Genomic DNA, 72,089 nt, shown 5'->3' with positions numbered 1-72,089 from the left:
CGGTCTTTTGTTCTGAAGTTCAGGGAGGCAAAGAAGGATCCCAAAAGGCGTTTCTACCCCCAGATAAAGAAACAATGGCTAAAGCATGAGGCTAGAAAGAAGCTGATATCACCAACAGTCTTTGGCGATCAGGAAGAGCTCGAACAGCGGCGGGAAGGTTAAAAGACCTGTTTGGTGAAGCATGTCGAGTGGAGCGGTGTTTAAGCCAGTGACTGAGTTACAGTTCATTGCTTGAGGGATATTTTTACGATAAGGTTGATTGCCTTAAGGTTACGAATTGTTAAGTGTTTGCTCAGGGCTGCAGTGATTCGAAGCGGTTAAGCCAAAGGTTGTACCTAGAGTTTTCCTAAGTCATTTCTTTGAAATTAAACAAGCGAGGAAAGTTGAAGCGAGCGGAGAAGTTATAAAGGGGAAAACGTAAACCTTTGTCATTAACAGATAGCAGTGAATAACAGTTCGGAACATATATGCGAAGGGACATAAAAGTTTATTACAAGTTATAATACAAGGGAAAACACAAAGGTAGCAGATGAAGAAGAGTTGATTAATCTTCAGCAGGAACGACTTTTCCATCCACCACCTCATTGTTCAGCGGCACCATGCTGAGATCCAGGTCGGGGAATAGGCAAGCAAATTGTTCCCGCGCAGCTTCGAATCCAGCAGCCAGAATTTGAGCAGAGTTTAGCTTGAGTTCTTCAATTTGCCTCTGAAGTTCCTCAATCCGCTTCTTGAGGTCTTCAGTTTGCTCTTTCAGCTCTTTATTCTGTTGCTCCAGCTCTTCAACCTGTTTTTTGAGTTGTTCGTTGGTCTCTTGAGCCTGGAGAAGGTCTTCAGTAACCTTCTTGGATTCCGCTTGTGCTTGGGCCAATTCAGCAGCCACCTTTCCCTTCTCTTTGTTGGCCTCGGCAAGATCAGCTATGGCGTCGTCCCTCGCCTTTTCCACTTGCCCAAGGAATTTCTCTCGGTCGACTGACCTCTACGCCAGTTTTTGCACCTTAGCGGCGTCAGCTTTCATGAGAGCCTCCAGGTCAACCACCCTGGTGCGAAGAGGCACGATCTTGCTCTCCAGTTCGACCTTCTCTTGAGCAAGTTGATGCACCTTGTGGCGAAGGTCAGTGGCCTCTTTGCGCGCCAGCCTGAGCTCGGTGTTCATTGCATCCTCGACCCTCATGGTGCTGTTTTCGGTTTTGAGGTTGAAGAGGTCGTCTTGGAGCCTCCTGGTTGAGCTCTCCACAGCTCTGGTTATGATCGCCGGGATATCCTCTGCTATGGTCTTCAGCTTGGCAGTTAGAGGCTCCCATATCCTTGTGACCTCCAAAGGGAGGTTTGCTACTTGGAGAGGCGCCAGGTGGGCCTGTTGCGGGTTCTCGTCGCCACCTTCCTTAGCAGGTTCTTCAGTAGTTGCTTCCTGGCGTGGCGACGGGATCGGGGATTCGGTGATCAGAATCGGAGAGGTATGAGCAACCTCATCCCCGATTGGAGCATCTTCTGCAGCTGAGGCGTTTGAAGGGGGACCCCCTCCAGCTGACACATATGGTGTAGAGGCGCTTGGGGGGTCCTCCAGGAAGTTTGGCTCTTGGGCCTCAGCTGCAGGTGGCGCAGTGGCCAGTGGGACCGCTTGGACTGGAGAGGCAGGAGCCTGTGGGGGTGGCGATGATGGAGGAGGAGCAGGCGTCGATGGAGGTGTTGAGGTTGGAAGAGGGGGTGGAGCAGGCGGTGAGGAAGGTGCCACCCTCTTCCTCTTTGAGACCAAACCGTCCTCGGTGGCCTCGTCATCTTCTTCCTCTTCCTCATGGATCACCTGAGGGGCTTTCCTTTTAGGTCTCTTGAGGACCAATTTCTTGCGTTGGGCAGGTTCCTTGGGTGGTGATCGCCCTTGGACGATGGCTGTCTCCACCACCGAGTTGGGCACCGTTTGAGAACCTGTCGCCAACCCGTGGTTTCGGGCGAGCGCCTTCAGTTCAGCGAGCATGCCTTTGCCCAACATGTTGTCTGCATGGAACGAAAATGTATGGGTTAACTCAAGGAAAAAATAAGCGCATAAGGTAGTGCACAGCAAAGCAGATGATATGCGCAGGAAAGATAAAACCAAGGTCTTGCGCATAACGCACAAGACGCCCAGAAACAGTTAAACAGAAGCAGTATTTAAACAATAGTTTTTAATGTTCTAACCTATTCGAATTTCTAGCTGGTCTTCGTAGAATTCGAAGCAGATCAAGGTGGTGGTAAGGAAAGTGATATTGGCGTCCGCCACCCTTTTCCAGAAGAGACAGAGATCTCTGTCCAATGCTCCCATGCTGTCAGGACTTCTCGGTCTCCTGAAGCAGCTCTTGGACTCTTTCTTCCCCTTGTCCACCCAGTACAAGGGGAAGCCGTCGAGAAGGGAGGCGTCCTTGTCATTCGCGCGCACTTGGACGAACTTCCCCTTCCAGTCCTTGTAGGATTACTGGAAGATAGCAAAGATGGACCTCCCAGCAATCGCGTTCAAGCTAACCCACAGGCGGTCTCCTGGGTGCTTGGCTTCGAAGAGGAATAGGAACACGTCCACCGATGCGGGCAACCCCAGGTGGTCGCACATCACTTGAAAAGCTCGAACAAACGCCCAGCTGTTGGGGTGAAGCTGGGCGGCGGCAATGTTGAGCTCGGTAAGAAGTTCCCTCTCGAATCGGGTGAAAGGGAACTTGAGCTTCACCTTCTTGAATAAGGTCGTGTAGACAAAGCAGAAGGGCCCATCGGCGCTTACTTTGTCATCGGCACAAACAGGCAGATCGGGGGGGCAAGGCAGCACCATCATCTTCTCGTCGTGCTCCTTGTGAAATGATTGATGAAGCTCGTCCCCCTTAGTCAGCCGCAAAACTGCTCCCGCAGTGTTCACAGAGGATGTCTCCCTCAGAAGGGTCGAGTTGGCCCAGGGATACATGGTTTTGAAGTCTGGCAGGGGAACGGGGGCTCCTCCAGCGATAGGTGGAGTCGCCTGGGCCAGGACAGGACGGGAAGACGCAGGCCTCTCAGCCTGCGAAGATGAAGCGCCACGAACTCGTGGTGGGTCGTGTGCTTGTGAAGGGAGGTTTCGTGATGAAGGAGGAGGATTCGGGGTGATCTTTGTGCGAGTCATGGTAGTAGCTGCAAAGGAAGAAGAAAGGAAAAATGATCAGGGGTTACAGAGGCTGACTCGATCATAGAAGGAAGGTGAAAAACGAACGAATGTAGGTTCGTTGCGACGATTGACGAAGCCCTAAGTTACGCAGAAGGAGAAATGGAAAAACAACCCACAGCGTATGCACCAGGCAGTTACAGGATGATGCGAATCGGTTAAAATGCAAGGAAAACCAGCAGAAGAAGGAAAGTAGGTACCTTTTGATGATCAGGAAGACGATGAAGGTTGATGGTGATTCAGAATGCTGGAGAGCGTTGAAGAGTTTTTCGCAGAAGGAAGTTAGAGCGTTCGTGAATGCAAGGGAAAGTGATGGAACAGTGTTGAGTGAAAATGGGTTTAAGGGTTTTTTCGAAATGGGTTTAGGAAGCGCAAACGGCAACTGAAGAGAGCCGTTGATGAAGCCACGCGTCAAGCGATGAGTGAGGGGTTTGGTGGAGCGTCGGAGCAGCAGAAGGTACAACCGCTTGGAATTCTGCGTCAGTGCCACGTAGACCGGTGTTGACGTGACTTTTTCAGTCTTTTCGCTAGACGAGTCTTCGCTTAAGACTGGGGGGCTTGTGTACCGCCCTGGTGGTCGGGAGTGAAGACGTGGCACCCTGCTACAGTATAGGCGTGTTGGCAAGGCGCCAGGTTGGCAAGAGGGAAGGAAGTCGGGGGGCTCGTGTAGTCGCCAGTTGTTAAATTGGCGTGTTCCGATCTCCAGCTTACCAGAATCGGCGATCACCAGGTTAAAGATGAAGTCGCCAGATGTAGTTTTCAGGAGATCGCCAGAGCAAGCACATCACCAGAGCAAGCACATCGCCAGAGCAAGCACATCGCCAAAGATGAAGGAGAAGCAGATTATGAAGGCGGCCGGCGAGACCACAGGGAAGGTGTATGAAGGCCCCTAACTCGCCAACTCCAGTAGAGATCGCACTCCCAAGTTAGCTATGCACTGGGCAGTACCATGCATAAGTAACTTAGCCAAAATGAGAGTAGAAGCAGCGCCAAGTCAAGGAGGCTCCAGATGATGGCACGTGTACGACTGGATGCGAGCCACGTGTCCAGGTCTGTAACTGCCAGGAGAGAGAAAACAACCAGGTATATAGGAGTTCTCAACAAACTTTCTGAGGTACGCACGTTCAGATTATACTCTTTACGCTTGCGAGTTATAGAGCTTACTGTGAGAGAGGATTTGCACGGTTCTTGTTCTCTTAGTATTTGGTGATACCGTCACTGACTTGAGCGTTGGAGTGCGATCGGCCGCAGCGGCGCCGCTCTGTTTCTTTGCAGGTTCTTGAGGTAGATCTCGAAGAGGAACGGAGGTGAGAAGCGGTGCGCACGTCGATCCTTTGACGAGGCAGTTTCCAGCGTTCCGGTCAAGAGGCAGGATCAGCTATTAAAGATTTTCAAATATCAACCTGTTGAATTGTCGAATTAATCGATTGAATTTGTTTGAAAGTTAAGCCAACCAAGGTCAAATCAGTTTAAAAAACTTTAAACACACTAAGAGAAAAACAACCGATTAAAACGATAAATCAACAGGTTGTTTTTCACTTACTTTGAAAAACACTTTTTCTTTTAAGGAATTGGATTGATTCAGATTTGAATTGACTAAGAGTGGATTTAACAAATTCTAAACTACCTAGTTGCCATGCTCATACACAACAACACAATCTTCAAGCTATCTTCATAGATTTGGAGGCATCAAAGCTTCATTTTCAACATTCCAACAACAACATCAATCTAATTATCCATTCATGAGAATGAGTAAAATTGAAGACGCCCTGGCAAAAATTAGAAATATAGAGAATCAGATGGGACAAAATGGCCAAACAATTAGTAGAGAGACAAAGTGGCCAATTTTTAGTCAATAGCCAAACCAATCCAAAAGAGCATTGTAATAATGTAGTGTCTCAAAAAGAAGAAAAAGATGAGATTGAGAGAGAAAGAGACGAGAAAGAGAGAGAAAAGAAGAGAAGTGAGGGAGAAACAAAATTAAAAATAAGGAGAGAGGTGTTCTTGAAAAAGATTTATCATACCCTTATGACCCTTCAAAAAAAGAAAAGGAAATGATTTTTTTTGACAATTTGCTCCCTAAAAATTATTTTGCAGGAAATATGAAGCAAGATTCAACACTTGAGAGATTTCAGAAGAATAAGAGCTATATTGAAGAGAGAAATATAAAGTTGGAGGCTAGATACAATGCAATTGTTCAGAAAGGCTTGCCTAAAAAATCCAAAGACCTAGGGAGTTTTAATCTTCCCGTGTCCATAGGTAATTTATCTTTGGACAATTCTTTATTGGATTTAGGGGCAAGCATCAATATAATGCCTTTGGAAAAGAGGGAAACCTAAGACACCTTCTTTTTATAGCATCTATAGGCGTTAGTTTTAGGAAAAATCTAGAAGGTGCCTCTTCACTCTCCATCTAGGCGCTAGAATACGAAGAGTTAAGAAGGCAACCTTGCAAAGCTTCTCTTGTAAGCTTCCTTTGTAATAGTGACCGGTCCTCCTCCCTATAAAAGGAAGGCTTGGGTCTTTGAAATAATAAGATTGATTTTGTGAGTAAAGAACCTCTCCCAATTTAGTGAGTGTATTGAGAGAGACTTGTGTCTTCTTCTCTTCTAGTCTTATCTTGAGTGCATACTTGGACTCTCAAGTGGCGGCAACTACACTCATCTTGAAGTCATTCATCCTTCAAGTGGCGTGCACATCTCCAAGAGCTCCAACCACATAAGTTTCTTTGTTTTTTTCATCTCCTTCTTCCATTTCCATTCCAAAACAAACTCTAAAACATGTTTTTGTTGTTTCTTGTAATTTCAATCGGTAGAACTTGTTTGTCTTGTGCTTATATTCGGTAGTTTCATTTAGTTTGTTGTTCTTGTGATTTTAATTGTGTTTCCTTGAGTTTTAATCGGTTCATTTGTGTTCTTTCTTGTTTTAATCGGTTCATATGTAATAATATGGGTTTCTATACGAGTTTGGCTTGGTTACTTGTGTTTTGGTGAGTTCTTGAATGTTAAGAACATTGATCCAATTCTTAAAAAGTGCCTAATCATATTCCAACTCTTGTTGAATCCATAACATGTTCATATCATATCTCCATCATGTTATTGGAATCATAACATGTGGTATCATGAGGCTTAGGTTTGTTCTTGTGTGTGTTTGAGTTGTTTTGGCACTTTTAATTCAAGAACTTTACATTCTTGTCTTTACCTTTCTATTTTAGGTTTATTTTTTAGTATTTCTTGCTGTTTTCTTGTTCTTATTACATTGTGCTTGTGTCATTTTGATTTTTGAATCCTTATAAGTTTTGTCAAAGTCATGTTTCTCCAAAAAAATGTTATCAATTATATGTAGTCCTTTTGTTGATAATTTTGGTTTCTTGATTTTGTTTTGAGTGCAGTTTTATGTGTTTGTTTTCTTGATCCTTTGGTGCATTTTCTTTTTAGATTTGAGTTCTTACTTGTATTTTAGATCTATACAAGTTCTTGAAACATCAATTCTATTATGTCTTTTGAAGTTCTTATTTCTGTTTTTCATTCCAGTTAGGTTTCCTCTGTTTTCTTGAAAATGTGCTGACTGTTTCGATTTATTGCAATTTCTTTGCTTACTCGAAATTTCTGATATTCTGGATTTGAGTTCTTGAAAGTGTTATAAAAAAGTAGAAAAAAGAAGTACATCAAAATTCCAAGTACAAAAAAAATGATAAATGAAATACGTCCAGTGTGTAATTCTGGCACAAAAATTACGGTAATCTGGCAGTGATTTTGCAAAATTTATCCCAATTAATAGGTGCAATATTTTTGTGTAATTCCAGTGCCATTGTTGAGATAAGATCTTGAAATTTCTGTGGTTTAAATTTCATAATCCAGTTTGTATTATACAGTTCCAGATAAATCTGTAAATTCACGCACAATTTGCAAAAAAATTCCAGTAGTTCTGTTTGTTTTGTTTTCTTCATCTATTCTAGTGCTTTTCTTTAGGTTTCTTTTGTGTGCCATCCTTTAATTGAGTACCTTATTTTTCTTGCTTGTCTTTTCTTCAATATTCTTTGTGTTTGTCATATATCTTGTCTTTCTTGTTTACACCTTTTCTTGATTGTCTTTTATTGTTCTTTAAGTTTTGTGGTGTATTGGCTTTGAGAAAGAGTGCTTTTGCTTTGACATATTTCATTTGAGAGTTACCAAGACCTCAAGAGCAGATTGGTTGAGGGAAGTATTCTTTCTTGGAGTGATTTGTGACTTTTAATTTTCAGTACAACACTATAATTGTTCCATTTTCTAACCTTGTTTTTCTTAATATTGTTTGTTATTGTGTTTGCTGTTTTCTTTTTCAAATGGATACATATTCAAGTGCTGAATCTTCCAAACCACATTCTACTCATTGAGCTTATGTTCTTAATGAATTAAAAGAGGCAAAACGAGCCCTTGCTCTAAAAGATGAAGCTATGAAAAAGTTGGAAGAAAGATTAGAAAAAGTTGAGTTGAAGCAAGAAAAGTCCTCACATTCCATCCATGGAAGACACCATTCTCCTAGACATTCTTCCAATGCTCACGACCATGGAGAAGAACATAGGAGAAGGAGACATCACCCTCATTCTCACGGAGATAGCCATCATCGTGAACAAAGACATCACCAAGAAGCCAAGCCTCAATTTCCTTTTGTAAAAGTACCTAGCTTTAGTGGTGATAGTGATCCTAATGTGTATTTAGATTGGGAGGCTAAATGTGAACAAATTTTTCAAGCCTATGAGGTCAATGATGACCAAAAGGTGAAAATAGCCTCTTTAGAATTCATAGATTATGCCATGAAATGGTGGCATAGCATTGTAATGGACATTATATACAACAAGAGACCTCCCGTGGTTTCTTGGAACGATTTGAAAGAGTGTATGCGCCTTAGATTCGTGCCACCACACTTTAGGAAAGACCTATTGTTGAAGCTCCAACGGTTTCAACAAGGCACGCTAAGTGTGGATGCTTATTTTAAGGAGTTAGAAACGCTTTTACTTAAAGTAGACATGGATGAGAGTGAGGAAGCTAAGATAGCTAGGTTTGTGAGTGGTCTAAGAAGGGATATTCAAGATGTTGTTGAACTTCAAGAGTATTCATCTTTGGGATCTTTGGTTCACCTTGCAATGAAGGTTGAATCTCAACTTGCAAAGAAAAATGCTTTCAAAAACTCTCCCAATGATGGTTACTACAACAATTCTTGGAAAAATAAAAAAACTTTTTCAAAACTTCCTTCTAAAGATTCTTCTTTCAAACGTAAGGAGTCTAAGCCTTCTACTTCTACTCCTAAATCACCAATCAAATCGTCTAGTAAGAAATGCTTTAAATGTTTGGGATATGGTCACATTGCTTCTAATTGTCCTTCTAAAAGGAATATGTATGTGCATAATGGCATAGTAGTTAGTGAGCATGATTCCGATTCATCTAGGCATTCTTCACCTTCTAGGCCATCAAGTGAGCATGAGAGCGAAAGTCCACTTGAAGGAGATTTGTTGGTTATGAGACGTCTTCTTGGTCAAGTTTTACAACCCTTTGATGAAAGTCAAAGAGAAAATATTTTTCATACAAGATGTCTCATTCAAAACAACATTTGTTCTTTGATAGTGGATGGGGGTAGTTGTGCCAATGTGGCTAGTACAAGAGTAGTAGATAAGCTTGGATTGTCTACTATCTCTCATACAAAGCCCTACAAATTACAATGGTTAAGTGAGGTAGGCGAGATCATTGTTAACAAACAAGTACTCATAAATTTCTCTATTGGTAAATACAAAGATGAGGTCTTGTGTGATGTTGTTCCAATGAAAGCTACACATGTTCTTTTGGGTAGGCCATGGCAATTTGATAGAAAAGTTTTTCATGATGGCTTTACCAATAAACTTTCATTTGACTTCCATGGACACAAGGTCATATTAAAATCTCTCTCTCCAAGAGAAGACCATGATGACCAAATTCTTATGAAGAAAAAGATGGAGAGTGAAAATACAAAAAGTTCTAAGAAGGCCCTTCTTATCTCTAGCCATGCGGTCAACAAGGTAATAGTTTCTCACAATCCTATTTTTTAGCTATTCCTAGACCTCTTGAGTTAGAAAAACTTGAGGATAGTCCACATTGTTTGGATAATTTGGTAGAGGAATTTCATGATGTGTTTCAAGATCCTCCTAAAGGACTTCCACCTTTAAGAGGGATTGAACACCAAATTGATTTAATTCCAGGATCTTCTTTACCAAATTGTCCCGCATATAGGACCAACCCAAGTGAAACTAGAGAAATTCTCCAACAAGTAGAAGAGTTAATTGCCAAAGGGTGGGTTCAAGATAGTATGAGCCCTTGTGCCATGCCTATCATACTTGTCCCAAAAAAAAAGAAGGGTGATGGAGGATGTGTTCAGATTGTAGGGCCATAAACAACATTACAATCAAATATAGGCATCCCATACCTAGGCTAGATGATTTGTTGGATGAATTGCATGGTTCACAAATTTTTACCAAAATTGATCTTAAAAGTGGGTATAATCAAATTTGTATTAAACCGGGAGATGAATGGAAAACCGCTTTTAAGACCAACTTTGGCTTGTATGAGTGGTTAGTTATGCCTTTTGGTTTAACTAATGCACCAAGTACATTCATGTGTCTCATGCATCATGTTTTAAGACCATTCATTGGCAAGTTTGTGGTTGTTTATTTTGATGATATCCTCATTTATAGCTTGTCTTTGGGTGACCATAAAATGCATGTTAGACAAGTGTTAGAAACCCTTAGGAAAGAACATTTGTATGCTAACTTTGCTAAATGTATGTTTGCACTTGATCATATAGAATTCCTAGGGTTTGTTGTAAGTGTTAAAGGGGTGCATGTAGATCAATCAAAGGTTGTAGCAATTCAACATTGGCCAACACCCACCAATGTGAATGATGTACGAAGCTTTCATGGCCTTGCTTCTTTTTATAGAAGGTTTGTGAAAGACTTTGGTATAATTGCCACACCTCTCAATGACATAGTAAAAAAGGATGTGGTTTTTAAGTGGGGAGAAGAGCAACAAAAGGCTTTTGACATTTTGAAAGAAAAATTAACAAATGCTCCCATCTTAGCCCTTCCTAATTTTACTAAAACATTTGAGATAGAATGTGATGCTTCAAATATAGGCATTGGGGTTGTTCTCATTCAAGAGGGCCACCCCATAGCTTATTTTAGTGAGAAATTGAAAGGTAGTCATCTCAATTATTCCACTTATGATAAAGAATTATATGCACTTGTTAGAGCTTTGTATACTTGGCAACATTATCCTTTTCCTAAAGAATTTGTGATTCATAGTGATCATGAATCTCTTAAATATTTGAAAAGGCAAAACAAGCTCAATAAGAGGCATGCTAAGTGGGTGGAATTCCTTGAGCAATTTCCTTATGTGATCAAACACAAGCAAGGAAAAATTAATATTGTGGTCGATGCCCTTTCTAGACGCTATACCTTGCTAAATCTTTTAGGTACCCAATATCTTGGGTTTGATCACATCAAGGAACTTTATCATGATGCCCTTGATTTTTCTCTTATCTATCAAGAGTGTGCTAAGGGAAGACACAAAGATTTTTTTATACAAGATGGGTTTCTTTTTAAAGGTAAAAGACTTTGTGTGCCTCAAAGCTCTATTAGACAATCTCTTGTTAGAGAAGCAGATGAGGGTGGATTAATGGGACATTTTGGGCTAGCCAAAACTTTAGATGTTTTACCTGAGCATTTCTTTTGGCCTCATATGCAAAATTCCGTTCATAACTTGTGTGATAAATGTATTGCTTATCGTAAGGCTAAATCTAGAGTGCAACCCCATGGTTTATATACCCCTCTTCCTATCCCTACAATGCCTTGGGTTGATATTTCTATGGATTTCATCTTAGGACTACCCAAGACATCAAAGGGTAAGGATTCCATCTTTGTGGTAGTGGATCGTTTTTCAAAAATGGCTCATTTTATTCCTTGCCACAAAGTGGATGATGCGTGTCATATTGCAAATCTCTTCTTTAAGGAAGTTGTTCGTTTACATGGACTTCCTAGAAGTATAGTATCCGATAGAGATTCCAAGTTCTTAAGTCACTTTTGGAAGACCTTGTGAGGGAAACTTGGCACTAAACTTTTATTTTCTACTACTTGCCACCCCCAAATTGATGGTCAAACTGAAGTGGTCAATCGAACTTTGGGCCAAATGTTGCGATGCTTTATTTCCGGGAATCCAAGGGTTTGGGAGAATTTACTACCACATGTTGAGTTTGCTTATAATAGAGTAGTAAATTCTACCACATCCCATTCTCCTTTTGAGGTTGTGTATGGGTTCAACCCCCTAACACCTCTTGATCTTCTTCCTATTCCTATACTTGATGATGTATTATGCAAGTATGGTTTTGAAAAGGCTTCTTTAATAAAAGATTTGCATAATGACATCAAGTTACAAATTGAGAAGAAAGTTGGCAAGTATGTTGAATATGCCAACAAAAGGAGAAAAACATTATTATTTGATGTTGGTGATTGGGTTTGGCTTCACTTGAGAAAGGATCGTTTTCCTAATCAAAGGAAGTCCAAACTTATGCCTCGTGGAGATGGAACTTTTCAAGTCCTAAAGAGGATTAATGATAATGCTTATGAGTTAGATATGCCTGATACGTTTCTTGGAAGTCATACCTTTAATATCAGTGATCTAACTCCTTTTTTTGTAGGTCTTTAGAATTCGTGGTCGAATTCTCTCCAACTCGGGGAGTATGATAGAGATCAAGAAGAAGAAGAGAATGAGGTTGAAGTTCAAGATTCTCAAAGACATATTAGCTCATCATCCTTTTTACCTCAAAGGATTACAAGGAGCAAAGCTAAAGAGTTAGGTAGTAGGCTTCAAATGTTTTCTCTTTTTATAGTTTCTTTTGTATAAAATTTAAAAACACATAGAGTAGTGTTTAGAAAGGTGTTAAAGAGGGAAACCTAAGACACCTCCTTTGTATAGCATCTATAGGCGTTAGTTTTAGGATCTAGAAGGTGCCTTTTCACTCTCCATTTAGGCGCTTGAATAGGAAGAGTTAAGAAGGCTACCTTGCAAAGCTTCTCTTGTAAGCTTCCTTTGTAATAGTGATCGGTCCTCCTCCCTATAAAAGGAAGGCTTGGAACTTTGAAATAATAAGATTGATTTTGTGAGTAAAGAACCTCTCCCAAATTGGTGAGTGAATTGAGAGAGACTTGTGTCTTCTTCTCTTCTAGTCTTATCTTGAGTGCATTCTTGGACTCTCAAGTGGCGACAACTACAGTCATCTTGAAGTCATTCATCCTTCAAGTGGCGTGCACATCTCCAAGAGCTCCAACCACATAAGTTTCTTTGTTCTTTTCATCTCCTTCTTCCATTTTCATTCCAAAACAAACTCTAAAACATGTCTTTGTTGTTTCTTGTCATTTTAATCGGTAGAACTTGTTTGTCTTGTGTTTATATTCGGTAGTTTCATTTAGTTTGTTGTTCTTGTGATTTTAATTTTGTTTCCTTGAGTTTTAATCGGTTCATTTGTGTTCTTTCTTGTTTTAATCGGTTTCATATGTCATAATATGAGTTTCTATATGAGTTTGGCTTGGTTACTTGTGTTTTGGTGAGTTCTTGAATGTTAAGAACATTGATCCAATTCTTAAAAAGTGCCTAATCATATTCAAACTCTTGTTGAATCCATAACATGTTCATATCATATCTCCATCATGTTATTGGAATCATATCAGGTAACTTTTAATCATTTTTATGGTCTAAAAAATTTTAATGCAAGGGAAGAACGCGTACAAAAGGATGGAACAAAGGGAATGATTCACCTTGAAATAAACAGGCGTCAAGTTAGATGACGTTAAACGAGTGCTTACTGGGAGGCAACCTTGTCCACATTTTAGTTTTATGTTGTTTTATTATCTTTGTTTTGATTTTACCTTTCAAAAATCATGTTTTCTTACAGGGATTCTTGCCCAGCTGAGTCAAATCTCGCTTAGGCGAGTTGAATGAGGAAAAGTGAGGTGCTCTCTGGAGTCATCTCGCTCAAGTGAGTTTGACGACGTTAATTTTGAGTTTCCTGCATGGAATCTCGCTCAAGAGAGTTTTACGTTGAAAATAATGAGTTTCTTCCCGGGAATCTCGCTCAAGCGAGTAAAATTTCCAGAAAAAAAAAATCCCTTTCCTTTCTCAAAATTTTTAGTTTTATGATTTGTTATTTTTTTGTTTTAATTTTTACTTTAAAAAAATTATTTTATTTTATTTTTGCCTCAAAGGTAACCCACTCCCTATATTCCTTCCAATCAGATGCAGGTTATGTATTTTGGCCTAGGGACAGGTTCTATTTTTCAGGGGGGCAATTCCATCAAATGAAGCAAGACAATAAATGAAGATTTTAACAAAGAGCTCGATGACTTCTTAGGAAGAGAGGATTGAGCAAAAATATGGTTATATCTTTCTAATTCTCTTTTCTTTTCAGTTATTTGATTTTGTTTTATTTTTCTATTTATGTTTTTTATTTTATTTTCCAGTTATTTTGTTTTTTATTTGCTTAGTTTGTTTTATTATCTTATTTTGAATAAATTTTCTGTTTTTCTATTTTGTTAGTTTTATGTCTGGAATTATTTTTCTTGAATAAATTTCAATTTAAATTTGTTTGTTTTCTAGTTTATTTTTCTCAAATAAAAAAGAACTGGAATTAATTTTGAATTGTGAAAAAAAAAATTGTGTTTAAATATTAAATAGTGGGATGAATTAGACACAAAGAAGAAAATATGATTGAATGCCAATTCAAATGTAGTTAAAATTGTTATACATGAAAATTTAACAAGATGATTGATTAGGATAGAGAATGACAAAACAAAAAGGAATGAGGCCAATTAAACCAAAACAGTATGGGATCCCTAAATAGTTTTGAGAGTTTTACTGATGAATTGACAGTTGTGGTTTCTTAATTTTTATTTTTCATTACATCATAAAAGAGCATGAAGATGATTGAGGCATTTGTGTTAATTAGGAAACCAAAGCCAAATAGCCAACCTTTATCTTATTAGAATTCAATTTTTTATATATCCCTTTTGAGCCAAGAATTTTTGTTATTATTGCACCCTAAACCTTTGATGATATATTTTCCTACCCTTTAGCATGTTTAAGGAAGGAGAACATAGCAATATACATAGAAAAGGGAATGGTTGGTTCTAAACATTGAAAACGCAAAAATTTGAAAATAAGAAGATTTTATTCCTATTAATGAAAAAAAAATTCGTGTTGAAACTCATGAAAAGGTAGAAAGAAAAATGAGCAAAAGTGTGAACTTAAAAGAAAATGGTAATTAGATAAAATATATGTTTTCTATAATTGGTTTGTAGGTATGTTCTTCTTCTTTAAAATGTGCATTTTGTTATCCAAAAAACTAATACTTTTGGGAAGCCCAACCTAATTACTGTTAGAATATATGGCCTTAAACGAGAGGGGGGTGAATTGTTTAAGAAAGATTTTAGTAAACTTTTAAGCTTAGAATGAAAATTCTTCTAGAAAACCTTGATTAATGATTCAGTTTTTCAAAACAAAAAGCAAAAGCACAAAGCTGGAAAAACAATCGGTTGTTTTAACGAAACAATCGGTTGTTTATACCAGTTTTTAAATGACAAAACTGAATTTAAAGAGATAGGGATAGAGAAATTGTACACAGTTGTTTATACTGGTTCACTCCAAATCCAGAGCTACATCCAGTCTTCTCAGAAACCCTGAGGATATCCACTAAGCAACCTCACCTTGATCACTTACACAACAACCAAGAGAATGACCTTGAACACCTCAAGAAACACACTCTCCTTGGCCAACACTAAGATTGCTGATCTTGAACACCTCAAGAACACACAGCTAATCTCAGCAAACACAGAAACGAAATTGTTCAACAGAGTACAAAGATTACACTTGTTACAGATGAATATCCGAAATCAATACAAGTAGAATCCTATTCCAGCACCTTGATAAATCACAAACTCTTAGCAATCTCAGCTCTTTGAAAAACTCTTTAGAAAAACTTTGTCAAAAGATTCTTAATTCTCAAATATGTTTTTCTTAATATATTCAAAGATGTAGTTTGTTATCAAATCTTAACAAACTCTTAAATTGCATTAAAAGATTGGTCAAAGCATTTAATGACTGGAGCGTATATAGTTAAAGCATTTAAAGCTCAGTCAAACACAAAACAGTTTTTCTGTTATGATTCCAAAACAAACAATCGGTTGTTTCCTCGAATCAATCGGTTGTTTTGGTACTTAACAGTTTCAACCATTCAAAAACAGTTTTCAATCTTTCTCAAAACACCTAAGTATAAACAATCGGTTGTTTCGACAAAACAATCGGTTGTTTCAACTTAGTTTGAAAAACATTTTACTTTCATAAAGATTGAGATGCTAATTGCTTGAGATTTAATCAAAGGGTGGATTACAACATATAAACTACCCCATAACAAAGCTTAAACCAGCACAGCAACATCAAGCAAAGCAGAGGCTTCAACATCCTTCAAAGGATTTGGATTCTTCAAAACATTGAACACCACTTGGTTCAACAATTACAACCTTGGAAAAGACCTCAAGATTCATGCTTCTAATATGTTTGTGATTTGAAGATGAAATGAAAAGCAATTGTGATTTGTTATGATTAAGTGAAAATAGACAGAAACACTTACCTTTGAGATATGAGAATAAATTTCTTATGTGTTGTCATTTATTTGTTTTGATTTGATCTGGAAGTTGATTGTATCTATATTTTTCTATTTTTGAATTTGGAAGCATCATAAGTTTATAATTTAATCTGTTGTTTAGTAAATTAAGTTGTTTTGATATTTAAATTCAAATATATTCATTTACTTTGCTTGAGGAGGACAAGTAAGATTCTAAGTTGGGAGAGTGATAAGTGCCTAATTTCAGTAATATTTTATATTAAAATATAGGCACTTATGAGTATTAATTGCTAAATTACATATAAAATAATCCCTAATTTATGAATTTATACATGCTTACATATTTTATGATCTTTATTTGAATAGGAGCTTTTTATTTCCAAATTTGCTGTTAATTTTAGGTTTTTAAGGAAGAATGGAGATGACTAGGCTAAAGAGAATAGGATAAGCCAAATGGAGAAAGCTGGAAGGTCCGGAATGCACATAAAGAGCAAAAAAGTCCAACGCAGCATGCAGAGTATCTCGCTCAAGCAAGCTCATTCTCGCTTGAGTGAGAATGCTCTAGTGACGTTTTCGGAAATCGATGCCTTTCTCGCTTGAGGGAGAATGCGTCAGACAAATTGGGCCATTTTATATTTTTTATCAATAAGCCCATCAGCGCGACGCAAGAAGTCACCTAACCCTAGCAAATTAGGTTAAATAGGGGGATAGAAGCACAACCTTAGGGTGAAAGATGGAGAGGAAACCACCATGAAGTGACTTGTAACCCAATTGGGAGAATAAAAAGTGCTAGAAGATGTGTGGCTAAAATCTACCTTGTGGATTTAGGAGTAATCTTTTCGAACTCTTATGTATTGAGGTGATATTTATATAAGATATAATATTATGTTCTTGATTGATTATTGGTATTGTTGTTTTATTTCTATCACTTGATCTAGAATCTTAAATTTGACTGAAAGTATTTTTAGGGTTCTGACCTAAACAACAATACTTAACATATTTGAGTGATAGGAATAGACTTGAAATGTTAATTACTATTAACTTCTAAGTGTGATTCTATGTTTTTTTTTTATAAATATGCGAGAAATCGATATTTAGGAAACATTCTTAATAATTTTATATGCGAGAAATCGATATGAATGAATTTTATACAGGCATCAATTTCTATCAAAGAACTTAATGTTAACATGCTAATCAAAATATATGAGAGTGAGAAAGATGAAACATAATGTCTATTTTTCCAATTGAAACAACTACACTTTGATTTGTTTTCTTGTTAATTCTTTCCATCATAACAATTATCAAACACACTTTTATTATTCTGTTTTTATATTTAGCAAATCTTTTACTTGAATAGTCAATTGTTCCTTGTGGGATTCGATATCTGTGTTGAACAAGGTGTTTTGATGTCTCCAAATCCAAGAGGAATGCTTGAAGACCTTGTTGTTGGTTGTTTGTGTGTGTTTAGAAGTATTTGATTTTGTTAATCCACTCTTATGATGATCCAAGGTTAATTAAATCTTAATCCTTTTGAAAAATATGTGTTTTCTAAAGAGTGTTAAAATTCAACTTGTTGAAATGTTGATTCAACTGATTGTTTTACACTTAGTGGATTTTGAAAAGGATTTGAAAAGCTTGACTTTGTTTGACTTAGCTGTCAAGCCAATTGAACCGTTTCAAAAATTCAACTGGTTGTTTTTTTGAAAACCTGAACAGTTTTGTTAAGTTGTACCAATCTTTTTTAAATGATTCAAACTGCTTTTGGTTCTTGAATTAAATGCTTTGACCATCTGATTGGAGTGTAAAAATTTTGTTTTATGGTCTTGGTCATTAACTAAGAAAGAGAGATCACTCAAAACCAATTTTCAAGATTTCAAAGAGTTTTTGGATCATCTCAAAGTTTCGAATAGGATTCACTTGTTTTTTTGGATTGTAATATTTGATTTTACCCAAGTGTATTCTATTCCTTTATTCCTTAATCATTGTATTTTTGTGTGATTTAGTGTGGAGCAGTTTCAAAGGGTTGTTCTTGAAACTGTGTGTTTTTCCAAAGAGTGGTGTGTGTTCTCTAGGGGTTCAAGATCATCACTCTTTGTGTATTGTTTGTATTCAAGGTTTGATTAATTAGTGAATTCTCAGTGGTTAGCTGAGAACTGCATGTAGCTCTTGGTCAAGAGTGAACTAGTATAAACATCCTGTGTGAATCCCTCTATCCTTACACTCTTTAAACTGCTTTAGTTTTGATTTTATAAACTGCTGGTATAAACAGCTGGTTGTTTCGCAAAAATAACTGGTTGATTTTCTATAATCAAACTAAAAGTAGTTTTATAATTGGCTGAATAGTTTTCTAATTGATTGATTGATAAAAACCAAAGCAACTAGCATATGACTAAGGACACATCAAGCACTTCACAAAAAGGTCAGTCATCTCAGTATACAAAGTCGGGTCCCACCAAACCTAGAGAAAGCATCAGTAGAAGAAGAAGCTATAAACCAAAATATCATAAGTTTTTCTTTCTGGTCTTTTTCGCAAGAGAAAAGTTATGTAAATAATTTGGGCTCACTTCGGGGGTCCAAAATAGCCAGATAGGATAAAATAAGTGCCTATAGCATAATAGGGGGGTGTAGTTATCATTTTAGCTTGTACCTAGTCCTTTTGGAAGGAAAATTGACCTAAATTCTAAAAGGACAAGCCTAGGGTACGGTTTTGAATTACTCAAACCCTAAAGGCAGCTCCTCACGCATTTACCACCTTTCCCTTGCCCTTCTTGCCCACCAAGGCACCCATTCCTATAAATTGGATGCCTTACTCTTTGTATTGCTCATGTTGAATTTTAATATAGAAGAAAAACTCTGCACAATTTGTGTGAGACTTTCACACTTGGGGAGCATGATGCAAACCCACAAAGACCCCAAAACCAAGTCCACAAGAAGATGACCAAGGATGCCAACTACGAAGGGTCATCTCAACAATCAAAGGAAGACCACATCAATAGGAAGAATGGACAAGGTCCAGAGCACTTGAAGTTCTTCCTACTAGGGTAAAAAGGAAGACCTATTTTCTAGAATGTGTGAAGGGTGCGGTTTTGACCTATGGTCAACACATACACCGCCCCACTTTTCATCTCCCCATTCTACCCTCCTTTCTTCTTTTCCAAGGCTCCTAAAATCTATAAATAGGGAGGCCTACCTCATGTATTCATATGTTGAATGAAGAGTAAAGTTACTATAGACAAATTGTGAGTGAGAGATTCTCTTCCTAAATTGGTCTTATCTTGTGAGTGTTGTGAGCTCTCAAGTGGCGGCATCTACACTTATCTTGGATTCAATTCACCATCCAAGTGACGTGCTCCATTCACAATTCCATATCTCTTAAGTTTCCTTTCACTCATCTTTTTCCATTCCATTTCCATTCCAATTTCAATTCCAAAATATGTCTTGTTCTTGTTTTTGCTTCCTTGTTTTCAATTCGGTCTATATTCTTGCTCACCTTGTGTTTGCTTAAATTCCGCACCTCTATTTGTCATTCACCTTCACCATTAATTGTGTTTTTTCTTTGGCCTTATGGAAATGAACCTTCACATCTACTTAACACTTGTTAAGTTAATGTCCAGTGGGAATTTTCCTTAGGCTTCTCACCTTTAATTGTCTTAAAATCTAAGTGTCACTAATCAAATGAACAATCCTAAAATCAACTCACATCATGCGGTATCAAGAGTTATGGTTGTGTTTATCTTTTTTGAGTTGATTTGGCACTTTACATTCAAGCAATTTACATTCTAGCACCTTTAATTCTTGTCTTTAAATTCAAGTACCTTTACTTTCTTGTTTTTAAATTCAAGTACCTTTACTTTTTTGTCATTATTTTCTTGCTTTTAATTTTCCAGCACCTTAATTTCTTGCAGATTTTTTTAAGCCTTTCCTATATTCATAGCATTTTTCGTTTTGAATATATTCTTGTGATGTCTTTCATTGATCTGTTTTTTACTTTGAGTCATATGTTCATTAGTGTTCTAGGTGTCCTTATTTTGATTCTTCTTACTTGCTTTTAATTGTGAAGTTTGCACATTAATTAGAAACTTGTTTTAGTAGAAGTTGATGTTAAGTTCCAAACATATGATTTCAAGTGTTCAATTATATTGAATCCACCAAAATTTTGTGAAAAGTGAATGTTCTTGACAATTTGCATGATGCACTTAGGATAAAAAAAGCAGCAAGGTATTGTACAAAGAAACCCAAAACAGTACCACATTTTCAAAAATAGCAAGCACTTTGATGTTAAAACCATACAACAAAGGTTTTTTTTTTCAAAACAGTAATGTTTGGTGAAAACTGTACCGACCAGTCCTTGGTCATCGACCCCAGAGAAGACCTCAGACATCGGACATCGGTGCCAGATAGTAAAGATGGGCCACATAAGTTGGGCCCTAGAAATCATATCAATTATCAGATGAAACACTCAGATATAAGAAAACCTAAGTCACGAGGGATCCATGCATGTGGGGTGTATGGCGCATTCGGGCGCGACACAAGTAAAGAACCCTTGGAGGCGCTAAGGCCCATTAGGGCTAGGGTTTCCAAGGGTAGCCTGCATGCATGACACGTGAATACTTAGGGCACCCATAGAACAAATGGCCCCGTAACATTGGTGCATGAGTTGGTACCTTGGCGACCATTCTGTTAGTCGTTACACTCTAGTTACGGGAAGTCTTATGTGCCAGGTTAAGCTAAGATTGCATAATAGCGGCGCATGGACATTCTCCAAGGAACCCTAGACATGGGTAACAGAACAGAAGGAAATCCTAGTTACAACCTATATAAAGGGTGTTAAAAACCCTAGCAAGGTACACAGTTTCTAAGACTGAAACTACTTTATACACTTATTGTTTCTTTGCCCTAGTACTGACTTGAGCGTCGGAATGCAAACGACCGTCAAGGCGCCCTTTGTCTTTGCAGGTGAGAGATTCTTCAACCAAGAAAGTTCGATTCTCGAGCGGAGACAGACAGACCATAGATTGCCGTTCGAGTCAACCGGAGAGAACATTTCGCGCCCACCGTGGGGTCTGATAAAACAAGTTCCCACTCGCAATTGTGTTAAGAGTTTACCAACAATATGAGGAGTACGAGGCAAGGATCTGTTGCACCCTCTGGAGGGGACAACGTCACCATGCAACAACTCATGGAGACCATGCACGCCCTCCAGGAGGTGGTAGTAGCATCTAGGGTTGAGATAGCTGTGTCACAGGCAGACAACGAAGAGCTGCACAGAACCAATGAGCAACTGCGCAGGACTTTACAACAAGCAGGGGAGCACGCGATGGATGAGCGTGCCCCACCCATACCACCTAGGGCACGCCCCATGCCGTTCTCTCAGGCGATTATGGATATTGTGCTACCAACCACGTCTTTGGGACTGAAAGTCACCTTCACGGGTGTAGAGGACCTAGAGGCTCACCTCACAGCGTTCCACACCCAGATGATGCTTACAGGAGGATCTGATGCTGTGTACTGCAAGCTGTTGATGAGCACGTTGGCAGTCACAACGTTGGAATGGTTCGTCAGTTTCCCTGACGAACACATTACCACCTTCGATCAATTCGCAACGCTGTTCAGAGAGCAATACCTTCTCAATAGGGCTCCACCTCGAATCTCTTACGATGTCTTTGACATCAAATAGTACCAGGGAGAGTCCTTGAAAGAGCTTTTGAACAAGTTTGGAGTCCAGATGGTAAGGCTAAAACCCACGGATGAGAACATGACAGTGCACGCCTTCACCAAGGGAATGTTACCAGGACCCTTTAGTGAATCGTTGCTTAGATACTATCCGAAGACGTTCTGCAAGATCAGGCGTCGGGCTATGGTGCACATCATCGCGAAAGATCGAGTCACAGAGAAACGCGGTTGCGTTGGTACTGTCCGACCTCGAGCAGCAGGTCGACGTCAACCCATGACGGTGCACGAGGTGACAACAGAGAAAAAAGGCTCGGGAAACCAACAACCTTACAAGAAGCCCCAGACTAGAGCACGCACACGGGGAGACCCGCCCCCCAAGCACAATTTTCGTGTAGAGCTCACGTAGCTGATCATTATCCCTAACATAGCGGCAAGGCTGAAGATAACCGCGAAGACCGACAAAAAGATGCGGCCCAACAAAAACGCTTGGTGCGAATTCCACCAAACATATGGCTACCCCATACGCAACTGCTTGTCACTAGGGTACCAGTTGGACGAGTTAGTGAAAAGTGGCTTCCTGAAGGACTACCTCCTAGAGCCGCAGGAGGATCAGGCGTTAGCAGCCACGGGAGTAGATCAAGGGCACGAGGTGCCCATTCACAGTGAGATTAACACCATCTCCGGAGGGTTCTCAGAAGAAGGATGCACTGCCTCCCAGCGGAAGAAGTACGCACAAGAGGTGATGGCAGTAGAGGTACAGGAGGAAAATCATACTTCCGATGTCGACATCATGTTGTTTGAGCTTCATGATCTGAAGTGCGTCTTGACTCACTGCCTCCCTCAATTCCTGCATCTCAGTCTTCATTTCTTGCACCTTGGTCATGGCAAGATTGGACACGACGAGGAAGTCCCCAAGGCCTTTGGCTACATGCTCTTGCAGGTGGTCTTCGCCCAAGCTCTCCATCCTTTCCTGTTGTTGGAGGAAGGCAGGCAGATCCGCAGCATGAGGCGTGCCGTGATCACCTCCAGAGGCGCTCTACCCCCGCCCTCGTGTATCACGATGTCACGAGGGGATGAATTACTTGGAGGATTTTCTCTCCAGGAGAGGGTGCGGTCGTCTGAAGCTGAGTCCGTTGGGGCCGTGACATCAGCACTTCGTTTCCTCTTGAAGACGAGGCCAGAACAGGTGTCCTCGTCCTTAGAGGCAGTGGCCTCAACTGTCCCCTTCTGCCTATGATCCAAAGGGGCTGGAGCAGAAGGGTTTGGGGCAGAGGTAGTTGTAGGAGGGGCGTCAGCAGGAGCTGAGGCATCGGCATCAGATGGGTCAGGGGCAGCTCTGTGTTGGAGGGCTACCTCAGCTAGCTGCTTCCTCTTCTTAGTAGTAAGCACCATGCTTGCACAAGAAAAGAACAATGCATAAGAGCCCCAAACCCACAAACACAAGTTAAGAGTAATGTATGAAGCAAAAACAGAAAAGGTACCAATGTAGCCCTTGAGAGCCTTGGGGTTATACTCGAGTTTGATCAGCTCCACGGTGCTAAACACCACCCCCAAATTGGAGAAGAACTCGCATACCTCCCGATCTTGCGGGGCTAAGTCCTCAAGGCTCCTAGGCTTCTTGAGCCCCGGTTTCTCCACCTAGTAGAGTGGAAACCCATCCAGCAAGGTGGGATCGAACTTACTACAACATTTCTTAAAGAACTTCCCTTTAAAGCCCTTATATGACTACTGAAAGAGAGTTAGAAGAACTCTCCCAGAAACGCCATTGAAGCTCAACCACAACTTCTTTCCTGGATTTTTCGCTTCAAAAAAGTACAGGAAGACGTCCATTGATGGTGTGTAGCCAAATTGGTTGCAGAGTATAGAGAAAGCTCTGACAAACGCCCAGCTGTTGGGATGTAGCTGGGTGGGGTCCACATTGACCTCAGTAAGGAGTGCGCGCTCGAACCCCGTGAGTGGCAAGCGAATCTTGAGCCGCTTGAAGATGGTGGAGTATGTGAAGAAGAAGGGTTTGTCTGGGCCCACTCGGTCATTAGCGCACCTAGGAACATCTTCCTTACAAGGCAGGATCTGCACAAACCTGTCATGCTCCTTCCTGAAGATGCAAAACTTTTCCTTGGACTCACCCTCCTTGTACACCTCTATCTGCTTAAAAGAGGAGATTTTAGAAGTTTCTGCGAGAAGGCTATCAGGAGCCCAGCGATAAAGTGATTGGTAGTGAATGGAGGGATGTGGGTTTGGTGTAGTTTTGGTTCGAGCCATCTCGAAAGGAAAAGCTAAGGAAGGAAAGGAGAAAAATAAGAAAAAAAAACAAAGGCTTAGAGGAGGAAGATGGCATGACTCAGGAAAACCAGAAAAACAGAGACGCAAAAATGAAGAGCGCAAATCATAAAGTACAGAAATATAAACATTCCCAGAACAGTTATAGCATGTTTTGAGCATCAAAATCATAAAGTAGGGGTATTCATGCAGTAAAGAGCATACCTTTGAGCGAATTACGGTTCGAAGGTTGAAGTGTTCGAAGAAGAAGAGAGAGCGTTTTGAGAGTAAGAAATGCTTGAGAAATGCTAAGTAATGAAATAGTGAAGGAGCGTAGGGGTTTGAAGGGTTTAAACGTATACGAAGAAGCGCAAGTGGCAACGAGCCTTAGCCATTCATCTTGCCACGTGTACGCTGATAAAAAAAAGTGTGGTGAGACGTCACTTCGGTGCACTGTTCACGTCCTATCACCTAGTGCCACAAAGGTTGCCCCAGATGATCACTTAGCCTCTTCGCTGAAACAAGTTACAGCTCGAGCCTGGGGGCTTGTGTACTGGCCAAGACCTCGGTCATCAGCGCCAGAGAAAGACATCGAACATCGGTGGTCTGATAGTAATGGTGGGCCACGTAAGCTAGGCCCCACAAACAATATGTGTTAACATGAGTTAACACCCATATACCATAAAGACCTAAGTCACAAGAGGATCATGCATGGGGTGTGTATAGTACATTAGGGTACGACACAAGCAAGTGTTCCTTGGAGGCGCTAAAGCCTGTTAGGGTTAGGGTTTCCAGGGAAAGACTGCATGCATGACACGTGAATACTTAGGGCACCTACAGAATAGAGGATGTCGCAGCACTGGTACATGAGTAGGTGATGGAAGAGGGCCAAGCACAACATCCCATGAAAGACAAGAGTGTCTAGAGCCAAGCCAAGAGCGTCTAGAGCCAAGTCAAGACGGTCTAGGACCAAGGCAAGGGCGTCTAGAACAAGGGCAAGAGCACCATGGACCAATTACTAGGTCCATGGCCAAGAGACTAAACGAAGACTTGGATCAAGCTACGGATGGAAGAGAGACCAATTTGTATATGTTCCATGAAGGCCCATCAAGTGTAGCTTAATCTTAATTGTGGTGTAAATGGCATAGCCTTGTGAACCTTTGTTTAAATTCTACAAATTAGGATTAAGGAGGAGTTAACCTAGATTAGCTACGGTTTCTATAACCTCCCCACTAATCTAGGACCGGCCATGTGCAAGTTAGAAGGCCATGTGCACCCATGTGCCATGTGTTCCATGTGCCTCCATGTGCTACTCTTTTACATTTCATTTGGCTTGCATTTGCTCATCATTTAGGTCACCATTTACGGTCCTACTTAGCCTATAAAAGGAGGAGTCAACCTCATGTATTGCAAGATTAAATTGAGTATTGTTATGCTGCCAAACTTGAGCCATACTTTACTCTCTTGCCTAAGATTTAGGTCTTAATCTTCAATCCTTCACCTACCAAAGGGGGTTGGCTGAACCTCCCTCAATTTCCTTACTCTCATGCACCTCCAAGGCAGCCACACCTCCTAGGAGGGCCTTGATCCATCAACAAACCACTAAGCTTCCGCAAACCACCCGAAAACCACAAAAGAGAAGAGCTCAATGCCATCAGTAGGTACCCTGGCAGCTATGATATTAGAAAGATTTCACTCCAGAAGAGGCAAGTCTTATGCCGTGGCTGCGCTAAGCTTGTGCAATGCCTCACATGATGCCTCACCAGCGAACCCTAATTCCACTTAAGGAAGAACCTTGAGGGATAGGGAAGTTGACCTAATACAACCTATATAAAGGGTGGTAAGAACCTTAGAAAAGGTACGTCGTTTCTAAGACTAAAACTGCTTTACACACTTACTGTTTCTTTGCCCAGTACTGACTTGATCATCAGAGTGCAATCAATAGGTAGGGCCCCCTTTGTTTCAGCAAAGCCACTCTCAGCTACCCAAAGAGAGAGTGAAAACCACTAGGAGATAGGAGGAGCCACCATCTGCCTTTGAAGTCAACGGCGGCTGAGTCAACCGGCGAGAACATTGATATTCAACTCTTCTTTGTCAACGACCTTTCCAAGAATCATGAGGTGATTGGCAATATGAGTGAATCGCTTTTGCACATCCGCAATCGATTCTCCTTTAAGCATTTTGAACATCTCATACTATTGGATTAGAGTATGTTTCCTTGCCCTCTTTATATCGTTCGTTCCTTCACAAGTTACTTCTAGAGTATCCCACATCTCCTTAGCAGATTTGTATTGAGAGACCTTGAAAAACTCATCAGAATTTAAGGCAGAGGTGATAATATTTTTTGCAATGCAATCAAACTTTGCTTTTTTGTTTTCTGCATTAGTTCATTGGGACCAAAGTTTTTCAATAAAAACACCATCATTTTCAAGCTTAGGAATAAAAGGATCATTTTCAATTGCATCCCATATTCCTCTATCAAGAGATTCAACAAACATCTTCATACGTACCTTCCAAAATTGGTAATTCAAACCACAGAACAAAGGTGGCCTGTTTATTGATGCACCCTCCCCAAAGGATAATTTTTTAGCCAGAAGAAAAAGATTTTTAGGATCAAACTTGAATATTTTACAATAACCAAGCTTTTGATGCCAATTGTTAGAATATATGGCCTTAAACAAGAGGGGGTGAATTGTTTATGAAAGATTTTCACAAACTTTGAAGGTATAACGAAGCTCAATGCAAAATCACAAATATAGAAATCCAGAAAACAATCAAACAACAATTGTTTATGTTGATTTTCAGAAAATCAACCGGTTGTTTTTACGATTTAACCAGTTGTTTTTATTAGCAGAGTTAAAAACAACTTAAAAGCAAAATTTATATGAGTTGAGAACAAGAGAAAAACACACAAGCAATTTATACTGGTTCATTCTTATTCCAAGAGCTACATCTAGTCCCCAGAAACCACTGGTATCAACTATGCAATCAAAATACAAATTACAAACACACCACCAAAGAAGTGACCTTGAACACCTCAAGTCACACACTTCCTTTGGCACACAAACACCACAAAAATTAGAACACCCTATGATTCTGCACTTACACACCACTATTCATAAATACAAGAGATACAGAAAGGATTACACCTGATGAAGATCAAATCAAAAGATTACAGCAATCCTATTCCACTTCTTTGAGAAAACCCAAAAGCTTGAATGCAAATCTTGAAAACTCAAATATGTTTTCACAGTTTCACAAATGTCTAAAAACTGTTTTTTTTTCTTTGAGGAGCGTATAACAACCTTTTTAAATACTCCAAAAGATGTTAAAAAACATTTAAAGTAGGAGCCTATTCAGTTAGAAAACATTTAAAGCTGATTTGCAAACATAATAGAAATTTTGTTATGGATTTTCAACAAACAATCGGTTGAATTCTTGATCCTGCCGGTTGACTTAGCGTTAAAGCATTGCCTCGTCACGAAACTCCTCACCAGCTTGACTCCACGTGCCCTTCAAGTTCACACCACAAAAAGCTTATTCAGAGAACCTGAAAACACAAGGTGGTGCCTCTGCGGTCGGTGGCGCTCCGACGCTCAAGTCATTAACAAGAACACCCAAAAACTCAGAAAATATGCTCTGTAGGACCGTACTAAAGCACACAACCCTAGCAAATAAGCCGTAATGAAAATGTACCTCTGTAGATTCTGTTAAGTTTACCTTTATAGCTAGGTTTCTTCTCTCTCCAGGCCGTTATGCTTTTGGACGTGTGGCTCGCATCCAGCCCTGCACGTGTCGCCATCTGGGCTGGGATAGTAGGTAACGCCCAGCCCTACACGTGTCATCATCTGAGCTAGGATAACTCGAGCGTCACTTCTCTATTGCACCCAATCCTACACGTGTCATCATCTGGGTTGGAGTAACAGATAGCATCCAACCCTACACGTGTCGTCATCTGGGTTGGGGCAACTTGAACGTTATTTCTGTGTAGTAACCAGCCGCGCAGCTAAGTCATCTACTCATGGAGCAAGCTAACACGCAATGTGCCTTAGAACACCACCTGACCAGGCGAGTATCGGGTGCAGCACAATGCACCATCTCTGTGATATCGCCCGTTGTTAATGGCACCCTCCTTATCACTGCGCCATGAATGTCCTTGGGCTGAGGAGACCTTGTCACCAACGAATATCCACTCTGGGAATCCTGCCGCTGATAGGCAAGTTGTCCCTTTCAACCCACACGCCCTATGCTGGCGCAACAATCGCCTTACTGGGATTGTACACTTGAACTTACACTTTTGAGCCTTCATCAGCTTCAACTGAGCTTACTGGGAGATCCGGCGATGTGCTCCTCGCGGCAACGTCAGACCACCTGATCTCCCATCGTCAACACGTCGACGTTATACGATCTCGGCGACAACCAATCATGTACGTTGTAGCACGCCGCTTCCACAAACGACGACTACACTAGCTTCTGAACCACTAACCCTTCTTTAGCCACGTGCTCTGCTAAACCCGCCTCACGTGGTCACGTGCTAGACACGTCATCACACCCGATGACCTGGTCGGTACAATTCTCGAAACAACCGATTGAATTGGTTTGATAGAAAAGTCAACCAAGTCAAACAGCTTCAAACCCTTTTCAAAAACCATTAAGTGTCAAACAACCTATTGAAACGATAAAACAAATGGTTGTTTTTCCACTTCTTTATAAAACAATCTTTTTCAAAAAGGTTTTGATTCCAAACTGTTTTAGATTCAAACAAAGAGTGAATTACACATTAATCTACCCAGATCCCACCCACACAAGAAACAACTTTAGCTTTCCATCAAACACCATGGATTTGGAGATATCAAAGCTTCAAGATCATCCTTGATAAACAAGTTTAACTACTTTCCTCACACATCCTTCCCCGAGATCAGGGGTGACCTGAGCATCTGACCTGGGGCCGATCTCTATACCAAGTCTGCCCTTAAATGGCATTTGGCGGCTTAGAGTATCTGACTTGAGTATTGGCTTACACACTAAGTCTACTTTTAACACCTTCGTGGTGCACCCGAGTTTAGAGTCTTAATGAGCCTAGGTTGTTCCATCTGAATCACCATATACCTCGACGATCCTTGCTTGGAATCTTACTAAGGAAGGTCGTCTTTCTTGGGATAAGCCACATAGGCACTTCTTTCATATTTTTTGCCTTTAGGACATCTAACCTGGGTTTCAATTCACATGCCATGTCTATCATATTAATGCCTTTTTCTTGGAGTTTCTGACTTGATGTTTAGCTTACAACGCCAAGTCTCCTTTTCAACATCTAGGTAGGTTGGCTTACCTGCCCTCTGATAAGTAATTTAGTTTGAGCATCTAACTTGAGTGTTGTTTACACTCCAAATTCTACTCTTCAACCTCGAGGTAGGTTGGCGTACCTTGACCCTGGATAGATAATTTTAACTTTAGTTGGAGTATCCGACTTGAGTGTTGCTTGCACTCCAAAGTCTACTCTACAACCTCGAGGTAGGTTGGCATACCCTGACCTCGGATAAAAAATCTTAAATTCACTTGGAGTTATGGCAAACAAAACTTCAAAACACCTGAACTCAGAATCTTATTGAGACAAAGGTTGTCTTGCCTTATAGCACATACTCAGGGCAGCTGAACTCATAATCTTTACCAAGAAAGGTCATCTTCCCCAACTTAAGCCAAATGATGGGAGTCGCGATTCAGGGTACCCGAGCTCAAAGTCTTATTGGGAGAAAGGTCCCCTCGCCTGAATCGCTACGAGGTTTTACGCTCCCACTCTTGGAATCTTACCAAGGGGAGGTTTCCTTTCCTAGCTCGAGCCAAATGTTGGCGAGCTACGATTCAGGGTACCCGAGCTCAGAGTCTTACTAAGCGAAAAGTCCTCTTGCCTAAACCGCTACGGATCTTAACACTCCCTAAAGGGAGGTTTCCTGGCGCAGCTCGAGCCAAACGTTGGCAAGCTACGATTCAAGGGTACCCGAGTTCAGAGCCTTACTGAGAAAGAGGTCATCACGCCTGAATCGCTATCAATCTCTACGTTCTCAGCCTTGAAATCTTTCCAAGGGGAACTTATCTCGAGCCAATACAATGGCGAGTTGTGATTAGGGGCACCTAAGCTCAGAGTCTTACTGAGCAAGAGGTCCTCGCGCCTGAATCGCTCTCAGCCTTGGAATCTTACCAAGGGAAACATGGCTTTAGCTAATACAATGGCGAGCTGCGATTAGGGATACCTGAGCTCATAATTTTACTGAGCAAGAGATCCTCATGCCTGAACCGTTGTTAACCTTTATACTCCCAAAGGGAGGTTACTTCAAGCCTTTTCAGGGTGCCTAAACTGAGAGTCTTATTGAGAATAGAACATCACAGCTGAACTATATAATTGTGGAGCCACCTAAGCCTTGGAATCTTACCAGAGGGATAGGTGACCTCGTCTCGTTAATCACTCGTACACGCAGTGCGCTTGCTTGGGCAACATGACGGTCAAGTCGCCTTCCGGGTGTTATCAAAGTATAATGCAAACATGCTTTATGAATAATTTTCATTGGGTGACCTCATTAAAAAAACCTAAAATAGAACTTGAGGCTTGCCGCGTTCCCGGCTCGAGGAATCGCTCCATTGTCTTGAATTTCCAGCCAATAGGTTTCGTCGCCCAACACTTCTATGAACCTGTATGATATAAAAGTTTGGTGTTATATTGCCCTTTACCGTCAAGCTACAGTAGGACATAATCATTTGTTATTCTCGACACATGAGTTCTGGAAAATTTGTCAAAGTTGATCTTTGTTGCATATTGTAGATCGTAAACTAGTACACCAGGTAAGTTCCCAGGAAAGAGAGGTGGGTCACCAATGGACGCACTTAAATACCAAGTCTTTCCTCGCCAGAACTTTCCTTGACATGTTCTCTTACACTACTACGCTCTATATCCAATAACAAGAATAACTTCTTTCCTGCGAGAGATCATGATCATGATAACAATATCACAACATATTTAAATGATAATTAATTATTCAAATCATCTTTAGAGTAACATGATAACATATTTACACATATTCGTTATTTCCATAATAATATGATAACATATTTAAACAATAATAATTATATATTTCATCTTCAGACTAATATCACAACAAACTCAAAAGATAATAATCATTTATCTTTGGAATAACATCACAACAGATAAAATATCTCTTTATCTTTTATCCTCAGAATAATATCGCAACAAACTTAACATTTATCTTTAGAATAACATCACAACAGATAAAATATCTCTTTATCTTTTATCTCCAGAATAATATCGCAACAAATAAAATATAATATCACAACAGATAAAATATAATATCACAATATAATATCACAACAGATAACATATAATATCACAATAGATAAAATATCTATTTATCTATTATCTTAAGAATAATATCACAACATATAAAATATCTCTTTATATTTCATCTTTGGAATAATATCACAACAGATAAAATATTCCTTTATGATCCTGTCGGTTGACCAGAGGGCAAGAGTCTTGCCACGTCGAAGGTTCCTCCTTCTGGATCGGCTTTGCACCACGCTAGCTTCCGTCCTTCATACCTCGATTCTCCTCAAGAACCTGAAAAAGACAGAGTGGCGCCGCTGCGGCCGATCGCGCTCCGACGCTCAAGTCAGTGACGGAATCACCAAAATACTAAGAGAAAAGCTAAGAACTCAAGGAACCGTGCAATATTCTCTCTCAGCGTACTCAAATGTTCTCACAAGCGTAAAGAAGTGTTCTAAACGCGCGTACCTCAGAAGTTCGTTAGAATTCCTTATATACCTGTGCATTTTCTCTCTCCTGACATTTACACCTCTGGACACGTGGCTTGCATCCAGCTGTACACGTGTCACCATCTGGAGCGTCCTCTACTTGAGCGTCACTTCTACTCTTCAGGCTGTTCGACTAAGTTACCCATGCAAGGAGTAACTCGGTGCATAGCTGCCTTGGAGCGCGATCTCTTCTGAGTGGCGAGCACGGGGTGTCACCATGCACACCTTCTCTGTGGTCTCGCCGGCCGCTATCACGATCTGCTTCACTTGCACATCATGTATGTTCTGGGAAACTGTTCCCTTGCCTCGACCTCTGGCCAGGGAATGATCATCTGACAACCTCATCCTCCGTGCTTGTACTCTTTGAAGGCCTTAAGCAAGCCTTTCTGATCTTTCGGCGATGTCCCTCTTTCGGCGGTCTCTGATCACTTGGTCGCCTAAGCTCACATACGGCGACTACGACACAAGCCTGGTGACCGCCGGTTAGATATGCTAGAGATCGGAGAACGCCAACTTAACGATTGCCGACTACACAGACTCCCCACTGTACTTCCCTTCCGTCAACCAGGTGTTCCGCTCAACACGCTTATATCATCGCTTACTGCCACGTCATCGCTTCCGACTACTTGGTCGGTACACTTTATCTTTTAACTTCAGAATAATACCACAACAAATAAAATATTCCTTTACATTTTATCTTCAGAATAATATCACAACAAATAAAATATCTATTTATCTTAATTACCTTCTTTGGGCTGACCAACATTTGAGTCGAGCTCACGACTCACCTCTTGGGTCCAAACACTGAGATGACCTCCCCCAAACACTTGGGTCAAGATGACAAGCTCTCCTGCACGGTACACATGCCCCCCGTCTTACCTGCCACTAGGTAATCATTTACTCGTGGGGCGCCTATACTCGAGTGGAAGTACTGACACCGAGCTTGGTTGACTTACCTGTGTTATGCTTAAGCAAACCAACGAAAAAATCAATCCCACAGAGCGCCTATGCTCGTACTTATACCGAGCTAGGTCAACTTACCATGTGCGAATTCAAATAAATCAACAAAGATAAACGTATCATCTTCAAAGAACAAATTTATCACACATCATTCAAAAAGAAAACAATAAGCAATAATATCTTCGCTGAAATACAACTCGAGGTTTACCACATTCCACACTTGAGGAATGGCCTCAACTGGTCAGCCATGGCTTATTCGTTTCGTGATCAGAGGGCTCTCATGGTCTCCATGATTTGTTGCAAGGTGGAGTTGTCACCTCCTTCCTGTCCAGATGGACCTTGTCGAGTATCTCTCATATCGCCTGATAGCTTGATCACAACTATGGACGGGACCTGGTTTTATCGGGCCCCACGGTGGGTGCCAAATGTTCTTGTCGGTTGACCTAGTCGCCAGTTGACTCTGGGAACAAGCTCTGGCTCCGTCTATCTCACTAGAATCTGCTCTTTCCTTTGGATGTTGGAATGCGACTCTGTTGAAACAGAGGGGGCCCTACCTGTTGATTGCACTCCGACGATCAAGTCACTACAAGGCTTATAGTGAAAATGTCTGCCAGTTTCTTTTTTGTTTTAATAAATTTCACTTCACAATCTCCAATACTGACATGATCCCTTATAAAGTGATGACAGATCTCTATGTGCTTTGTTCTGGAGTGCTAAATCTGATTTTTGGTAAGATTTATAACATTTGTGTTGTGACACAGCAAAGGTACCTTGCTAACTTTCAACCCAAAATCTTCTACCTATTGTTTAATCCAAAGAATCTGTGCTACAACAGTAATGTATTCAGCTTCTGCAGTTGAAAGGGCCACACAAGCTTGCTTTTTGTTGTACCAAGATATGAGACTTGAGCCAAGAAGATGACAAGTTCCACTTGTGCTTTTTCTATCCAATTTTCAGAGTATCCAACTGAATGTATAGGAGAATGACAAACTCTTGGCAGAATCAGAAGGATACCATACACCAACAAATGTTATTCCCTTTAGATATTTCAGTATTCTCTTGGCAGCTTTGGATTAGATTGAAATCTTGCACAAAGACAAACTGCAAATATGATATCTGACTTACTAGCAGTGAGATAAAGAAAGGATCCAATCAATCCCTTGTATTTGGTTTGATCCACTATTGCTCCAACCAAATCCACATCAAAGTAGCAGCTTGTGGACATTGGTGTAGTTGCCTCTTTGCATTTCTCCATCTCAAACTTTTTAAGGATCTCCTTGCAATACTTGGATTGACTTAGAAAGATGTCATCCTTAGATTGTTTGACCTGCAGTCCCAAGAAGAAGGACAACTCTCCCATCATTGACATTTCAAACTCTCACTGCATAGCTGCCACAAATTCTTTACACAAACTATCATGAGTAGCACCAAAAATAATGTCATCAACATATATTTGGACTAAAATAATAGCAGAATTTGACTTTTTAATGAAAAAAGTCTTATCAATTTTGCCTCTCTCATAGCCATGAGACAAGAGGAAATTGCCAAGCCTCTCATACCATTGTATAGAAGCTTGTTTCAGTCCATACAAAGTCTTTTTCAACTTGTAAACATGATTAAGGAGTTGATGATCCTCAAAACCGGGTGGTTGTGATACATATACCTCTTCATTGATAATTCCATTTAAAAAGGCATTTTTCACATCCATTTGAAATAGTTTGAATCCGCTCAGACATGCAAAGGCAAGCAGCAACCGCACTATTGAAAAGATGTTATGTACACCCGTCTAGGACTTCGCTAAACCACTGGAGGGTCGTTCCCGTAAACATCCCCATGAGCATTTTGCACAGAACAACATCTGACCCGCCCGAGATGATCATCTGAACTCTGAATAAGGATGTGCTTGTACGAGAGGATCCATTAGTCATTCCGAAAGGTTAGTTGAGTGTGTTTTCAAGTGTAATAATAAATATTCATTTGGTCACATGACTTATAAGTAATAAGTGTTAATGGATGGTTTTAGGCAAATACTACCTTGGAGACGCGAGTTTTATGCTCAAAACCCAATTTATAACTCTGTCCCGACCAGTCCTCGGTCATCGACTCCCGTGACTGACCTCAAACATCACATACTGGTGCCTGATAGTAAAGATGGGCCACATAAGGTGGGCCCCAGATTCACATATCAGGGTGTTGGTCAGTCTTCGGACATCGGTACCATAGACCTCGACGTTGGAGATCGACATCAGACCTTGCCAGAAGAGGGAGAGATCGGACGTCGACGGTCTAAACAATTATATTGGGCCACGTAAGGTGGGTCCCAAAATTACACAGTTATCAGTTGAAAACATCAGGTATGAGAAAAGACTAAGTCACGAGAGATCCATGCAAGTGGTGTGTATAGCCTAGTCAGGCGCGACACGAGTAAACAATCCTTGGAGGCGCTAAGGCCCATTAGGGTTAGGGTTTCCAAGGGAAGCTGCATGCATGGCACGTGAACACTTAGGGCACCCGCAAAACATATGGCGCTAGAGATTAGGCGTAGAAGTTGGTACCTAGGCGACCACTCTGTTAGTCGTTGCACTCTAGTTAAGGGAAGTTCATGTGCCAGATTACGCTAAGATTATGTAATAGCGGCGTAGGGACATTCTCCAAGGAACCCTAAACATGGGTAAGGAAACAAAGGTAAACTCTAGTTTTAACCTATATAAACGGTGCTAAGAACCCTAACAAGGTACACAGTTTCTAAGACTGGAACTACTTTATACATTTGGTGTTTCTTTGCCCTTATACTTACTTGAGCGTCGGAGTGCAAACGACCCTCAAGGCGCCCTTTGTCTTTGTAGGTGAGAGATTCTTCGATCAAGGAAGTACGATTCTCAGGCGGAGATAGGAGGGTCAAAGGTTGCCGTTCGAGTCAACCGACGAGAACAAACTCCATATCGCATAGTTTGATACCATCTAAAAGAGTATTCCTGAAGAGGTGCACAAAATGGCCACGAGTTGTTTAATCATCGTCATTCCTCACTAAGAAATGTTATCGAAAGAACATTTGGTGTCCTCAAAAAGCGATTTCCAATTATCGCTAGCGAAACAGAGCCTGATTACTTTGTGGACACTATGACCGATATTGTTTTAACATGTTGTATTCTTATAACTTTCTTCACGAAGTGGGTAATGATGACTCTTTGTTGTAAGAAGTTGATCGTGACTTGATGCAAGGTGATAAAGATGTGTCACACTCGCAAACTCGTGAGGATGACTATAGGCTCAGGTCAAAAATTAGGGATACTATAGCAAATGAAATGTAGACATGTTATTACAATAATTAATTTTGTGTAACATCCCTAAACTTGTATTTATATTGTTGTAAGAACAATTTGTTGGTTTAATGTTGACATTCGACCTTTATTAATATTTATGTATGGAACTATTTGTGTTATTACAAAAGTTTAACCTTTTTTATTATGTTTTATCATGGATTGTGGGAAGGGTATTGCTTCAGAGTCATTTGTAGGTATCCATGAACACCAAAAATATACTACTACAAATATGATTTTTTTGTATACTTACTATTATTATTAATAAAAATATAATAAAAAATAATAAAAAATTGAAAAATATAATAGAAAATATTATTTTGTTAAATATAAATAAATTTATTAACTATACTAAATAATATTAAAAATATTTAATAATATTATAATATTAAATTTTAATAATATTATAATATTAAAAATATTTAATAATATTATAATATTAAAAGTATTTAATAATATTAATAATATTTATATTATGCATATGTGTTTTTCTTTTCAAACCTGTAATCTTAATTATTACATGAATCTCTAAACAAATTAAGGATTTTTTTTTGAATGATACATATTTCAATGTAACATAATGATTTTCTGGAAAATTATTATTTTTATTATTTATTTATTTATTTCATGTTTTCTTTATATATATATATTTTAGTGTATGTTTAATATTTGTTATGCATAGACTTTATTTGCTTTAATAAACTAAAATACTGCATTAATATTTTTTTCATAGATATTTATTTTCTCTATGAAATTATAGCTCCAACACAGTATCAGAAGTAATATGCTCCAACACAATATCGAAAATAATCTTTTAATTGAATACATCTATAATTTAAAAATAAATAATCCATAATTACAACTTTGTTCTAAATCAAGTGTATAACAATCATGAATATGGTTCGAATTTTTTTACATAATTTATTTTCTTCCAAAGTGAACTCGAACACAATAGTGAAAATAATATTTCAATTGTCAAAAATAATGTTTTAATTTAAAATAATTATAATTCACAAATAAACAATCAAATTAAATTTTTTGAACAATTTTAAAATGCATGACAAATATATAAATTTACATTTTTATCAATTAAAAAAATATAATTTCACTCAGAAACTTTCATAATTTTTCCCTACACTTTTAAATTTATTTATTTTAATCTAAACGTCCTAACTTTTTTTTTACCTTTCAAATTATCTTAAATCCAATATCTAAGTTTGAATCCGTAATTCAAGCATTACTAAGACTTGTATTTTCGAAGGACCAAGCTCCAACATTTTGAATGGGATACCAACGGTCAAATATTCTGAACCATCCAATACGCGCGATCCCATCCGTACATCAAAACATCGCTCCCATCATCCAACGGTTCGTATCATGGACAGCAATCAGTCAGAAACACAAACCTACAGTCGCATCTCTTCTTCTCCAACTTCGCGCACCATGTTCTCCAATTATTACTGCTCTGTGCAGTTTCTTAGATCGCAACAACAACTTATCTCACACTGAAAGCGTTTTTCGCAGTTCTTCTTGAAAACAATGGAAGCTTCTAAGAAGAAAGGGGTTGCGATCAAGAAGACCAATGATAACTGGGCTTTTCTGGTAATTTTTTTGTTTCCCTAGTTATGCTTTTCATTTTCGTCACCGTTTTCTAGTAGTTTTATTGCAATGCTCTTAACCATTCTGTAGACAAATATTTTCGGTTCGTGAAACATTAAATATTTTCGATTTTGAAATCCATAATTTTGCATTTTAATTATGATTGTTCTTGTTATTGATTATTAGTATTATTGTTATCATTATATTAAGGTATTATATGTTAGATTCAAAGATGTTTATTCAGTTAGTATTGTGCTTTTCAATTTATATCTCTCTGCTCGTTACTGTTAGTTCTGTTGTGGTATTCGGAGTTTTCTATTGTTAATTTATGATTATCTTTTGTGTGTGTTGCAAATGTGTGAAATACAGGAGCATATTGAAGCACCTATGTGGGTGGATTTGGCAGTTGAAGCTGTATCTGGTGGTGTAGGCACGTGAGTTTTCTATTAGATTGAACTTTATTTTCATCAAATTATATTTATTATTTTGATTTTTAAGTTCGTTATGCTGCAGAGGTGATGATGATGATTGGTTCAACACAAGTCATCCGTAAGGAACCTTTTGGAATTTTCTTTTTGGGGATTTTGTCGATTTGATATCGACCTTGGGATTGTTTTCTAAACTGAGTTTGTGTACTTTATACAAATCATTTTCAGATTCCACCAAATGTCTGCTCGAGAGTTAAAATCCAAGTTTTCTCAGGGCGAGGAGATATTGGCACCAGGAATTGATTTGCAAGGAGTAAATTCGCCTGAGCTTCCTTCTTCGGTCTCGAGATCTAGAGGCAAACACTACAACAACAAGAAGTGGGAAGGTATTGATCTGAATACTTTGTTAGATAAACAGACGGGTAGGAGTGGCTTACAACAATGTTCAAGCTTTGGCCAAGAAGTGAAACCCAGATTAAAACCAAATGTGAACAGGCCAAAAAGAGCATTGAGTGGGAAGTTTGGATTGACTTTTGAACCCGATGCCAGAGGAAAACCCGAGTCAAAGGTTAGTTGTAGCAAACCAGTGGGTAGTTCAAGTTCTGACCGCAAGACAGGTGGAAGCTCTGCAAGAAGCACAATTACATCTGAGAACACTCAGAAATATACGGAGGTGTCTAGCAAACCATGTGATCAGAAAAGAAGTTCATCAATTAGGATGGTTAGTTTTGGGAAATATTGTGTTACAAGAAAAGTCTCAAAAATTCAGCCACAAAAGAAATGTTTGGAGGTAAGTAGTCAACCATGTGATCAGAAAAGTAGAAGTTCATCCGTTATTAGCGTTAGGAGAAGTTATGTTTCAGGAAAGAATTCAAAAGTGAAGATAGGTGATGATAGCACGCAATCAAGGGGCCGTAAATCATCTTCTGGGAAGTCTAGTCTTGGTTCATGTTCAAACACAAGTCATGAAGTTAAGCCTGTATCAAGGCATCAAAGAGAGAAAATCACAGATGAGAAAGGTGGGGTGACAATTAATCGTACAATCAAGAATCGTTGCAAGCCAGGTGAAACATCGAAGGCATTTGCCATATCAGCCGAGGAAGCTAAATCTGGTAACAGAAAGGGAAGTAGCATCAATTTTGCCAAGCCAACTTACCATCGAACAGCAAAGTCATTGGTGAGAAGCTGCACTCTCCTTAAGTCATGCATTTCTATTTTGTTACACATTATTTTAAATGATGTAGCTATGAGTATATAAAGCTCATATTAATTAAGTATTAAGAATTGTTTTCACCAAATTATTGTAAATGCATCAGAGACTTAATTTTTTGAGTGCATCCCTTTTCTGAAAGTTACAGTTCTGTAGCTACTTATTACAATTTAGAGTTTTTGTTTATCAACGATAGCGGGTATCCGTTGCAGGTCCAATATCCGTCTACAGGTTCAAAGGCATTGTTACAACACGCAGTGAATAAAGAAAACATTTGTATGGATGGTACCAAGGAGAAACCAAGAACTACCAAGATTAATAGTTTGACAGTCAAGGGAAAAGGCAATGTGACAGTGGATCAGAAATGCATTGCAAGAGGTGTTTTTGCAGGGAGGCCTGTTAGAAGTCATAGAACTACTGAACACAACCTACAAAAAGGAGACAAAGCAGGATCAACTGCTTTGACAAATAGTGGTATTGCAGTCAATTGATTTGCTTGACAATTCTTTATTGTTTCTATTTAAAAATCTCTTATTGTGTCAGACGTCTAATATAGCATGCATTATTATCAAAGAATATAATCGAATGTGGTGGAAATATTAAAACTATCTTTAGAAACATGATATATCTTCCATTTTTTTCATCTTGGTATGTACATTTCCTAGAAACTTGAACAGTTAAGTAAAAATTAAGAATGACTTTTTATATTTAACCTTTTTGAGCTTTCTAACCAAATATCAATTTGTTTATATACTTGTTTACTAGTTCATGTTTTTGAAGTTGCGAAATTTTAGAATCATTGCCACTGACATGTACTCATGTTGTCATCCTATGTTTTTAACCTTGGAATTAAAACTTCTCTATGGTATCAGTTTATGCCTCTTCATCTTGAAATTGAATTGCACTACAATCAACAATTTTGCATGTTAATTTAAGTGGTATTAGCTAACTTTCCAAGTCTAATGCAAGTTCATTAATGCAGGAAAGAGCACCAATGAACGTGAGGCAAAGAACCCAGTTAATCTAGCCAGAAGGATTTACTACGCTAGATGAGTACATTCTTTCTTTCAGGTGAGTGATAAAAACTTGGGGAAAGAAATGATGACCCCTTTCAAATGGCTTAGTCACGTGCCTCAGTGAAGCCTTATATTGGTTTATCCTAATTTTAGTATATATCGTAGATCTAGTATGGTTTTGGTCCCACCGTGCAATTTTGGTGATAAATTTGAGTTTCTTTTCTAGCTTTCATCATTATCAAATGATGTAATTCAGTCAATTCACTTTCACCTATTTTCACGTACGGAAATTAATACAAGGAAAATGAAACATATTGTTGCATAGACAACTCGATACCAAAATCCTAGCAACACTCATGGGAGTTATTGACCGATCTTGGAACTACGGTAACATTTTGTGAATTGTCCAAATAAATCCACATCAGAGTTTTAGTAGAAATATCTTGACTAATAAATGACGATATGTACTTGTTATCAATACAATACATTGGGCTGCCTATAAAATTTAGCATGCCATTATCCCTTTTCTCTTTAAGGAATTCAGGTGTAAAATTGAATCTCACAAAAAAAAAATATTGTATTAATGTTTTGAATTGAAGGTAATGTCGTAGTCTTCTCTATATATTTGTTTATGGTTCATTGGTGTCGAATCTTCATGTTGTTTCTCATAGAAAGATCTTGTAGTTATATTTGAGTCTGGTTCGTCTTGGTAATTGGCTCAAACAAGTATAATATTGAGGGGGAGTGTGCTAGTGTGTTTAGGTTGGACGTGGTGTCGTAGTCTCTTATATAAGTTTACTTATGAATCATTGGTCTTGAATCTCTCTTTGAAAGGTTCAATTTTTTATACCAAAATTAATTTTGTCTAACATACTTGCATAATAAAAGTGCTACATTTTTCCTAATTTCTAATACTACCCTCTTTCCATGTGTTGCTCTATTTGGCCTTAGCCTCTTTATTTCACATACAAAAATTGTTTCACTCTTCTCGAAGTTGTAGCTGGCGATCTTCCTGGATATATCCTCCTTTCATTGAAATTACATTAAGCACTTGAAAAATCAAAACAAAAAATTATGGTAAATAATAATGGAAATAACTTCTACTGTGACAATAGTTGTGTTTGGTCATCATTAGAACTATGTGGATGGCGATGCAACAGTACACATATAGTCAATCTTTGTCGTCCATTTGAGGAAGTATGTAACTGTGTGACATTGATCTAAACCAATGAATGTATTTTACTGCACATCTTGAGGGATGTGAAGTCATTGTCACATCGATAACAAGATGGTCGACAGAGTGCAACTATTGATCATCAATGACAGTAACTTCACCACCTTTGAAAGGTGGGGGATGATGAATCGTTTTCTCATACCCTAATTGTACCACATTAGGGAGATGCAACAATGTCGAAACATTATTAAGAGTGATGGCCATCTCACCAATAGGGAGGTGGAAATTTTTTGTTTCGCGGTGCCACCTCTTAACAAATGTTGATATGAGGCCTTTATCAACAATCTTATAACTAATGTTGCATAGTAGCAACAACTCGATTTTAAACATTGTGTCCTCAACTTGGGGATGACGGATACTAAACTTACTTAGCTTGCATCTATGGGAGACCAACTTTAGTTTCCACCGTCTACAAGTCACGTGTTCAACATAGCTCAGTAGAAATAATCTATTAGGAGGGCCCCTAGGAAATCCTACTTTATCATGTACTATAATAGCTAGTGGCAGTACATCAACATTAATGGCAATGATAAGGAGAGATTCAAGACCAATGATTCATAAGCAAACTCATATAAGAGACTATGACACTATGTCCAACCTAAACACAATAGTACACTCCCCCTCAATATTGTACTCGTTTTTCCGGCAATGAATTAATAAAATAAAATGAGACACTTTAGAGGTGTCTCAACCCTTATACATAAGTCATACCTAGTTAAAACTTTCAACACAACAAAGCAAAGAAAAGAGACCCTCTAGTTACATAAAGAGCATAAGCTTTGAAGATGCCCCTACCCATAACAACACTCTTACACAAAGAACCTTGTCTTTCAGAAAACAACCCCTGCCCATAACAGAGTTGGTTCTACAAAAAACCAGCTGAACACAAAACTTACAAGTTACAAACATAATGACTAAGTGAGACTCTATCCCTGCTGCCCTTTTACAGCCTTGGTCTCTTAAAACTTTGGCCTGCTTCCCAAATAACCTGCAACATTTAAAGCTTAACAAAAAATTGCCTAGCATATGATGGAAGGTTAGCTGTTGGAAATTTAGCAAGCTAACAACAGAGTGTTTAAATGCTTCCTCCCTTCTTTCAACTATGAGTGATGCTTGCTTCCAATAACTCCATCCCAATAACTCCATCCCACTCCCTCGTAAAACTTTGTTGGCGGGCAAGCTACAATAAAGCATAGTCCTTCCATTCTAATTTTAGTCTTGATTACCTGCACCAAAAGACCATACCTTTCACGCCTCGCAGCCATCACAAGGACTGAAATATGATTTTACCACTAAGTGACCAAAGCACAAGAGGGAAAAAAAACAAGGCAAACAAAGATCGTGCAAGGTAAATCATGCTTTCAGACCGAAAAAGTTACCTAGTTGCCATATTAATGCAAGTTTGTGGGGATAAAATCAAATCAGAAAAATAGAAGTTTACTTTCCTTATTTTATGTTTCATCCATGCCCAGGATTGTACCTGTGCCAGGGTGAAGATTTCATCTGCATCACTCTTTGCTTGATTAAAAATAACTCTATTCCTATGCTTCCAAATGCACCATATCACGAAAATCCACATACTTCTCCACAAGTTATTACCCTCTTTGTTAAAGCACGAACAAAAGAATTGGTCAAAGTGGTTTTCCAAGACATTGTGGTTCACCATACTAATCCCAAGCCAATTACTGCACATGTTCCATACTGAATTTGATACCTTACACGTAATGAGGATGTGTGAGGTTGACTCTTCCTCCCTCCCGCATAGAGGACAATATGTATCACTCATTATTATCCCTTTTTTGTGAAGATTCTGCTTCGTAGCTATCCTATCCAACATGGCCCTCCACACGTAGAACTGAGATGAGGGCATTACTTTTAGATTCCAGAGATCAGCAACATGACCATTTGTACTCCCATTCCCATTATATGCTAACATTGAGTATGCTGATTTTACCGAGAAGTTGTCGGAGGATAAATCATTCCATAGCCATGAGTCCTCCTTGTCTGAATGAAGGGATACTTGTGCTATACTTGTCATGAAATCTACTATCATAGGTTTTTCCCACTCAAACCACACTCTTCTCCAGCTGAAATCCCACTCCCAAACCTCTAAAGACCATCTTCCGAAACTGACAATTGGTTTATCTTTTTAACAAGGAGGTTTTGTAGATTCTAGGATATCTCTCTTTGAGTTGAGTATTGTCTAATCACTTATCTTCCCAAAATTTAAACTTTGATCCATCTCCCACCTGCCAAACCATATTTGATTCGAGCCAACTATTGTCCTGATCAGAGAGGCTTACTTTGGATAAATCCGTCCACCATCTAGATCTGTGCTTATTTCGAGCTGGTATATTTAAGTTTAACGTCCTCCAAGATCCATACTTTGATTCTAAAACATCCTTCCACAAACCAACCTCTGGGGACCTCAGTTTCCATAACCATTTTTCCAAGAGGGCCTTGTTAAAAAGGTCAATGCGTTTAATACCATGACCACCTTCCTCTTTTGGTTTACATATGTTCTCCCAGCTACACCAAGCAATTTTCCTCCCTTCTGCTCCCCAACCCCACAAGAAATTCCTTTGTAGCTTAATAATTTCCTTGCACACCCCAACCGGTGCTTTAAAGAATGACAAGAAGAATAATGGTATGGTATTGATAACGAATTTTATGAGGCAAACTCTTCCCGCGAAGGATAAGTTTTTGCCTTTCCAAGCCGACAGTCTCTTTCTTATCTTTGATAACACCGGTTCCCAAAATGAGCATTTAGATGGATTACCGCCTACAGGTAGACCTAGATAGGTGAAGGGTAGTTCCATTATGCTACAATGGAGGATTTCAGAGTACATTTTGACCAAGTTCCTGTCCACTCCAACTGCGCCTATTTTACTCTTGTGGAAATTTACTTTAAGGCCAAAACCTAATTCAAAACATCTTAGCATAACCTTAATAGTCAAAATGTTTTGCATACTTGATTCACAGACAAATAAGGTATCATCAGCAAATTGGAGCAGATTCACCTTGACATTTTTGTCCCCAACTTTAATTCCCGAGAATAAATTTCTTCTAGTTGCTTGATTTACCAATCCGGATAGGCCTTGGGCCACGATTAGGAACAAGAAAGGTGTCATAGGATCAACTTGTTGATCTTGTCGTTGAGGTCTTGCAGCCGGTGCTCACCCAGACCTTCGTTCTGAATCTCTGCCACCTACCGCCCGATCTCGTGCATGATCTGCTGGTGCCCCTTGTCGGCTTCCGACTGGTCGTGACACTCTGAGGCGAGGAACGGACGGCACTCCTTCGGCTTCTTCTCCTCTCCACATAAGTACCTCCACATAAGCATCATGCGATGCGGTAAAGTGGAGCTTAACGGAATTTTGAATATATTTTAAAAAATATAGTAATAAATTGAATATTGATCCGTGTAAAAAAAAAGGTAATTAATTATATATACATAAGATTCTACATTAAATGAATAATCGAGAATGTATTTATATATCTTAGATTGTACTTTTTAAAGTGTGTTTTCAGATTTAGTAATAGAAAATGCATAATCTATATACATTCTATATATATATTATGGATTGTGCATATTCTATAATATATTTTCATATCCGAAAATCAAAGACAACATACAATTAGTGAGAAAAAAAATACAAAGACATGCCTCTTCAACGGAGGTGAGAGTGCAATGTAGTTATCAATGGTAGTGACCAATGTATTTTGAGCAGGACTCTCCGACTTATGAACGGAAGAAGAAAAAATCGAAGGAGTGCAACGCAAAGGGTGCAACGGAGATGGAAGAAGAAGAGTTGGAGTAAGAAAATGTATGTTTAATATCAATATAAAGGAGGGATTTTTGGATCTTTTAACAGGTGTAGTTTAAATTAAATTGATTGGGTTGCATAAGGCATAGACCCTTATATTATCTGGTAATTGCTTCCTGCACCGTATAAGTGTACCCAATTATAAGGGAAAAGACAAAATTACCCTTAAAAAATGAAATACATATAAAATTACAGGACCTCCTTTTCCGGAATACAATAATCTCTTATAGATAAATTTTTTTGAAATGTATTAATTTTCAATTTCGGATTTTCTTATCCAAAATGAGATTTTTTTTTTACGGATTTTTTATATCCAGAACACAATAATCTATTATGGATATACTTTTCTGGAATGCATTATTTCAATTCTGGATTTTCATTTCTGAAATTAAGAGTATTTTTGAAATTTTTGAAATTGTGTTAGGTGCAGGTTCAAAAGTGTTGGTGCAGGAAGCAATTTCAAATATTATCTTCACATGTCTTGCAACTACTAAACCAAGGGCTTGGTTGGGCTAAATCATAATCAATTACATATTTTGAGTTGAGTTAAGTTCTCTTAGTGCATTCCATTATAATTAGATTGGATAATACATTCTGAGTTTCAAATACAAAGCACACAACTTGATTACATAACATCTATAAAATAAATAAAAACACTAATAAGTTATTAGTTAAATTTAATACTGAATTTTGAGGTACAAAAATACCACTCACGTTGTTAGTTGCTTATAATAATTGAAAACATTTAAATTATTATAATTACTTTATTTTTAAAAAAAATTAAAAGAGATGATCGCAATTTTTTTAATTAGTCAATCTCCTTATCCAACCTACCCTAAGGTTAAGTTCGGTCGGTTACTAAAACAAAAATAAATCCAAATCATTTAAAATTAATTGAGCTTCATTAAAGTTTAAACTAAATTCAATCTAATTTGAATCTACGACATTCTTACCCTTTCTATCTCTCCAATCAATCTGACCTTAATTTTTAAACCTCCAATCTCTGTAATAAATATTAAACATAATCGAATTCTAGTAAATCACTAGTAAAACAATTTTGTTATCGAATTTTTCTCTTGAAATTAAAGAATTGAAATGCTTAATCTTTTCATTATTTTAATTTTTCAACATCAGCAAAAGTCTAATTAATTAAACAAATACTTTATTGAATATCCATTTAAACTTTTTACAATTTATTTACTTACGTAGTGAATGAAATATTTAAGTTTTATTACACTTATCTTTAAATTTCTAATTACTTTATTATACTCCTATTTTTCATATTATGTATTTTTTGGTCTTTTGTTCACTTCACGTCCATTATCCAATAAAGATGCTAATGACTATTACCGAATACAGACATGCTCAAGTGTTCATGCACGTAACTGTGTGGTTGACAAGACATGAAGTTTATGTTTTGTCTTATAAATCATGCTGAATAATTATTAGCCACACTCAATGTTAGTATTAATGAATGGTTCTACAAAGAATATGAAAATAGTATCAATAAATGGTTTTACAAAGAATATGGAAATAAAAAGAAAAGAATATGGAAATAAAAAGAAAAAGCATGTTGGGTCAATTTCTTTATGCAAGTCAAGTTAGTCATATATATTTTTGTTTTAAATATGATTTTTCTCACTTTACAGAAAAAAATACACATTATTTCGTATTTTGATATTTTAAGCTAAGAAAATTATTTTCAGACAAAAATAGATTTAAACTGAAAGAAAATTATTTTTTTAAGAATATAAAAGTTTAATGATTTAAGCGTATACATGACTTTCTATGTTTTAATTTTGTACTAAAATAAAATAAAATAAATATAAAAAGTTGAAGATAAACTTTGTGTTGACACTATGGATAATTTTAGTCCTTACAATAAAGTATTAAAACATGAACTTGTATGACAAACGAAATGTTTTTGTCTGAAGACGATAAACACAAATTGTTCAAGGACAACATACACAAAATATATATATATATATATATATATATATAAGTTTATACTTAAGATAAACTCTAAAATATGTGTTAAAAAACTTACATAGTACTACTTTTAACATATGTTTGCAGATAATATTCTCTTATTTGCTCACTTAGAAGATCTAACAAGAACTCTCAATATGAAGATCTCTGTGAGTCTATGCCAACAACTTCATTGAAATGACATTTTGTCATCAGTATATATAGTCCTCCTGTCTTTTACAATTCATTCTAGTTGAGATAAAAGTAATCTGACTTAGGCTTAGGCCTAATAAGCTAGGGTAAGTATTAGAACATTTGTTTAAATAGAAGTATGCATTCAATGTGGCATGCTAAGGATTTAATGCACTGTCAATCTATGGGAACAAATGCAGCTGAGGAACAAAGGATCTCTTTCTGTCTCAACAACTATAAAAGGATTTGTAACAACTCTTTCTTCCACCTCTCTATTTATGAAAAAAAATCCTTTAAAGAAGAAAAAAAAGGATAAACTAATGATCTTACGAGCTTTTGGAGTTAAAATCTTAAGTTGCAAAACCTAGTTGTTGGTAGAACATTGGTGTGTTTTTATCTAAAAGAGTGAACTTTATCTTGCATATGTCATAAGAAGCCACAACTCTTTTAGTGAGAAACTCTATGATCGTTATTGTGATATTTTAGTTAGGAGTGATTGTATTTCAAACAATATTTAGTCTTATCCAGGAATGACTACATTTCAAATAATACTTTATTTAGTTGCTGCAAACCAAATAATACTTGGTTGTTTAACTAGGAGTGGTCACATTCTAAATAATACTTAGTTATTTAACTAGGAGTGACAATTGTCTAGCTATCAAAGGTTATGTTCCAAAGGATACTCAATCTTAACTAGGAATGGTTGTGGTCCAAATAATACTCAATTTTAGCCAAGAGTGGTTGAGGTACAAAGAATTTTTGTAGTGATAGTCTACCTAGTGAAACTTAATCAAGAACTAGACAATATTTTATAACAAACGAATCGGTGTATAAATATTAAGCGTAAATATATATTTAGTCTCAACACTCTTAGATTGCATGTTATCAAACTATCATTTAACTTTAAAGAAGGAAAGTCTTTTTAACTGAACTCACAAAATATATCGATAGTAAGTTTATCCTCCTAAAATTGCATATGACTATTTTAATCAGACGTTAATATTACGAGATATTACACACACCAAATTAATGCATAATTTAACCCTCATTTTCTTGTATATTTCACATATTTTTAATTCTTTTTATTGGTTTTCTTCTTTCATTTTCTTGAGGTTTTATGTTTGTTAAAGGTGCAGTTGACTCCAAAAGGGGAACTGGTTGAATGGAGCCTGAACTCTATTCGCAAACTTGAAAAACAAACAAACACACAATCTAACAAGTAATAGATAAGGCTAGAGAGATAAATGCACACCGAATTTATACCACAACAAGGACTACATCTAGTCCCCTTGAGAAACCCACTCAAGAGCCTTTCACTATCAAGTATTCTATACCTCTTCAGGTCATCAGTATTCTACACCTCTGTAGGTTACAAGTAGTCTCAACCTCTTTAGGTTCACCAAGTATTCTCTACCTCTCTAAGTACACCAACTATTCTAACATCTCCAAGTATATCAAGTATTCTGACCTCTCTAGGCACATCAAGTATTCTAGCATCTCCAGGTACAATGTCCTAATCTCCCCATGAGATCAAGGACCTCTTAATACAATGAGAAAAACTCTCATTCAGAAAGAACAAATTAGGCTCACTAGGTATACTTCACAATAGTGAATGATTTACAATGATTTCACTCAAAACACAATTCTCACAAGTTGCTATCAATTAGCAGATATGAAATTCTAGGCACAATAACACAATAGCAACAACTTTTTATGTACACTTTGTATATCATTTTTATTCGCTTCATTATGTTGTTGTGTTCTTCACCCTTGATATCTTTATATAGACTACTAAAATGTGTACATTGCAGCTTTAGGGTTTCTTCAATTTTTCATATAACCATTAGACACTTCATATAGAAACTTTTGCTCTGAATGTTGTTTGCATTTAAGGCTCTTCAAAAAATTTCTTTCTCTTCAACAAATATGAACGTTGGTGTTTGAATCTTCATAACTTCATTATCCACACAATTTGCCACATTGCTCTTTCTTCTTCAATGCGCTACTTGTTGGATATGGAAACTTGTGTTCTAGTGATATCTGCTAAGGGTGGTCATGGATTGGATTTTTAATCTAGATCCAAACTAGATCCAATAAAATGGATTGAATTTAGAATCCATATCCATTTTAACTAGATCAAATTTATATGGATTTTTTCAAATTCATTTAAAATGGATTAAATCTAGATTTAATCAACTTTAGAAACTAGATTAAATTCACTTTGTCAATTAGATTAAATTCACTTTGTCAATTAAATTAAATCCACTTTGTTAATTAGATTAAATCTATTTAGATATGGGTCCTGACCAACTAAACTTGAAAAGTTCCGGGCCCTGACATGTACTTTGACCCACTCAACTCGACATGGAAACTAGCCGACTCAGTTATAGATCGGCCCAGCCCGACTCGACTTAGGCCCAGACTGACTTGCCCTGGATCGACTTGACTCTACATGGGTTATGTGCGGAATCAACCTTGACTCGGGCGACTCAGCTCAACATCGGCCCGGGCCGACTCCGCTCGACATCGACCCAGGTCGACTTCTCTCGACATCGACCCGGGTTGACTCCACTTGACATCGACCTAAGTCGACTCCTAGCGACATCGCCCCAGGCCGACTCCGCTCGACATAGACCCAGGCCAACTCTGCTCCACATCGACCCAGGCCGACTACGGTCCACATCGACCCAGACCGACTCCGTTCCACATGGACCAGTCTCACCATCGCTCAGGGCCGACTACGCTCGACAACGACACGAGGCGACTCCGCTCGACATCAACCTAGGCTGACTCCGCTCAACATCGACCTGGGCTGACTCCGCTCGACTTCAACCCGGGCCGACTACCCTCAACATCGGCCTGGGCCGACTACGCTCCACATTGACCCGGGCCAACTCCGCTCCACATCGACACAGGCAACTCTGAAAATCGGCCCAGGCCGTCTCCGGTTGACATCGGCCTGTACCAACTTCGGTCAACATTGTCCCTTGCTGACTCCTGTCGACATCGACTCGTGCCGACTACAATTGGCATCGATTCTGGTCGATATCGGTCAACTCGGGCCGACTCTGCTCGACATCGACCTGTGCCGACTCCCCTCGACATCGACCCAGGCCGAGTTTGCCCAACATCGACCCAGGATGAGTCCGCTTGACATCGACCCGAGCCTACTGTGATCGACATCAACCTCGGTCGATTCCGTTCGACATCGATTGGTCCGGGCCGAATCCGCTCGACATTGGCCTGGGCCGAAACCGCTCGATATCGGCCCGGGTCGGCTCTACTTGACATCGGTTTAAGGTGACTCCGCTAGACATTGGTTCGGATCGACGATGCTCGACATTGTCCCGGGCCAATGTCGAACCGAGTTGGCTCGGGCCGACGCGACTCGATATCATTTTGGGTCAATTCCGCTCGACATTGTCCAACCAACTCGGCTTGATATAGCTTCGGTCCGACTCGGCTTGACATGGGTCTGGGTTGATTTGGCTCGACTTGGGTCCGGGTTGACTCGACTCGTCACCAGCCCAGGCCGACTCGGCACAACACCGACCCTGGCCGACTTGACTCGAAATTGTCCCTTGCTTACCCGAATTGACATCGTACCAGGCTGGCTTAGCCTGACATCGACCTGGGCCGACGTAGCTTGACATCAGCCTTGCTTGATTCAGCTCGGCATCATCCTGGATGGAGTTGGCTCGACAGGGACTCGGTCCAACTCAGTTCGATATTAGACATGGGCCCAGGTCGACTTTGATTCGGGCCGACTCGACTCGACAGGAGTTCAGGCGGACTTAGCTCAACATGGGTCCGTATTGACTCTACATAACTGGGCTTGGGCCAAGTCAAAATCCAACCCAAAATCCAATTTGGATAATCAAAAAATGTATCCAATCTATATCTAATCCATATCCAATTAAATAGATTGGACTTAAAATCCAAAAAATATGGATTTGGATTTGAGATAAATCCATTTAAATGGATTAAAAGTAATATGGATTTGGATCAATTATGGATTGGATTTGGAAATTTGGATTTTTTGTCCACCCTTAATATCTGCCATTTTCAAATCTCATGAAACATTTTAAAATGTTTCTTTACTCATATTTGATGTGAATGTTGTGTTATAAAATATTCCAAGAATATAAAGGTTTAAGTATTTACATTTCCTTGTTATTGCATTTTGTTTTAACGTTTGGACTATGCTTGTTTCGTTTGATATGTATAGTTTCCAACATGCATCTTATGCATGCAAACATACGCATCTGCTATGTGTTGCCCAAGGGGTTTCGTCTGATGTGAGCTTTTAAAGTGTTCCAACACTTGGGTTATCGTGTATGATCATTCTCAGCTCTATCGTTTGATCCTTCATTTGGTATGTTCTCTCTACAAGCTTTGTCTAATATATTAGTTGTTTGACGATGACAAGTGTTTCGTCTTATGTGATGTGTCGACATCTGATTTTTTTTATGCACATCGATTCTTTTCAATGTTCTATTTAAATATATCATCCATTTCAAGAATAAACATGAGGACTTGATGGTCTGATCAGTGTTTCACATTGTTTTGTCTAGTAGCCTTTTCTCTTGTATTGTCTAGTGAGTCTTGCTCATTTTCTCTTTTGTTTTTGTCTGATTTTGTATTACACATGAATGAGATTTATCATTTCACAATACACCTATAATGTTTGTTATCATCAAAGCATATAGACACTCATGTCATGAGATCATTTGATGAGATGAGTATTGTTTCGTACAGTTACTCAACATTTGTTTAACATTATTATAGTATGTAGTATATAAGTTTTCTTACCATGATACTTTTAAAAAATGCTAATTGAAGTAACACTTTTTTTAATTAGTCAGCTTATAATTTTTTAAATTTATTTTTCTTTTATCTTTAAATTATTTACTAAATATCACTTTTAATCTTTCTTACGAAATAGAATTTTTTTTTCTTTCACTCATAATGCAGGAATTTGTTGTTTTTATACAAGATAAATTTTTCTTACTTTTACCTTTTTATTTAATTAGCTATTGGCAATGATAGATAATTATTAATATTCTGGTATTTTTTACATTATAATGTTTATTTTAAATATTATTTAATTTGAAAATATATATTTTATTATTTTGGCACAATAGTTTAAGATAACGATATAGTTTTTTATATTACACTATTTTTAAACCCATACATTAATTAACATAGTGAAAGTGTAATATCTATTTAAAAATACGATATCTTTTTATTATTTTAAATTTTGTTTCAAAATATTTCTGAATATACGCAGATAATAAGTAGAATGAAAGTAAAAATATAAAATAAAATTTAAAATTAATTAAAAACTATAAATGCTCTGAAAAATATATTATCTACAAAATTAAATTAAATTTGTTCTTGCTGGTTGACTCTGGTAACAAGCTCTAGCTCCGGTCTGTCTCTTCTGGAATCTGTTATATGTCTTGTTGCACTGGAACGTGGCTCCATTTGAAACAGAGGGGGCCCTATCTGTTGATCGCACTCCAATGATCAAGTGAGTAAGAGCTTTCTAAAATCAAATAAGTATTCAGTTTCAGACTCAGAACCAACGTACCTTTACCTGGGGGTCTTAAGCCCCTTTTATAGCTTATCTCTTTTAACAACTTTCTCTCACGAGAATCTAATCTTAATCGAAAGCATACGTAATAGGAAAACATTCCGTTTATGGGCGCCTTCTCTTGAGCTGCTACAACAGAAAAGAATCTTATCTCTAATGAGAGCATAAAATAATATTAGAACAACCACCTGCCAACAGAGCACCATCTTAGGCACTAACAGCAGGGAAACATTTTGTCTATGTGGGTAGCCTTACTCATGGTGCAACATTATCTTTTACTATGCATGCGACTTAACCACTTCGTGCCCTAAAACACACATACTTAGGTTAAAAGATATTTACATGACTTAACCACCACATGTACCCCTAGGTTAAGGAATACCATTTACTAATAACCTTATATTAGCGTATTAAAAGACTATTTTAATTATGTTCCAACAGGCTTACTAACATGACTGGGTCAAACCCATGACCCACTTTATAGGCCCAACAACCGAGCTAACCTACCCACACCGTGCATCGAGCTCCGATCACTGAGCATTGAACGCTCTGTCTAGTACACAAGCCCCCCAGGCTTGAGCTGTGCTTGGCTAAGCGAAAAGGCTTTCCATGTGCTCTAGTGGCATACGTGGCAGTTTCTCAGTAGGTAGGTGTGGTGCGACACACAAAGCGTTCCTAAGGTGATGTCTCACCACACTCAATCTGGAATGTACGCGTGGCACTCTCATGAACAGCGGGAAAGCATTTTCGCTTGATATTCCCATACTCGTATAAGCCAACATTCGAAAACTCACTATTATTCACTGTTTCAATTCTTTAACCCTTGTAAAACCCTTGCTCTCTTCAACCTTCCTCTGCACACTCCTTCGAGCACCCAAAAACCTTCATCGTCTTCGACTGCTTACTGCAACAAGGTAATTCCTTTCATCAACTCATCACTCTACATTTGCATCAATACTTGATTAAAGTATTCATGATTACGATGATCATATCACTTGAGCTGGGGTTCCTCTGAATTTACTATATGATGATTGTTATATTTGTTGAATACTTTGCTTGAATTTGGAATGTATCTTTGCATGTGACTTACTTGATTTTCCTGGCTTGAATGCGTGTTTGTATTTTGCTTGTGTTTGCATTTTTAGATATACTTCTGCAATGGATTACAAAGCTTTATACCCTTGGGCACCTCCAAACCTCTTAGAAGATACCTCCATGTATACCTCCCGTGAGCTTATAATGGCCCTTAGACAGAGTGAGTGCCATTTTGGCAAAGAGAACGATAGAACTCTTAGGATAATCCCATGTAGGGAGGATGAACCTGCTTGCTCTGATGAGTCGTCGGATCCTGAGGGTCCTTTCTGTTACTTATATGCCATCGTGTTTAAAGGGATTCTCCTTCATCTTCCCTTATTCAATTTCTAAAAGGAACTCCTTACCGAGATCAATGTCGCCCCTGCCCAGCTACACCCAAATAGCTAGGCATTTGTTCGGGGCTTCATCATCCTTTGCACACAGTTTGGCCTTTTGCCATCTGTTGAAATCTTTTTGTAATTCTTTGAGACCAAACAACTTTGGGTGTCCTTCAATGGGGTGTCTGGAAGGGCATTGCTATCACTCTTCCAACAGTCCTACAAGGGCTTTAAAGGTAATTTTTTGAAGATACGCTGCAACAAAAAGGATTCAATCCTTCTGGATGGATTTCCTTTTTACTGGACCGAGGAACCACGCTTCCAAGGTGCTCGACGCTTGGAAGATCTGCCTCAACGCGACCAGGAGGTCTTGATGTGAATGTAACTACAAGAACACATGATTCTTGACATTCTTAGGAGCAACTTGAGCTGGATTTGAAAGGCACTTTACTTTAGAATTGGATCAATGTTCTAAATTCAAGAACTCACCAAAACTTAGCACCAACCAAGACTCATATGGAAGTCCATGTATTGTCAAATTGAATCAAACACAAGGAATGAAGAACAAGAATTAAAAACTGGACAGAATTGAAAAGCTAGCTACTGAACCGAATAGAATAAATGGAAACCAAGCTGAAAACAGAAATGTAAACGGTAGAAAAATGAAGGAAAACACTAGGAAATTAAGCTACCGAATGGAAATTGGAGAAAAGGAAGAAGAACACTTATAGAAGAAGATGCTTGCTGGATTTTGAGGATTGGAAGAAGCCATTCACGCCACTTGGAACCTTGAACCAAGATAAGTGATGGAGTGCCACCACTTGAAGCTCACCATAGCTCACAAGATAAGGCAAAGAAGAAGAAGACTCAAAACTCACAATTTCTCTCCAAATTTGAGTATAGTCTCTCTACTATAAAATTCCAATCTGAATTGTGAAGGACCTAAGCCCTCCTTATATAGGAGTAAGGGCTGGTCATTTACATAGCTTATTCCCTAAGCTACCCAAAAAACTCCTAAGATCACACCCCCCTTACTAAGCTCACTCCCCAAGCTTCTAGAATTTGCTAAACTAAAGCCTAAAGATGCTTTTACAAAAGAGGTGTCTCATGTTTCCCTCTAAGCACCTTTCTAAACATTATTCTATATTATTTACAATTTAAAAGAAACTATAAAGAGAGATATTTAATATGAAGCCTATTATTTGAGAGTTTGTAGACTTCTTTATCTTTAGGCTTGATATTCTCTTTGACTTCTTTTAATTTGTGAGAAGACTAGAAGGAAGAACTCCAAATGTGTAGGTGAAAATCCTCTTCCTTCATTAATAAAATCCTCTCCTAGTGGATATCCATCAGGTCTGCCGCTTCTTGTCGAGCTTAAAGGTGGTCTTCGAAACCACTTTTCTCATAAGCAGAGAGTTCACCCCCAAGAGCTCTAAAAGCTTATATTGGTACCCTTCATTCTCTACTCTTAATAGTACTAACTTTACTATTGTTAATGATTACTTCTTATCCTCTTTCACATATAGCATATTGGCAAGGATTGACAAGAAAGAGTTGGCAGAGAGGGCTAAGAGGATGAGAGTGGCTGCTCAAGCCCCTCAGGATCTTAAGCTCAAAGCTCCAACCATTATTGTTCTGACCTCTACTGAAGACGATGAGGAGATCAATCCTGGTTTGGTCTTCAAGAGGAAAAGGAAAGCCATAGCCGCCCTTACCGAGCATTCCCACTTAGATGGGCGTGCCCCTTCCAACTGCGCTCCCTCAACAAGTCCAACCCAGCCACGCAACATGATGGTGGTACAAAAGGACGAGGGCATGAGCTTCAGGGAAAAGGGGTTATGGTACCTTGACTTAGATGTCCTCCCCCTTCCTTGAGAAGACCCTTCTGCCCAACGAGGAGAAGGAGAAACTCATGACCCTCGAGGAAGATCGCTTGGTGTAAGAAACCATGAGGCAACTGGGGCAAGCCCTCGCTGCAAGTTTCTTAGTCGCCACCAAGTTAAAGGTTTGGAGAGGGTCGACGATAAAAAGGCTTACGAGATTGCTGAGCTCCATAAGCAAATGGAGGGTCTTTAAGAAGAGCTTCATCAATCAAGACTCCTACGCCAAAAGATGGTGAGCCTTCAGGAAGAGCTTCAACAATCCAAACTCCTACGCCGAGAAGGTGAAGTTCTCCTGTCTGAGAAGGCTAAGGAGGCCACAAGCTAACTGAGGAAAAGGCGAAACTCTTGGCAGAGGTGGAAAAACTTAAGGAAGAACTAGCGCGAAAAGATGAGGATCTTGCTAAGGAGAAAGAAGCCTTTACAAATGATGCCGCTCAATCCTACCTTGTGGGATTTGAGGAGGCCGTCAAACAAGCCTCGGGCCTTCATCCCGAAAAAGATTTCTCCCAACTTGGCCCAGGTAAGACCATGGTCAATTGACAGTTTTTGGAGGAGTAACCTTAATTTCCATCTTTCATGTAACCCATAACGCTTTGAACACTTTGAACAATATTGCACATTTTATTTTATAAGCACTTTTTATCCATGCATGTTAACCGCAACTTTCTTTACTAGTCTAGCTATTTAACTTAGTAAATTTCGACTAGCGTAGCCAACACATACTTCGTTATTTAACTTAGGGAAACACGATTAGCATAAGTTTAACATCTATTGAGAACATACCAATCTAATACTTATGCCAACCCTCTGAGCCAAAATGACAATAGACTCAATGTATAAATCAAGTATAAAAAATCACGGTGCTCTTAAAGAACTAACCTTTTGATGAACTTTTACCCTCTAAGCAGGGTTCACATACTCTGACCTTGCTAGGCATGGCTTCACACACTCGAAGAGCTGCGCCCTTCTAAGCTTGGTCTTCAAAACTTGCACTAAGAATGATTCATCTATCTTCTTAGAGCATCTAACCTGGGTGCTAGCTTACACACCAAGTCATCTCCATTTTAGCCCAAACAATCACCTTCACCACACATTACTTAACCACTCCACAAAGTGCTTGAACTCGGGAGATCATCCTTTCGACGGACTACCCCGACTTCTTAGACAGTCTTAGTCTCAATACTCATCTGCAGAGCACCCGAACTTGGGTGGTCATATCGACACAAAGGTAGGTCGTATTACTTGCCTATACATGACCAATTTTACACAGAGCGCCTACTCGGGGAATCTCACCGAGAGAGGTCGCCTTACCTGCTTCAAGCCAAACAATCTTAGTTATGGCTGATTGAGCTTCAGAGTTGCTGAACTCAGAATCTTAACTGAAATAAAATTTAAGATTCGCCTCATTCCTTATTCGAGGTATAGCTCCCCCTCGAGGGTTTCAATTCTATAAGCTCCATTGCCGAGCGCCTCCACTACGCGGAATGGGTGAGTCCACTTTGGAGATAACCTATTCTCCAACTGATAGGGGTGAGCCTTTCGCATCACCAAGTCGGCAACCCGGAACTGACTTGGCTTCAACTTGGTTTTTTGCTTCAACTCCAACTTTCTCTTCAAAGCCTCAGAATTGATGCAAGCTTGTTCGCGCACTTCATCTAGCAGATCCAGGTTCACCTTCCTTCCTTCGGTAGACTCTTCAATAACGAAGTTCTAGAACCAAGGAGAGCTCTCTTGGACATCTACTTGTATCATGGCGTCTGACCCACATACCAAACTAAAGGGCGTCTCCTTAGTTGTTGAATGAGGAGTAGTGGGACAGGCCCACAAAATTCGAGGAACTTCTTCCGACCAAGTTCCCTTGGCCTTCTCCAACCTTCTCTTCAAACCCCTGAGTAAGACTTTGTTGAACAACTCGACCTGGCCATTCGTATGAGGGTGTTCCACTGAGGCAAATATTTGTATGATGCCGAGCTCCGTGCATAGCTTACATAACTGTTGACTTGCGAACTGGGTTCTGTTGTCGGACATCAAGTGTCTACGAATCCCAAAACGGCATACAATGTTTTTCCACAAAAAATGTTGCACCTTGTGAGCAGTTATTTGCGCGACTAGCTCGGCCTCAATCCACTTTGTGAAGTATTTAATGTCTACCACGCGGTACTTCATCTGACAAATTGTCAAAGGGAAATGACCTAAGATATTTATCCCTCAGGTATAGAAAGGCCATGGGCTATATATTGACTGCAACCCCTTAGTTGGTGTGTGATGCCAATAAGCATGCTTTTGACACTACTCGCACCATTGAGCATGCCTCACACAATCCTTCTTCATGGTCAACCAATAATACCCAACCTGGACGACCTTCAACGAGAGTGCTCTTCCTCCGACATGACTCCCACAAATGCCTTTGTGGAGCTCCCCCATGATGCGGGTGCACTGATCTCCACTTACACAAGATAGGATGGGATAGGTATACCCATGATGGAACAACTTCCCATCTACAAGAGTATACTTCTCCATATTCCTCTTAATCGCCTTTGCCTCTGTAGGTTCTACAGGGACCAAACCATCAGCTAGGTAGCGTTGGTACGGAGTTATCCAGGTCTCCACAATGTTGAATTGCAGGACCTCCAAAGACTCATCTCCCACCAAGTCATAGGTGGTTATCCTGGGCACTTTCAAGGCTCCTGTGTCAACGACCGGTGCCTCGTCCCTTGCTCTCAGCTCACGCCCAAGATCTCCATGCGACTAACCCTTCTACAATGGTCTTAGGAGACTTCAAGGTCTTCTGAATGACTGACCTCTAGCAACCTCCCTTTCCCGAGCTTGCCAGTTTGGACAACAAGTTTGCTCGGGAGTTTTGTTCTCCTGGGACATGCACTAGCTCGAATATGGAAAGTTGCTTTCAGAAGCATAACATACCTGAGGTACGAGGCTAACTGCAGAACCTTAACCTGGTACTCACTTCTGACTTGCCCAGTAACCAGCAATGAGTCACTTTTCACCAACAAACTTCGAGCATCCAACTCCTTGGCCAACAACATCCCAACTATCAAGGCTTCGTATTCACCTTAGTTGTTGCTGGCTTTAAAGGCGAACCTCAGGGCTTGCTCGATTAACAACCTACTCGGTCTTTCTAGAATGACCCCAGCTCCACTCCCCTATTGGTTAGAGGATCCGTCCACTGAAAGGACTCACTAGAAGTCATTAGGATGTGGTTGGTGATCCTCAGATATTAGCTCTACCATAAAATCAACATACACCTGACCCTAGATAGGCCCCCGGGGTTCATACTGCACATCAAACTCGGACAATTCAACAGCCCAACGGACCATCTGACCTGCTATGTCGGACTTCTGAAGGACCTTGTGGATGGGCATATCAGTCATCACTATTACAGTAAAGCTTTGGAAGTAGTGGCGGAGCCGCCGAGCTGTGAATACCACAGTACCTTGGTCACAAAGTAAACCGACTTCTGAATCCTGTCTTGTTCTTGCACAATGATCGAGCTGATCGCCTAATCTGTGACCGCAAAATAAAGACTAATGGGAATACCTAATAGCGGCTTACAAAGAACACGGGGGCTGGCCAAGTTGATACAATCCAAGCCAACAAGGAGATGACCAAGGATTCAAATTATCATTCACACTATGAGAAGTCATCTCAATTTTCAAGTGAAGACCCCACCAAGGATCTAACATACCTCACCAGAAGGAGAAATGGGGACCAGAACATCAAATGTTTTTCCTTTTGGTCTTCTTAAGAATAAAACAAGTTGTATATAAATTGGCTTCACATTAGGGGTCCAAATAGCAAGATAGGCTAGAATAGGTGCCTTTAGCATAATAGGGGGGTGTAGTTATCATTTTAGCTTGTTAATACAAAAAAACCTCGTTAGTAGATGGTTAATTAGTAACATACAAAGTTAAGTTTATAGTGTGCTCAGATATCAATGATATTCTTAAGATTTGTGGGTATCTTCTTGTGTAGGGAACAGAATCATACATCAGTCTTATCAACCATTGATAACACAAGTAACTGCCAATGATGCCTATATCATCCATGAAAAGAGTTAGTAAATATTTAAAACATGAAATAGTAATAATTGAAGACATATAATTAAACTTACTCATTAATATAAGAGCATGAATAAATTTGTTTTCCCTCTTTTTCAAGGGTGTTAGTGATGTATGCTTGGGTCTCATATGCCTTTGGTCCAATGGGATTAGTATATGTAGGATCTAAGAATCCATACACATTTTCCTTCTCCTCAGTGAGACAAACTCCATGCAAAAATCTACAAGTTATTAGTTAAAGCATAATCAATAATAATTTAACATAAATTAAATTGAAATATAGGTAAAGATACTTACATCATAAAAAATTGAATTATATTTATATTGAGCTCCTGATCCCCATCTACAAATTCTAATAAATTTGTGTTGTACAGTACAGTGGCAGTTCAGTGTTTATTTGAAAAAACTTATTATCCCAGGGAACTTCAAAAGGATCTTGACCAATCTGTCTAGCAACTAGAGCTAAGGAAGCTATAGGATCGTCAATAGAAACCTCATGCTTCTTTTCCGGACTTGGTTTCCGACGAGGTTTCTACAAAATAAAGAACATTTGTATTAAATTATATATAATGTATAAAATATAAATTAATATAATGAATTGAATTTATTACATGAGGTTGTGGCATCAATCGAATGAGGTGTCTAGGCCAGGCAACGAATGTCTGAAATGCATCGACCACAGTGGTTACCTCATCTGAAGGTAGTGGAACACGAGCATCAGGTACTCGTACTTTTTCAACTGTTACCTTCGCTACATCAAGGGAGACAGGAATGTTATGTAAGGTGGTGGCCTCTTCATAGACTTTTCCAAGGGCCACCACCTGAGGAAGCTTGTCGGCCGCTACTAGTAGCTCACATTCCTTCGTCTGCCCAATGATATCATCACCTGATGTTGCAGGAGCCGCACAACTCCCCTTTGTGCTCTTGGGAGTGAGACTGACAAGGGGTTGAATCGGCTCAGCACAAAGTTGTTGCGATAGAAACTCTTATCGCATTCGATCATTCTCCTTTCTCATCTCTAGCCGCATCCGATCAGTCTCCTTTCTCATCTCCTCCATTAATTCTTCATGTATCTTAGTCTTCATTTGAGCTTCACTCTCTTTGGTGGAGGAGGATGACTGTCGTTGTGAAACTCCAAAATATAGTTTAATTTCAACCCCTTGTGCTGCTGCACGAACATGACCACTATGCTCAGGTCGTCCAATTGTTTCAACCAGGATATCGTGACGACCTTCAGGAACAAAATTACCTTGGGATTCCAAGGAATCCTGCAAGAGAAAAAAATCATATCAGTTTTTAATAATTAATGCTTTAAAATAAAAACTAAAAATAACTTACAATTTTTTCGATGATAACCCTGGATTGCTCAGAATTTGGTGCACCCGACTTTTTAATTCGGGTCCTCTTCCATTTTACATGGCGAAAAGGTGATGATGGAGGAGAAGTGACCCCTGTTTCCACATTCTCAGACGAAGTCCCTTGTCTAGATTGCTCCTTTTCCACCATCAGTGATTGCTCAAGTTTTCGATACCCCGAACGAGAGAGTACGTGTGGGGTAACATTCTTCAAAGCTATCTCTTGAGCTTTCTTCCGAAGATCCTGTCCTAATTGAAATAAACAAAGTGAATTAAATAAAATAAACTCATTAATGTTATATAAATAAAAATAGTTAAGTTACTTCACTTATAATCCAAGCCTTATTTTCACGGCTTTCTTTAAAAAGATGTCATGTCTCTTCCTCAATATGTTTGTACTTTAAACATGGATTTTCGTCTTTAAGGTCGCCAAAAACATATCTCAAAGTCAATCTTGACTTATGGTGACGAAATTTAAGTTTGATATTGGATATAATCTTTTATCGAAGCGGTTCCACATCAGGAATTTTAAAGTTTGCCTGGAAAATAACATCACCAAATTAAAATTAATCTATGAATATTAAAAATCATTATATGGTAACAATAATAATGTAAAGCTTACCAGAACATCCTCCCAAATCATGTTTCGATCGACCTCTAACACCTCATCCCATGAATTAATCAAAATGGAGAGCCTCTCACGAGAAACAACTCCAAGATAGCTCATAAACTCATCTGCTTTAGGACCAAAAGCTACTCCAGTGTTGACGTCAATGTCAGCACGTGTCTTCTCACCAACAACACATTTCAATGCGAGACACTTCAATCTAGTAGGTCCTTTGCTGTCTTGTCCGGATCGAGGTCTGATTGGAGTATGATCGTCATCCATATCTCTATTAAAAAAATTAGGTAACAAACATTAGTTAATCTGCATCGAATTAAAATCATATAAAAATAATACATAAAATTCTAAATGCGTCTTTACGGGTTGCATGTGGGTTGAATGTTCATATGTAAATTCCTTCACTGTGGTCTTTACGAGTTGCATGTACATCATCAAGTGCATCGTCATCTTTATTAATTATCATTGGTGTGAATGAACGGGGGTCACCATTTTCAATATCATCTATGGCCTCCCCTTGTTTTTTCCCGTGTAAAACGACATACCAATGTTTTACTATAGCCGCATTTGTAAATCAAAGCGCTTGATTTACGAATGCGGCTTTTACAAATAGCCGCATTTGTAAATGAACTTCATTTAAAAAATGTCACCGCATTTTTTACGAGTGCATCTGTTCATAAAACTGCACTTAATAAGGAGCACTTGTTTTGCCTTTCTACACTAGTACTAATATATTTTATCATCAAAATTAAAACTGATCACGTTAGTTCTTTTAAAAATCATTTGATTCTTTTACGTAATTACACGAATTTGAATATTCATAATTTTTATTGCTTACATTAGGATTGTAGGATGTAGAGATTATATATATGAGTTTCATTTCTACATTGGTAAAAAGTCCGGAAGAATTTTTGACCTCTTGGTTATGATTTTGAAGCATGTCTACTTTCTCTCTTTAGTTGAGATTAATGAAGGCTTGGATTATAAAAGTGTTTGGAAAAATCCAAGAGTCCAACACTGTTGCAAGGATAAATAATGACAAACATTTCATGGGTGCACACAATATATAAAAAGTATTACAATCTCCACTTTTTTTACAAGAAATTCATAATTTTGGTCAATGTATAATAGGTTCGATTTTAAATATAAGTAAAAGCTGAAAAAGAAAATATTATCTAAAGTTTTTTTTTATGATAGCATTGTTTATTTTCATAAATTTTGTTTGATAAAAATTATCAATATAATGAATTTACATTTTTATAATAAGAATCAAACTTAACCTTTATGTTTATTATTCTAACACCGATCACTAAATGGATATTAATAAAATAAGATAAATGAATTAGTAGGTAATATGTATTTCTTATATCAATATAATTATTTGGTATTCATACAAAATCGTGTTAATCACATACTACACATATTTTGTACATTAATAGGTTTCTACATTAATAATTAAGTCTCTATATTTTCATCATGAAAAAAATTTATATCTATATAGTATTATGAAACCCCGTAAAGTAAATAAAAAAAGTTGAAGGGCAGTAGTGTATTATTTTTAGGTGGTAGAAGAAGAACATAAGGTTTGAGAAAACCGTTGGGCTATTTTGGTTCAACATTTTTATTATTTGTCACCTGTTTTTTTATATATGCACCTCCTAGAAATAACGAAGGTTTCAAAACCGTTGGAAATAATGAGGGGTTTCAAAACTGTTGGGAATAACGGGGTTTCGAAATTGTTGGGAATAACGAGGGCTTAAAACCACTGGAAATAATGAGGTTTCCAAATGGCTGGGAGTAACAAAAGTTTCATAAAATCGCCGGGAACGCCAAATATAACTCCCGTTAAAAATATTTTTTTTTTGTGTATCGTAGTTTAAAAAAAATATCTACTTTTGATCAAATTATTAATTTTGTTATGTACCGACCCGTCCTCGGGCGTTGACCAAAGTCAACACTTGGTGGGACCCATCAAGGGCGTAATGAGGTAAGAAAGGGAGTCGGCCTCGGGCGTTGACCGGCCTCGGGCGTTGATCGGCCTCGAGCGTTGACCGGCCTCGGGCATTTGACCGGCCTTGGGTGTTGACCGGCCTCGGGTGTTGACCTAGTCCGGACCAAGGGGTACTTGCATCTGATGGGTGCCACCTCTTAATACCCATGGGTAGGAACGACCGTGGAGGAGGCGGCACCATAGGAGGCGGCCAGGTAGGAGGCGACACGGTAGAGGCGTGGAGGCCTCGGGCCTCGGTACCCCGAAAGAGTAATAATAGAAGAGAAAGGTGGCTTCCAAGCCACACCCCTGTACCAGCAGGGAGAGACCCGACTCGCGGAGTACTTGAGCATGAGGCGTGGGAATGCGACAGTACGCGCCACCATTAGATAACCACTAGGACAGAGACGACCTTGGAAAGGGCCACATCCCATGGGGCATCTGCATGCATGGTACGTGAGGAGGGTAGAGACACTCCTAGGGCGAGTGACTAAAGACTGGGGTGCATGAGTTGGCACCTAGGTGGTCACCTCCCCTGCGCCAGATGCACTGCGAGAAGGGAGACTTACACGCTGGGATTTCCCTAAGTTGGGTTACAGCGTCGTAAGGCCTCCCACCCAGAGTTACGCTTAAGTCAGAAGGAGACACGTGGCAGAAGCACTGACAAGGTATAAAAGCTCTCGTTGTCAGGAGTTTAAGGTACGTTCTATTCATTTGACGCTTACACACTATACGCACGAGTGACTTGAGAACGAGAGAGAAATCCGTTGGAATTCAGTTACGCACCTTCTGAACATTGTAGTTGCGGTGTTCCGATACGGAGGTGCACAGTGTTTTCTGCCATTACTGACTTGAGCGTTGGAGTGCAAACGGTCGTGAGGGCGCCCTTTGTTCTCTCTGTTTCAAGTATTCACGGCGGCGAAGGGTGAAGGTTTGGAATGAGGAAGAAGGAGTCCTTGATACGCAGGTCTTAGCTACGCACGAAGGATAATCTGGTCAACCGGCAGGAACACTAGTAAAAATGTAAAAACAACTACTCTTTATTTGATGTGTTTTTACCGTTAGACGCAGTCTTTCCAAAACACGGTGACATTTTTTAAATTAATTTCATTTACAAATGCGGCTATTTGTAGTAGCCGCATTTTTAAATCAAGTGTTGTATTCTTAAATCAAAGCACTTGATATAAGAATGCGACTATCTGTAATAGCCACATTCTTAAATCAAAGCGCTTGATTTATGAATGCGACTTTACCTATAACTGCATTCTTAAACCATATGCTTTGATTTAAGAATGTGACTATTACAAATAGTCGTATTCTGAAATCATTTTTAACCCTAACTCTGAAGCGCGCCACTTACGCTTTTCATATTTTCTTCTTCTTCTTTCTAGTTATGTTCCTGCTCTTCATTTTTAACCTCTTCTTCATTTTCTTTGCTCTGTCTTTGCTTTCACGTGCCACTGTAAGTTCTCAAGTTGTCTTTCTTCTTCTTGTTCACCTCTTCTTCTGCATTGTTCGTTTCTCTTACTTTTTTTTTGCATTGGTCGAAGTACTGTTGCATTGCCTTCGCGCTTCTTGGTTGTGTTTTCTTTGCTCCGTCGCTGTTGTCGCTGGTCTCGTGCCACTCTTCACCAACGTTGCCTTCACACACAATGATGTGAGTTGATTTTAGATGATTCCATTTTAGAGGTGACACTTTACTTATGATTGAGATTTTAACAAGTATATAGTGAGACCTAGGGAAGATCCCTACTGGACACGAACTTAACCAAGTGGTTAAGTAAGTGTGAATGTTCACTTTTAAAGGCAAAGAGGAAAAATCAAGATAAGGTGATAGTGATGATGCATTGCGGACATTGAAAGATGTCAAAGGAAACAATAAGATGGTCATGGTTGAATGCTAAATGGAAGAACAACACAAGAACGCAAAGGAAAATCGAATTATAAAAAGTATAGGAACACAAGAATAAAGTGGCATAAAGGAAATGAAGGAAAAGGATGGAAGAAGAAAGTTTATGGAGTGAATTGAGAAGGGAGATGCCATTTGGAGTATGGTTTCCTCCAAGATGAGTGTAGAGGGCCGCCACGTGAGAGCTCTTAACTCACTCAAGATAAGACCTAATGCTTAGAGTAACCAAGCCTCATACAATTTGTGCAGAATTTTCCTTCCTTTATAAAATTCAACTTGTCAATACAAGGAGTAAGGCACCCTATTTATAGGAATGGGTGCCTTGGTAGGCAAGAAGGGCAAGGGTAGGGTGGTAAGTGTGTGAGGGGCTACCTTTAGGATTTGACTAAGTAAAAAGCGCACCCTAGGCTTGTCCTTCTAAAAAATAGGTCAAATTTCCTTCCTAAGGGCTAGGCACAAGCTAAAATGATAACTACACCTCCCTTTTATGCTATAGGCACCTATTCTAGCCTATCTTGCTATTTTAGACCCCTGAAGTGAGCCCAATTTATTTACATAACTTTTCTCTTGTGGAAAAGACTAGAAGGAAGAACTTCTGATATTTTGGTTTATAGCTTCCTCTTCTTCTGCTGATGCTTTCTCGAGGTTTTGTGGGGACAGACTTTGTATACTGAGATGACTGACCTTTTTGTGAAGTGCTTGATGTGTCCTTAGTCAACTGTTGGTTGCTTTGGTTTGTATCACCCAAGGTTGGTGGTGTTTTAATTTTTTTTAATGTTATGAATATGTTTATTTTTTATTTATTATAATTTATATTTTTTAAAATTTATATTATTTAGTATTTATTATAATTTGTACTTTTTAAAATTTATATTATTTAGTATTTATTATAATTTTTATTTATTATTAATTTATATTATGTTAATTGTTAGTTTAGAAGAGAATTATCGTGTTGGTATTGAGTCCGAGGGTGTTCGACCCTCGGCTATTGATACGTGTTGGTATTGAGTCCGGGGGTGTTCGACCCTCGACAAACGCGTGAGATAGAACACTTATTAGAAACACTTGAATGACTATTATAGAATATAATGGATCGCAATTGAATTAATTTTTGATCCTGCCTGTTGACCAAAACGCTGGAGCCTTGCCTCGTCAAACCTGGATCGACTTCTGCACCGTGTTAGCCTCCGTCCTTCACCGCGATCCACCTCAAGAACCTGCAAAAGACAGAACGGCGCCGCTGCGGCCGATCACGCTCCGACGCCCAAGTCAGCGACTGAACCACCAAATACTAAGAGAAAACTCAAGAACTCTAAGGAACCGTGCACAAATTCTCTCTCAGCGTACTCAAGACTTGCAAGCGTAAAGAAACAATCTAAACGTGCATCCCTCATAAGTTCGTTAGAAACTCTTATATACCTGCGCATTTTCTCTCTCCAGACAGTTACACCTCTGGACACGTGGCTCGCATCCAGCTGTACACGTGTCACCATCTGGAGCATCCTTGACTTGGACGCCACTTCTTACTCTTCAGGTTTTTGGCTAAGTTACTTATGCATGATACAACTCAGTGCATAGCTGCCTTGGAGCGTGATCTCTTCTGGGTGGCGAGTTCGGGTGCCTTCGCACACACCTTCCCTGTGGTCTCGCCGGCCGCCTTCATGATCTACTTTACTTGCTTCACCGTGTATGTTCAGGTGAGCTGTCCCCCGACCTTATCCTTTAGCTGGCTAGGAAATGACTATCTGACTTCATCTTCGGCGATGTCCTTGTTTCGGCGATCTTTAATCACTTGGTCGCCTGGGTTCTCATCTGGCGACTTCATCTCAAACCCGGTGACCGCCGGTTTAGGTATGCTGGAGATCGGAGCATGCCAACTTAATAACTGGCGACTACACAAGCCCCCTAACTTCCTTCCCTTCTACCAGCCAGGTGTCCCGTTCAACACGCCTATATAATAGCTCGATGCCACGTCATCACTCCCGACTACCAGGGCGGTACAATTTTGTTTGCATAAGTGATGAGTATGAAAGAGGAGTAGAAAAAATTATACAATTTGCGAAACGTAAAGTGGTCATGATGGAGCTAAGATTAGGTGTCCGTGTGTTAAGTATTTGAATGGAAGGATACTGGATGTTAAGATAATCAGGGAGCACCTTCTATGTGGTGGGTTTCTTCTATCTTATACAACTTGGACATGGCATGGTGAATTATTAAATTTACCACGTGTTTCCGTAACTAAAGAATATATGGGGTCCAACATGGATGATGCAGTACATGATGATGTAGATGATGATCGATTGGAGGACATGATTCGTGATGTGGGAGCTGAGTCTTTTGCAAATAATTGTATGTCATGATGTATAAAAAGATACATGCATGTCCTAATAATTGTATAATATATAGGAAAAATTTTAATTGTTGAAAAGTTTTCTGAGGTGTAGGTTATCACGTTATAAGTTGAAACAAAAAGATGATGATATTATTGAAGAGATAGAAAAGCATGGACCCCCAATGAAGGTTATGTGGTATCTTCCCATCATTCCAAGGATGAAGTGTTTGTTTGCAAACCCAAACGATGCTAAGAATCTTAGATGGCATGTAGATGAGAGGAAATGTGATGGCATGTACTGACATCCAACTGATTTTATTCAATACAAGAAATTTGATGATGAGTTTCCAAAGTTTGGTAAAGAATCAAGAAATATCTGACTTGGTTTAGCTACAGACGGAATGAATCTGTTTGGTAATATGAGTACAAATCACAGCTTATGGCCTGATTTACTAGTTATTTACAACTTACCTCCTGTGCATGAAGCAAAAATACATGATGTTATCTATGATGATATCTAGTCCGAAACATCCAGGAAATGACATAAATGTTTATCTAAGTCCCCTAATTGAAGATTTGAACTTAATATGGGATCAGTGTGTTGAAGTATTTGAGGATTTGCTAATGAAACTTTCAAGTTGCATGTCATGTTATTTTGCACCATCAATGACTTTTCGGCATATGGTAACTTATCAGGGTATAGTGTTAAGGGTCATAAAGCATGTCCAATATGTGAAGAAGACACCGTTTCTCAACAATTGAAACATGGAAGGAAGACTGTATATCTTCGGCATCTAAGGTTTCTTAGAAGTCATTATCATTACCGGAGGTTGAAAAAAAGCCTTTAATGGACATCAAGAGACTAGTGGTCCACCAACTCCATTAACTAAAGTTGAGGTTTACGAAAAGGTAAATAACATAGAGCACACCTTCGATAAGTAAAAAAAAGTCATCTGTGAGAAACATTTGGAAGAAAAAATCAATCTTCTTTGATCTTCCGTACTGGTCGAGGTTAGAAGTCAAACATTGTATAAATGTAATGCATGTTGAAAAGAATGTGTGTGATAGCTTAATTGGTGCACTGCTTAACATTAACGAGAAGAAAGGATGGTCTAAATGCTCGTTTAGATTTGATTGAGATGAACATACGAGGCGAGTTGGCACTGATAGAAATGGGTAAGCGTACATATTTGCCCCCAGCCTGTTACACCATGTCAAAAAGATGAAAAAGTAAGTTTTTGTCAATGTCTAAAGAGTGTGATAGGGCCACAAGGACATTCCTCAAATGTCAAGAGCCTAGTGTCAATGCAATATTTGAAGTTAATTGGGTTGAAGTTTCATGATTGCCACATCTTAATGCAACAGTTGTTGTCGGTAGCTATTCGTGGGATCTTACCAAAAAATGTTAGACATACCATAACCCATTTGTGCTCATTCTTCTCTTCCCTCTGTTGTAAATTCATTGATCCATTAAAACTTTATGAACTTGAAGATAAAATTGTTGTTATCTTGGGTGAATTGGAGATGTTTTTTCCTCCATCTTTTTTTGACATCATGGTTTTGTAGAACATGGGAGCTTTGATGTTTCAAATCTATGGTGAAGGTTGAAGTTGTGCTGCTTTTGGTTTGAAGGCTTAGTCTAGGGTGTTTAGAATCCTTGTAAAGATCTTTCCTAGTCCCTTGCACAAGCTTGCTCAATCTGCTTTAAAAGAGAATTTTTTTTTCTAAGCAAAGAGAAAAACAACCGGTTGAAACCTCGAAATAATCGATTGTTTGTCACTTAACTTGTTTGAAGGTTTCAAAACTGTTTTTTACTTGGTTAAATAACTGCCTAAACAATTCAACCGGTTAAAATGACTTTTCAACCGGTTGAGTGTGACATTTCATAACATGATGGATTTGTGTCTTCTTCTTTGCGGTTTTTGAGTGAATTTGCGAAAGCTCCATGGATTGATTGTGTAACAAGATCCTCTTAAGAGTGATGGTGATCTTGAAGGTGCATGAGAAGTAGGAAATTGAGAGTGGTGAGGCCAACTCTCTTTGGAAGGTGAAAGTTTCGGAAGATTAAAAGCCTAATCCTAAGAAGTTTTAGGCAAAGAGTGAGAATGGCACAAAATTGGCAGCATTTCACTAATGAATTAATCTTGCATTTACATGACCCAAGCTCCTCTATATATAGCAAGAGTGGGCTGAATATGAAAAGAGAATTGGAGGGAAATTCAAATGTTGGCACATGGGAAGGTGGCTCCTAAATTCAGCACATGGGAGGTAGGTTCTAGAATTCTTCCATGTGCTAGGAGTTTTAGAACCTTACGCTCCACTTAGGCTAAATGTGGGTTGGACCTAAGTTTAATTAGGAGTAGGAAACTCTAATTAAACTTAGGTTAGCATTTTAGTTACCACTTTGCATGTTTCAACAAAAATACAAAAGAATTAAACTATGCTACTTTTGATAAAAATGTAAAAACTATTCTACACTAGAGTTTATGACATGTAGAATGCGTCCTCTTGACCCCTCTTTGACCATAACTCTAGTGGTTGCCTAAATTTGACATTTTGGTGGCCTTTCAATGGATTCGTGTTGGGGCCTCTTCCATCATCCCCTCCCTTTTGAAAAGGACTTGTCCTCAAATCCAAGGCTTCGTCCTTGTCATTAATAGGGGGATGTATGCGGCTGGATGGTGTCTATCATTTCCTCCTTCTTGAGAAAATCTATCCTCAGATCCACAGGGTAGATCTCAGATAGCAGCCTCTTGCTTTGACAACTATGCTCGTCCTCCCGGATCAAACGTCCATCTATGGGAATCATCAAACAAAGCAAATGAGTTAGTTGAAGTAGTTGTATAAAAATCAACTTTATAAAGTTGCCATTCCTCTTATTTTTCTATTGTTTTTGGGAACTTCTCATAATATTTCTCTATTTGTTGTTGTATTTGTTCTTGAATCCTCTCATGCATTTTTTTAACAAATTCAGCTTTTGTAACTCCTTCCTTATGCACAAAGGTATGTGGAGTAAGAGGATCAAACTCATATACAACTTCAAATGAGGGGTAATAAATCTAAAGGAGTAAGAGGATCAAACTCATATACAACTTCAAATGAAGGAATATTAGTAGTTTTGTGAACTACTTTATTGTTTGCATAATCATCCCTAGAGTTGTGATTGTCTTTCATGATTACTCTAGGCATAGTAGAAAGAGTTATATTTTCAACTTCATTTTGGCCATTCGTTTGAGGATGATAAGAAATTGAAAAGTTCAACTTAGTTCCAAATTTTTCCAAAAGAATCCTCAAAAAATGGTTTTCAAATTTTGGTTCTCTATCTAACACTATGCTTGGAGATAAACCATGAGGTCTTACCACTTCTCTGAAGAAGAGCTTATCCATAACCACAAAAATAGAATCAAAACCTTTTGTTGTCCTAGGAAGTTCTAAAATAAAATTTATGCTTATGCCTTCCCATGGAGCACTTGCAAAGGGTGAAGGAGCATAGAGATCATGAGACATTGCCTTAGACTTAGTTTTAAAATAAGAAATGCATCTAGGGTAATGTCTTTGAACATCTTTTCTCATGGG

General features: G+C 38.9%; 3 protein-coding genes across 5 annotated transcripts; 1 reads left to right on the top strand and 2 right to left on the bottom strand.

Annotated features, from left to right (window-relative positions):
* Positions 1-33,592: 33,592 nt before the first annotated feature.
* Positions 33,593-33,904, bottom strand: LOC137839135 (uncharacterized mitochondrial protein AtMg00810-like). Its single transcript, XM_068648264.1, has one exon. It carries the CDS (start codon positions 33,902-33,904, stop codon positions 33,593-33,595), a length of 312 nt encoding a protein of 103 aa, XP_068504365.1.
* A 3,236-nt stretch (positions 33,905-37,140) lies between these two features.
* LOC137830908 (uncharacterized) lies at positions 37,141-45,859 on the top strand. Of its 3 annotated transcripts, none has more exons than XM_068638331.1 (7): positions 37,141-37,466; positions 37,833-37,897; positions 37,977-38,012; positions 38,120-39,068; positions 39,314-39,575; positions 40,084-40,172; positions 45,609-45,859. In XM_068638331.1, exons 1-6 carry the CDS (start codon positions 37,404-37,406, stop codon positions 40,152-40,154), a joined length of 1,446 nt encoding a protein of 481 aa, XP_068494432.1. In that variant the 5' UTR covers positions 37,141-37,403; the 3' UTR covers positions 40,155-40,172; positions 45,609-45,859. The 3 variants fall into 3 exon arrangements, with proteins under 3 accessions (XP_068494432.1, XP_068494422.1, XP_068494414.1); XM_068638321.1 differs by lacking the exon at positions 45,609-45,859 and adding an exon at positions 45,083-45,443; XM_068638313.1 differs by lacking the exon at positions 45,609-45,859 and having other exon boundaries at positions 40,084-40,710.
* LOC137839126 (uncharacterized) lies at positions 41,424-43,404 on the bottom strand. Its single transcript, XM_068648256.1, has 4 exons — positions 42,933-43,404; positions 42,597-42,624; positions 42,248-42,339; positions 41,424-41,494 (listed from the first exon to the last, which is right to left on the bottom strand). Exons 1-4 carry the CDS (start codon positions 43,402-43,404, stop codon positions 41,424-41,426), a joined length of 663 nt encoding a protein of 220 aa, XP_068504357.1.
* Positions 45,860-72,089: the final 26,230 nt, after the last annotated feature.

This window comes from Phaseolus vulgaris, chromosome 11 (assembly GCF_000499845.2).
Source record: "Phaseolus vulgaris cultivar G19833 chromosome 11, P. vulgaris v2.0, whole genome shotgun sequence".
NCBI classification, from domain to species: Eukaryota; Viridiplantae; Streptophyta; class Magnoliopsida; order Fabales; family Fabaceae; genus Phaseolus; species Phaseolus vulgaris.
Note: the sequence above shows the minus strand (reverse complement) of the source record. Positions and strands in the feature narration are given on the sequence as shown.

Bases quoted from the DNA above. Each gene is read 5' to 3' on its own strand.
- LOC137839135 (XM_068648264.1), bottom strand. From the start codon at position 33,904: ATGGGAGAGTTGTCCTTCTTCTTGGGACTGCAGGTCAAACAATCTAAG.
- LOC137830908 (XM_068638331.1), top strand. From the start codon at position 37,404: ATGGAAGCTTCTAAGAAGAAAGGGGTTGCGATCAAGAAGACCAATGAT. The intron at 37,467-37,832 runs GTAATTTTTTTG...TGTGAAATACAG, and splicing joins ATGATAACTGGGCTTTTCTG to GAGCATATTGAAGCACCTAT. The intron at 38,013-38,119 runs GTAAGGAACCTT...AATCATTTTCAG, and splicing joins TGGTTCAACACAAGTCATCC to ATTCCACCAAATGTCTGCTC.
- LOC137839126 (XM_068648256.1), bottom strand. From the start codon at position 43,404: ATGATAGTAGATTTCATGACAAGTATAGCACAAGTATCCCTTCATTCA. The intron at 42,340-42,596 runs GTATGGTCTTTT...TAAATGTTGCAG, and splicing joins ATGGCTGCGAGGCGTGAAAG to GTTATTTGGGAAGCAGGCCA. The intron at 41,495-42,247 runs GTAAGTTTTGTG...TGGTACAATTAG, and splicing joins AGTCATTATGTTTGTAACTT to GGTATGAGAAAACGATTCAT.